General features: G+C 42.0%; 1 protein-coding gene across 3 annotated transcripts; it reads left to right on the top strand.

Moving 5' to 3' along the window:
- The first annotated feature begins 2423 nt into the window (after nt 1–2423).
- Nucleotides 2424–54774, top strand: LOC148032030 (uncharacterized). 3 transcript variants are annotated; one of them, XM_087684023.1, is made up of 20 exons: nt 2424–2560; nt 2650–2734; nt 2813–2917; nt 3213–3285; nt 3651–3759; nt 3948–4024; nt 7629–7691; nt 7799–7856; nt 7953–8019; nt 38086–38170; nt 38522–38611; nt 40455–40535; nt 40613–40744; nt 40900–40950; nt 41368–41511; nt 52175–52324; nt 53474–53599; nt 53696–53758; nt 53843–54049; nt 54164–54774. In XM_087684023.1, the coding sequence occupies exons 1-20, from the start codon at nt 2506–2508 to the stop codon at nt 54350–54352; spliced, it is 2010 nt and encodes a 669-aa protein (XP_087540149.1). In that variant the 5' UTR covers nt 2424–2505; the 3' UTR covers nt 54353–54774. The 3 variants fall into 3 exon arrangements, with proteins under 3 accessions (XP_087540149.1, XP_087540150.1, XP_087540151.1); XM_087684024.1 differs by lacking the exon at nt 40900–40950; XM_087684025.1 differs by lacking the exon at nt 52175–52324.
- Nucleotides 54775–60000: the final 5226 nt, after the last annotated feature.

Genomic DNA, 60000 nt, shown 5'->3' with positions numbered 1-60000 from the left:
CTTTCAAAGCCAATGGAAGCATTAGATTGGAAATTTGAGCCACATAGAGGAAGGTATTATTTTATATGCATTTTTGTCTATTAGAGTTTTATCTTCTCATGATGCAGGAATAAACCGACAGGCTTCATCTCTGTTAGTATTCTTCTACATTTTCTAATTCTTTTTGGGGGTATTCTTCTACATCTTCAATTTCTTCGAATCCCTTCTCTTCCGTCTACTCCTCTCCCTGAATCTACCTTCACCCTGATGTCTCTTACCCCCGTGGTGGACTCTCGACACCAAACCCATCGACACCGTGTTAGGGGAAGTTTATGCTATCATCAGAGGTGAATTCTGGAAGATATTTGGGCTGATATCTTCAGCCATATTTAGAGAATCAACTATATCATTGTTCTTTTAATTCATTTCTTACTCTACAGAAGCCATCTTCTCAAAATATGCAAGTATTATGTGCCCCTGTGGCAAGGCAATGTTTGTAGATCATTCATAGATGCTTTGAGTTATATTTAGAGGAGCTTTTTCTCTTATTTCTTGGTTGTGGTAACTTATCCTTATCAGGAACTCAATTTGAAGCTCTCTTGAAGCAAGTCTCTTTGCCCTACGAGCCTTGTAATTGACTCATAAAATTTTGTCCCTAACAGTCTACATTGAATGTAATCATGCAAAGTTGATTCATGCTATCGCATCATGTATGAATGATGGGATGCAGAGTTGTTTATGATACATGACATCATATTGTACTTGATTTTTTGATTGCTCTTACAATCAAGAAATAAAGCTTGATTTCATGAGTTAGAACTAATGAGATAATACTCTTGTGATCTTTGCTAAGAACATGCGGTTGGAAGCTCTATCAACATCTTCAAGAACTTGGCTTGAAACCTTTAACCCTTCTCTTATCTCTACCATCTTCAAAGTCTAAGCTCTTGAACCCCCATACATTCTTCTCTCTCAAACCCCTATGATTGACCGTGAAGTACCTCTTGAACCTTTAAACATTCACTATAATCTACTTATCTCTTGAAGACACATCTCCATCTATCTTGTCTAGTTTTCTTGCCAAATCCCTGTGGTGACCTTCAACCCTACGCACTGCGATAATGTGGAGCTTTTCCTGTTTTCAACTTTGACACTATGAATAGAATCTCATCTAGGGTAAAAGGTGGACTGAGGGAAAAGGCTTCATAAGCCAAGATAGGCATCACAATGTCACCTAAAAAGTCATTCAAGTGGGAGTCATAATTAGTTACCATGTCAGGCTCAAAGCTTGAGGCAACAATGGATGAAAGATGTTTATCAAAGATTTGAGTAATGGTGTAATCATCAAACTAGAGATTCCTATGCTTATCCTCAATCACCAAGACAGTCTCCTTCTTCACCTTCAGCTTTAGAGAGCTTATGAAAAAGGAACTTGGTGCATTCCTAAGTGAAGGAGCCAATCTCATTCTGCTTTAGACATAGAAATTGCAAAGTAGAGCTTATGAAAAAGGAATTTGGTGCATTCCTAAGTGAAGGAGCCAATCTCATTTTGCTTTAGACGTAGAAATTGCAAAGTAGAAGCCCTTCCTCATGAACCAAAACTAGATGAGTGCTGGTTTGGACTGATAGAGGTGGCTTCAAACCACCACACGAACTCTTCCTCATTGGGGGTCCCCCCAAGAAGTAAAGAAAGATGCCTAATGCGAGTAAGTTGCTATATCTTTGTTTGATTCTATCCAAAGACATAATGAGAGCCGCTTTGTGTATTTTAACCCCCCTAGAGGCTTTAGCTTTGCATTCAGTGTTGCGCTTCACTTGGTCTTGGTGCAACGATTTTATTACGTCAGCCATATCCACATCACTTGCTTCTAGAGCTTGTTTGTAATTTGACTTTGCATATGCCCACTTGCATGTCATCTCCTCCATTATTTGCCTCTTAATGGAGCCTGCTTGCATGCAGGTTAGGTAAAAAAATGTTTGCATGCGGCCTACACTATCACAAATCACTAATCTTTGCATGCGGCCAAGTTGATGCAAAGATGTTGGCGCATGTGAGATGGCATTGGAATTTGTTGTTGCATCTCCAGTGGATCCATTGCACATTAAGGATAGTTGAAAAAGTGGCGTAGTCACCATGACAAAAATGATGATACATGACTTACACAAATGAGTATGCTCCATGGGTGTCATTCTCCTCCCATAGCAACTTAGATTGGCTAGTCACTTGTACGTTATGCATGCCTTAATGCTTGAAACAACACCATCTTGTATATTGACACAATTTATGCTTTGCATCATTTTCACTACGAATACATGTACCCAACATAAGGAGAAATCAAGAATCATTCAAGCAATGGCAAAAATCAAGGGGGAAAGCCTAAAAGCTTCTCAAATTTAAAAGAGGAGGTTTAGAAATGAAGAAAGCATTTTAGTTATGCTTTTGCGAAATATCCATTCATGGCCTCCGAGCAAGTTGCACGTTTTAATGAGTTGGTGCATGGCGGTCCACGCTAGTGGACTCAGAAGATGGGTCTACCCAAAAGGGCTCCACCACCAGTCCATCTCCATCATCTCTATCTTGGTGCAACTACGTAGAATATCATCAACCAGCTTCTCAATCAGGCAAATACATTATATCTTTATTCGATTTATTGATCTTTGTCTTGACAGGAGCCATGGCCAAGCCTGCTGCGGGCAGCATCACTGCCCTCGTCTATGGCTACATCCGCGATTCGCTCCACCGTCAAGCGATCAAGTCCGTCTCTTGAACCGCATTCATGCGCATCTCATCTCAGTTAGGTTACGTGACCTGATCATTTTCCATCTTTTGCAGGTTTCTTGAAGAACAGTTGAAGCTCTTCCCTGATAGCCATGCAGCTCTCTCTCTCCTGGGGTATTGCCATTACTATCTGGGAGATTTCTGGGCCGCTTCTTCTGTGTAAGTCCATTATATACTTCCTATCACAAGAAACATAAATTCCCACTTTAATTTGCACATTGTGAATTATGATATGACAACATCATGAGCTTCTTCTGCTTGGGAGGGAACGCATACCTAGCTAGGTGCAGTTGGGGGCAAGGGGCTACCAGCCTCCGTGTGGAGTGTCTCCCGAGCAGAAGCTTATGATGTTGAACACTATATGGAAAGACAAGGGAAAAGAGCCATTTCCTATATGGGAAAATACCAAAACTTCTTGTGTTTTGAATAATGTGGTTTTTCCAAAATCTTGCAGCTATGAAAAGCTTTCTCAGGCCCAATCTATGGAGGAGAAATACCGAATTTATCATGCACAATCTTTATACAAGGTATCTTTGTAGAAAATTTGTGTTATTTAGTGTATAATAAGTTTTCTTGCATTCTTGGTTTTTTTCCCCCCTCTTGCAAAAAGGAGACCCAGGTTCAATGTCCAATAGATATGTCCGTTTCACACATAATCTGGGGCTTCCATAGCTGCCCATTGTGAACACAGTTACCATGCATATGCACGCATGGCAGAAGGGATTGTAAAATATTCATGTTGCATACTTACCAAAGCAGTAGAATTGTGAGTATTTTATATATAATATGCCGTCATCAGGAGATTGCAAGGATGTTTTCATTCACAACTGATTTCCATTTGTCAGTCTTATATACGCATAATGAGTAATGCTGAGAACCTTTACTTGGCCAGGCATCTATGCTGACTGCAGCTGAGAAAGTTTGCTCAACCATGGAGGGTCATCCAGAAAGAATAGAAAATTTGAAGGCATGTATCAGTTATGAGCAAGAAGATATCACAGGTAGATTATATCACACAATTATGTACCTGTCTCTGTCCTATTTGGAGAAGATATGAGCATTGTTTATAGTACATATTTTTATGATATTTACATAAACACAGCTAGGCTTTGCTCCTGTTACATGACTTTAATTTCATAAGTTGAATTGAATGGTAATGATTGTTTAGATAGTGTGCGAATGTTTTCAGGAAGCAAAGCTATATGGGAGCAAAATTCAGTAGAGAACTTTGATGTGGCTGTAAACCTTGGATGTTGCTTATGTAAGGTTGTACCTGTTTTGGTGAGAAAGATAATGCTTTATACTTGGAATGATACCAATCTCATATAATGTGTATAGATCATGATATTCTGTTTGAACCTGTCATTAAATAACTTACTCACCCATATGTCTTATGACTTGAGATCATTTTTTAATTAAGATTCGGAGCAATTCATTGGGCTCATAGAACCTTTGATTCATCAATCTAACTGAAGTGTCCCTTATTGTTCAAGAATTATCATGAAAAGGTCTTAAAACATATTCCTATTAGAGGATAACATGTTGCCATCACAGAGGCTACTATAAAGATCAAGTTTTGCATTGCACGAGAAAAACCATGATATAGAGCCGCAATGATGAATGGTTTATGCGTTTTTGTGAGTGGATATTAAGACACTTCCCCCATCTCAACAAGCAGGACAAGCTTTGATCCCAATGCCAAAGTTAAAACACCTTGGCAAGATAACTCCTAAAATAGCTCCCTGCTGTAATGTATAGCCTGCAAACAAGCTCACTATAATTTGGAGAGACTGTCATCCTGGACACATATGAAATTGGCTATTGTAAAAGGGTTTCTTGAATACCTTGTTAGATCGAGTGTCAAGATCCAAGTCCCATTGGAGACTTAGAAGATGTGCAACATCAACAACAAAGCAAACCCTAACCCTACCCAATAAACAACACATTTTGGGTCTAGGCACACTCATCACTGAGCCTTAATGATTTGGACTCAATCATCCCTAGTGGCCCATAAGCTAGAGCATCATCATAGCATCTTGATCTGTGCACAACTTGGTCATGTTTGACTTATTGAGCTTGTGAGATCCTCTAGGCTCCCAAGCTCGAGCTCCTTGTGTTACGTGGTTTGCTAAGAGAATACCTCGCCCATAACAAGGGTGCCCTCATCTGTGTAAAATTAACAAGACCTGCAAAAATCACATACTAAGAATTCCCTTTTTTGGATACAGGAACAGATTGGGGAGGAGGATCCAGATTAGTAGGATTAGAGGAGCTAGATGAGTAGGATTTGAATGATGCCAACAATGACTCTAATTGTATTAGACAAGGTATCTCACTGGCTTTCCTAGCTAACTTTTGGAGGAGATTGGATGATAGCTTTAGACCCAAAAAAAGTTTACTCTTTTTGTGCCTATTAGTACACAGGAGCCTAGCAATTGGTACTTGGCCTAGGTATGATAGGGATTTAGTAGCTTGTGCTAGATATGGAGAGCCAAAGGAGAAAGAAAGACACTGTGTATGGGATTGCCCTAGGGCTCGAGAGGTTTGGAGGAGAGCCCTCACTCAAGATGGTGTTTTATGGCACAATGGACTCTATGATTGTGACATGGGGGATGATTGCTTGGGTCATGGACAGAGGCACAACTTATGAGGATATATAGGGGAGTCAAGGCTATCTCATCTCTCTCTAAGTAAGATTGCCATGCTAGTTTTTCCACAGTCAGAGTGGACCCAGGGCATTGTTGCATATGGGAGCTGATAGCTAGTGTGATTGCTTGGTACATCTGAACAAGTAGATATATTCATGCTCATAGCGGTAGTTCTGTTAGCCTTTTACATATCATGGCTTTATGAGCTCATAGTCTGAGTGCATTTCCATTTTGAGGTGGCACACATTTAATGCTGTCCGGCTGGTATTTTTGGCATTTAATGATGCTGGATGACCTGATTATTTGGATGTATTGTTTTAGCCTATCTATTGGCAGTCTCTCCTCTATCTCATTTTCATGTGGTACAAGTACACCACATCCTATTGGAGAGAGGGAAACCAGGAGCACTCTGCCGGTTGCCCACACCAGTGCCTTGGTACACACTCTTGTGCCTTGGCGTATGGATTCTGTTTCCTGAGTTCATTCTCTTTTGAGTTCAAGTGTTCTTGTTCTTCAGTTCAGTTCGTCTACAGCAGCTCTATCTTTTTGATTCCCTTGCTCCACATCATTGTGATTTCTCTAATTCAGCTTTGAATACAATTTCATTGCTGGCAGATGCATTGAACAAGCCATCACATCTAGTGATGGTAGTACTAGAGTGTAATTAGGTGTAATTAGAATTCTTTGCACCCCCGAAGTAGCTCTATGAGGCAGATCCGAACTTTTGCATGGATTTGCACATTGGCAACAAGACCTACCCCATCTCTGCTTTCTGCCTTTGTACTTAGAGATGGTTGGATGTATTACTATGAAAAATTTTTGGTATTGTATTTTCAGGATGATACGGCTGTTTTGCTTCTGCAGACCCATGATGCACCAATAACTGCACATTGAGGAGTGGGGCCGATTCACTTGTTAACATCCAAGCCAAAGACACATTTCAGCCCTTAGTTATCCTAGATTCTTTCTTGGAATGAGAGTTTCATTGGCATAGTGGTCCTCTGAAGAGCAGGTGATCTCAAATAATGCCATTGTGACCATAATAGACTAGTTCAGCTTACCCCGTGGGAGGCAAGTGGGATGTGTGCAGTCTTTGAGAGAGATCCTCAGCGAGCATGAGCTGCCAAAGAGGGCTCTGACAGAGATGAAGTATTTACTAGTGCTTTTTGGAGGTACTGTTTGATGAATTTTATAGATTTCGTCCTCCTGTACAGCTTTTTATCTACAAACAAATAGTTAGATGGAAAATTTTAGCAAGATGATTATTTCTTCATTTTGGTGCCTTTGCTAGGGTCATTAGGTGGTTGCGAAGAGTCACCTCCTGCCATTGATTGGCAACGCAATATTTCAGTTTAATAAATTACAAGGATTTTTCATCATTAGTGGTGACAAAAAGAGTCTGTGAGGTTGCATCTAAAATGGCAATCGCCTCTAATTAAACCTGGGTTAGAAAAGCCTCGGCTCCACAAAAAGCCTAGTCTAGCCTAGTTTAAGTTTGCCTTTTGATTTCTTTATCTCTTTCCTCTACCCTACTTGATTCATGGATTTAACCTAGGCCTCAGATTCAATGCAAGAATGAGTATGGTGACCCAGCTTTCATGATACCATAACATGAGTGAAGTCTATAGTGCATGCAAATGTAGCGTTGAATTGTGGCCAATATGAAGAGCAAGGTTAGTACAGCCAATGAAAGAATCTTAAATAACTCAGTCTCTGCCCAGATGCACTATATAGGCTGCCACATTCAAGACTGTTAAGAGCCACAAAAGGAACGAATATTTCTTTTCCATGATACCATTTGGATGGTATTGGAAATATGGTCAAAAGAGGTTCATATTCTGCGAAGAGCCTTGTCATGGGACATCCTATTGAATCACTTTATCCAAAAGAGGAGCACACATTTTATGTGCCAAATTCTTTGTAACTTCTACTGCTCGACATTTTCATTGTCTGCAGCAGGCCTGAACTTTTCAGCAGCAGCATATCAATTAGCCACCCATCTTCTTATTGATTCTACCAAATAGACAAGTGGAATGTTGAATATCTCCCTCTGTTCTAGTCTCTTATTACCAGAACATCCACCAAGCTACACTAAGTAAATTTGAATATGCATGAGGTAGTCAAACGTTCTCACTTAAATTAGTTAATGTCACCTTTATCATTTTGTTTATGCACTTTGACATTGCATTCACCAGCAATTGAACAGCAGTTGCTCTGAGCAGGAGGAAAGTTATGAAGAAGCTTTTGCCAAATTTGCAAGTGCATCAAATACATTGGGTTTTGAGGTATCCACTATTATCCAAGTACTGCAGTAAATATTTAATCACATTGGCTTAATTCACTCAAGTTTGTGCATCAAATCTAAATGGAAGCAATGGCCCTTCAAATGCAGCCGGACCTTGCATACAATAAAGCTTTCTGCTTTTATCACTTGAAGAGGTATGGTGAAGGTAAGTGGGCATCTTTTGTTTTGTTGACAACTTTTGTATGAATTAAAAACGTTATGTACTGACAGCCTCCAAGTTAGTATATCGTGTGGTGTACAGCCCTGAAAATATTATCAGAAATTATTGACTATGGCGTTCAAGAATACCCAGAACTTAGTGTTGGAAGGTAACTGTCCTGCATTCTCAGTCATTCTTTGCAGTGATGTAAGTAGGTCCTAAGAGAACTAAGGAAGAAGAAGAAGCGCATTTTCCATAAATCAAATAGGAGGATGCATAAAACAGGATAAATGGTTCAAAATCTTTGTGCAAAGTAAGATTACCTACCACTAGTGATTTTGAGCACAATGGCTACAATTCCCCTGTATCATCACAACGGATTGTGGATGGCTATCTTAGCCATTTGAGACATGCCATAGTGATGCTAGTGTGAGAGGCATTGCATTTTACTGGTACAGTACGTTACCATAACAAATCACAAGAGCCATAGCAAACAGACTTGAGTAAATATGCATGAGCTCCTTTCTTCTTATTGGCATTGCTTCTATCCACAAGCATATTCTGTTGTCATACGTGTCTGTCCTTGAGTGCAGAAAGGCCAATCTCACGTCATCATCTGGTGTAGAGCATAAATAGTAGCACAGTCAGGGATTTTACCATTGCTTGTGCATTTTATAACCATCTGTCTACTCTTAGAATCAGCTATATGCCAACATAGACCAAAGATCATGGGAACTTTCAATTTGTGAATATGAAAGGTATATGACATCCAGTAAAAAAGTCTATCTTCCAGCCAAAATATGGTGATTGTGTAAGGAAATGCAAGGGCAAACAGAGAAAGACAAAGTGTATGTCGTGCACATATCAGAATAACATAATTTGATGAATGGTCAATGATGGGAGAGTGTATAGAAATGAAGAATAATGTGCAGAAACCTCGGGCCTCCGTCCCTCAACCAGGGCTGAAGTGAGCGTATGGAGTTGGGATGCTGGAAACAACTCCAAGTGTGTGTCATGTGTGATGGATCCCAAATGCAGCAATAGCAGTCCGTCATCCTGCCAAGGCTGAAAACATGGCAGCAGGCCTCTAGGACAAGGTGGTGGGGAAGCTATTGGCAAGGCATAGCCTAATGGCCTTTACCACATGACACTTTCTTACGGAGCTGATTGCCGATGATTTGGAGTTCCATCGCTTCCATGCTTTGGCCACTACACGGGAGCCTACCGACTCTGAGCGTCCTTGGCATTTTTGCTTAGGATATCTTGGCTACGACTCTCTCTATGAGTTGTCGCATTAGGGGATGGTTGAGGGCCTTCCATACCTAAAACTATCCCGAGAGGTCTGTAAAGCATGTAAGCTAGGTAAGCGACATTGTACACCCTTTCCTAAGCAGTCTATCACTCGAGTTATTGAACCCCTTAGGCTTATTCATGTAGATCTTTGTGGTCCCACATCCATTGCCGCCTTAAATGACACAATGTACTTCTTTTTGATAGTGGATGATTTCTCCAGATACATGTGGGTGTACTTTCTTAAGCACAAGTCCGATGCCTTTACTTATTTCGGTACTTGGGTGTTGCTGGTTTTCATAACCAAAGTGGTTGTCATGTGGTTACTATGAGGAATGATTTTAATGGCGAGTTTATCTCCTACGAGTTTTTTGAGTTTCTACAAGAGTGGGGCATTTCACGTCAGCTCATCTCTACCAACTTCCGGAGTCGTAGAGCATAGGAACCGGACTGTTCTAAATATGGTACGCTCTCTGCTATTCGCAACAAAGCTGCTTGAGCGCCTTTGGGTAAAGGCTGTTAACACTTCTGTGTATATTCTCAACTCATGCCTGACTGTAGCGGTCCCTAAAAAGAATTCGTATGAGGCATTGTTTGGTTCTCTGCCTGTTATTTCTCACTTTAGAGTTTACGATAGTTGTGCTTATACGCACAATCCTAATGGCAATATAGAAAAGCTCACCTCTCCAGCAAATCTCTTGATTTTTGTGGATTACACTTCTGAAGTGAAAGCCTATTGTTTGTTCGATCCTTAGACGAACAAGGTGATCATTAGGAGGGATGTCGTCTTTGATGAGAAGGATATTGTGTAGTCCTTTGCACTGGACTCTTCGTCCTCACCTTTGCTAACATCATTTGAGATCGTGTCTATTGAGCCGGGTTTATTGCCGCTCTTGACCTTCTTGCAGATATTTTAGTTCCCACGCCTCCTCCTTGAGACCCGTTACCTCGTTGGTACTAGTAGACCATGCGGGATTTGGGGATCCTTCCACTGGATCTCACTCGGAGAACCCTAGAAGGTCTACTTGGCTCGCCCCTCATGCTTCATATGCATTGTTGTTTACAACTAATTACATTGCACATTCTGAGCTAGAGAGCTGGTAGGATACTCTTTCGGACTCTCTATGGCGTGAGGCCATGGAAAAGAAACTAAGTAGTATTGACCGGAATGAGACTGGGACCTTGATGGATCATCCTAGTCACAAAAAGGTCATTGGGACAAACTGGATTTTTAGGACCAAGCCAAAGGCTGATGGTACCTTAGACAAATACAAGGCTTGCCTTGTAGTGCAAGGTTTCAGGTAAAAGCACGACATTGACTATGAAGAAATCTTCGCATCTACTACTTGGCTAACATCATTTCGTTTGTTGGTTGCGCTCGCCGCTCACTATGGTTGGCCAATCTATCAGATGGACATCAAGTGCCTTGTTGAATGGTTATTTGGAGGAAGTCTATGTGGAGCAACTTCTCAGCTTTTGTTTTGTTGAGTGCACTGACAAGGTATTTCACTTGCAAAAAATTCTTTATGGGCTGAAGCAAGCGCCGAGGTCTTGGTACTACAGGATGAAGGAGTTCTTACGGACTCATGGATACCATTCTACCCCCTACAATCCAAATCTATACGATCTATACGTGCACACCACTAGCATGGGGGTCAACTATATCTTGCTATGTGTTGATGATATACTATTCACGAGCTCAAATTTTGCGGCTCTAGCAGACATTTAGGCACAACTTTGCACTGCCTTTGAGATGACAGATTTAGGATTATTGTCTTATTTCTTGGGGATGAAGATTATTAGATCCTAGGAAAGTATCTTTTTGTCACAGCAGAAGTATGCCCTACAGTTGGTGAAACAGAATTGTACTGATGAGCCACGGCTAGTGGCCATGCCTCTAGATCCCACTGTCCATCTACATGAGGATATCTTGGGTCCGCCTTTTGATGCTCATACCTATTGTTTTGTTGTAAGGAAATTACTTTGGTTGATTTATACTAGGCCAAATCTTGGGCAGCTGATACACACCCTTGTTCTGATGTCGTAGCCTCTTTGGGGTGATCACTTGGGCTTCCTTGGTAAGAAAACCATTGCCTCTGTAGTCTTGGTAGGTCAGCCCAGGCGCACCCATTGTCCGATGCCCTAGCTGCTTTGGGGTGGGACACTTTGGGGTACAATAAAATATATACCAAGGGTTTATTTCTCATGGCTCAGTTTCGGGCTTGAGAGAGGATGTTGAGCTAAAAATGCATTAACCTGACTTAAACAGCCCTAAAACATGATTAATTAATGGAGAAAACCTCTTATTTTAAAAAGAAACGCGATCCTAGAGAGTTACTGTGTCCCATATACAAAACCCTAATTTGGGTGCCCTAAACTCTCTATAAATATGCATACAGCTCACCACTCTCTCTTAATCTCGTTTTTGCAGGTTTTAGGAGCCATAACTCTGCTGCCCACACCCCGTTCGTGGAGGACATCGCGGTCATAGCTTCCAGGAGACACCTGCTACCATCTGGTGCTTAACTCTTGCCTTCCTCGTGTGTTTGTTGCTGTCGCCAAGTCCCACGAGCTGTCACCTATAGTTGGGTGCTGTCATCTATAGTTGGATGCTATCGCCACATATTGGCAGTTGTCGCCATCATCTTCTTTCTCCTTTGAATGGTGTGTTTTGGTTTTCTAGCTATCACCTTGACACTCTCTCACCTCTGTCTGCTGCATTTGCACCCAACAATTATTGTGCAAATTTTCTCTCCTCAAGTACATGCCTTTTTAGTATTTCTCTCTCCTGCAGTGCTGTTTGTATTAGATCCAACCTTCCTTGGTTGCGTTTTGCTGGTGTTCAACACTTGAAGGCTATCCTTGCTGCGATTTGGGATCCGTTCGGAGTAGGACACACTCTACAACTCATAACCTTTGCCTTGATCCTAGAGATATGAGAGTTCGAGTTTCAATATTTTCACTACATAGTGTGTTTACTACATGAGCACTGTATATTCATTATTCATTCACTTTATTATTCATTGTGTTCATTGTCTCTAAGTTACCTTAACCATAATCCTAACTGTGTTTTGAGTCTATTAGTGTGTGCTTTGTCATATGATTGGTTTTATGCTTTTTGCATTTAGAGCATTTCTTCACAGCAAGTTTCTCTCTCAATGTGGTGTCGACTTCTCTTTCTTTCTCTCCCTCACTCATCTTTGTCTCTCTCTTCTAATTTTCATGGTGATAATTTATTTGAGTTGGTTGCGTTCAAAGTATTGTCATTCTCACGTTTTTCCCCATGCTTACAATAAGGTGCTACGTGATAAGGATGTGCATGTAGCAAAGGTGTTACTTGGATAGTGTCCCTCTTGGGAAAATTGTTAACTTGCACAAGCACCCTTGTACAAAGATGATGATGATTATGCAATGCAAAGGGGAGGTATAAGAGGGAAGGGAGGCCGAAAGAGGAAGAGGAGCTTGATATCGGTCTTCGTGTGGTGTTGAGAACCATGATGATAGATGAAGATGAGGATGAAGTAGCCCAACTCCAAGAGCAAGGTAGAAGTCAACACCATGATAGCATCAAGAGAGATGCTGTACGATCCATATGGAAAAAGATTCCATGCTAGTAGAAGAGAAGATCTCCTAGGAAGATGAAACCATGAAAGGAACGGTGCGTATTCCCATGTGCTCAACCTAGGAAGGACTGAGGCAAACCTGCATGCGATCCCAAGGAATCTGAGACATTGTGAAATGGTTACGTGTCATCCATGTATCTTGCGCAAAACCAAGCCTCCACAATAAGACGGGATACTTTTTAACAGAGCACCAACTCTGATACCATGTGAAGATATGCTAGGATTTGCATTGAGAAGACATGAAATGTATGAACATGACTAAAATACAATAACTCAAACAATAATGCAATAAATGCAAACCCTAAACATAAAATGCAAACTTAAAACTCAGAATGCAAAAACATGAACACAAACAAAGATAGAAGAGGACTCTAAAGTGAATGAATCAATGCAGTAAATGAATGTAAGAGTATACAGAATGCTCAAGGCTAGAGGAGTGAATGATGTGGGAGGGCGAGATCCGTAAGGAAATACCTTGACACAGAAACATAAACAGAAACTGTACGACAAAGCACAAACTGATAAAAGAACACAGTTAGGGTTAGAGTGACTTAGAGACAATGAACACAGTGAATAAATAAAGTGATATAACTACTGAATAATATGATGCTCATGCAGCAAACACACTATGCAGTGAATGAATACTGAACCTCAAACTCCTGTATCTCAAGGATCAGGGCAGGGGTAATGAGCTGGAGAGTGTGTCGTACTCCGAACGAATCCTGAATCGCAGCAAGGCAGCCTCCAAGTGTCAAACACCAGCAAACGCTGTTGTGTAGCTGGATGTGATGCAGACAGGCAGTGTAGAGAGAGAGTGTGCAGCAAACACAAATACTTGAGTGTGTGGATGTCAGGTGAGGAGGAGAAAAAAATTGAAATGCAGCCTCCTGATGCTGGACGACAGTGTACACATGTTCCGGAGGAGAGAGAATATGTAAACGCAACAGAGGGAGGAGAGAGAAGGTCAGGACGGCAGCTCTAGACTCAAAACGCAGCCTCCTCAGTGATGGAGAATGCTAGGAGACAGAGGAAAATATCACATGACGATGATGATGCAGTTGCTAGGCAGTGGAGAACCTCCAGGAGTAGTCGCCAACACCAGAATGAGATCGACGGGCTGCAAAGTCACTATGGAAGAAGGTGGATCAGCAAGGCGATGGCTGAATAGGGCAGATCAGCAAAAAGAGGGCTGCAAAATGGGCGCCAACATGTGGTAGACAATGTGGGGCAGCCTTGGCTGAGATGTCCTCCGCGAACGGGGTGTGGGCAGCAAAGCTCTAGCACCTGCAATCTACAAAAACGAGATTAGGGAAGAGTGGAGGGCTGGCTGCCTATTTATAGAAAATTAGGGTTCTAGATCCTCTCCCACTTAACTCTCTTGATCCGCTCCCTATTTTAGGGTTTTGGCTAAAATAAGCCTAAAATAAGCATGTTTTGGGGCTGTTTAAGTGGCTAAGTGCATTTCTTAGCACAACATCCCCTCTCAGGCCCAATATAGGGATAAAAAAGGAGGCCAACCTAAATTTTGATTTATCCCAATGCGTCCCATCTCAAAGTAGATAGGGTATCGGACAAAGGGTGCACGTTGGCTGCCCAATGGCCTACCATGACTACAGAGGTGATGATTATCTTACCAATGAGCCCAAGTGATCACCCCAGAGAGGCCAGGGCATCGGACCAAGGGTGCTCGTCGGTTGCCCAAGGGCCTACCAAGTCCTACAAAGGTGGATGGAAACAACAATGGACTTGTTTGTTTTGTTTTGTTTTTTTTTGTTGTTGTTTGAAAAGTGTTTTGAAAATACATTATGAATATAGGGGTAGCGGCCGATTAAGTGACAGACAGGAAAAGATAAAGAGAGTTTTCAACCCAAGTCATTCGCAAAACTAGCAAGCCAATTCCTCACACTACCTAGGATAAGTACCTAAGGATGATAAAAGTTTGTGTATGTGCCAATCAGGTGGTGAATAGGTGGGGAGGCAAAAAAGAGGATGGTGGGCTTAACAGGACAAGCAAAGCAAGCAAGCAAGCAAGGGTAAGGAAACTGCCTTTAGGAGAACTTCCATGTGTTATGCCACGAATATGGTGGATCCTAGAATCGACCACTCCAAAAGATCGAAGAGGGATAAATGCGCACAAATGCATGTTTACACGAACAGAATGCCAATGCATGGGGTAATGCAAAGGGAGATGCAAGATGTCATGCTCATGCAATATGCAAGGCAACGGTGCCACTTGGACAGTGCCCTCGCAAAAGAATTGTTTACTTGTCCAAGTGTCCTTTTACAATCATGTCATCCTAATAGGGCGGATGAAGTTACAAATGTTCATAAAACAATACAAAAGAATAAAGGAATGTAATGTCTAAAAACTATAAGCATCAACACTGTCACTATCAAGAGTAGAAGCCACCCCCTCTCAAACTGGAAGGGAAAGCAAGAGGGAAGTACCCTCTCCCTGTCAAGCTGAAGAAGTAGAGGAGGGTGTACCCAAGCCAACCCGGGGTAGTAGGTACTGAAGAACTGGTCGGTTGACTACTTTGGTTAAAATGTCTACCAAAATAATCTGATGAAGGCACAAACTCTAGGCGAATAGTGCCTAGCTCAACCTACTCTCTGGAAAAGTGAAAGTGGACTTCCACATGCTGCATCCGGGGTGTGATGATTGGATTGCCTGCAAGGGTAGTAGCACTGTGGTTGTTGCAATAGACAACTATGGGAGAGACACAAGGAAAAAGAAGTGCCGCAAGTAAACTCCTCAGATAGATGGCCTCGGTGGCGCCATCGAAGAGAGCCCGGTACTCAACCTTGGCCATGTAAGCCGCCACCGTCTCTTGCTTACGGCTAGACCAAGAAATGGGAGCCATGTCCAAGGTAAAGAGGTAGCCGCCATGGGAATGCCGGGTGTCAGGATCTCCTACCCAATCAAAATCAGTGTACCCCTGCAAACATAAACCAGAACCATATGCCAGGCCATAAGAATAAGTACACCGTAAATAACGCAACACACAAAGACATGCAATCCAATGTGACATCCTAGGTGCTGTGAAATACTGACTGAGTATGCTAATTGAGTAAGTTAAATTTGGCCTAGAGTGAATTAACCAAAGAAGTTTTCCTACAATAGAGCAATAGGTATGTTTATCGAAGGGCTCTGTCCTAGGGTATCCTTCGACAAGTGGACAATAGGATCAAGAGGCATGGCGATTGGCCATGTCTAATCCGTAGTGTACTATTCCATGAGCTGAAGTGCGTACTTCTGCTATGATACAAAAATACAATCCCCAGAATGAACTACCTCCATCACCAAAAAATAGGACAACAAACCAAGGTTTGTCATTTCAAATGTAGCTTTAAGCTTAGCTTTAATTTCCGCTATGGCAGCAGAATCTAAACCTATGATGAGTAAGTCATCAACGTATAGCAGGATATAGCTAACCCCCTCTGCAGTAGGTTGAACATATAAGTTCGGGTCATAAGGGGTAGAATGGTATCCACGAGTTTGTAAGAATTCATCCATCCTATGGAACCAAGATCGCGGCGCCTGCTTCAGCCCATAAAGATCTATATGTAAGAGGAATACCTTATTCCTCGGGTTTTCAGAAGGAAAGCTTGGTGGCTGCTCCACATAGATCTCCTTCTCGAGAAAACCATTTAGGAAGGCACTCTTGACATCCATCTAATGTATTGGCTAACTATAGTGAGCGGCTAGTGCGAGTAGCAACCGAAAGGAAGTCAAGCGTGTAGCAGGGGCAAAGGTCTCTTCATAATCAATGCCATGCTTCTGTCGAAACCCTTGCACTACAAGGTGAGCCTTGTACTTGTCTAAAGTCCCATCAGCTTTTAGCTTAGTCCTAAAAATCCACTTTGTCCCGATGACTTTCTTGTGGCTCGGACAATCCACCAATGTCCAAGTCTCATTTCGGTCAATACTCTCTAGCTCCTTCTCCATGGCCGTTCGCCATTGAGGGTGCTCAAGAGCCTCTTGCCACGTATCCGGCTCAGAATGTGCTATGTAATCAATGACGCAAATGATGCCTGAGGAGCAAGCCGGGCAGATCTTCTAGGTCCCTTCAGAGTGGAATCTGGTGGTGGGATCTGCAAATCCTGTATAGTTTGTTGGTGCTAGTGAGGTAATGGGTCTTGCGAAGGGAGCCTGGGAACTGATGAATCTGCGAGAAGGGCAGGAGCGGGAAGTAGACCAGGCTGAGTAGGAATGATCTCTGATGATGTGGAAGAAGGAATTGGATTGGAATCTGGTGCAGAAAACTGCACAATATCCCTTTCGTCAAAGACCACATCCTGCCTAACGATCACCTTGTTCGTCCGAGGATCGAACAAACGATAGACTTTCGCCTTAGAGGAATATCCCACAAAAATAAGGAGATCATCTCGGGGAGTGAGCTTTCCTATCTTGTCATCAGGCGTGTGTGTGTACGCACGATACCCGAAGACTCTGAAGTGGGAAATAATAGACCGAGAGCCAAAGAATGTCTCATATGAGGTCCTCTGAGTAAGAGCCGTAGTTGGGCACCGGTTAAGGATGTATACCGAAGTGTTAATAGCCTCGGTCCAAAGGTGCTCAGGACTGTTGCGAACAACATAGAGCGTGCCATTTCCATGACTGTTCAGTTTCTATGCTCTACGACTCCATTTTGAGAAGGGGAGTTGGTAGAGGTGAGTTGGCGAGAAATGCCATGTTGTTGTAGAAACTCGGAGAACTCATGGGAGATAAACATACCACCACTATCACTTCTCATGCAATCGATACGATGACCATTCTGGTTATGAACCAGCAGTACCCAAACAGAAAAGTATGTGAAAGCATCGGACTTATGCTTGAGGAAGTACACCCACATGTACCTAGAATGATCATCCACTATAAAAAAGAAGTACAGTGCGCCATTCAAGGCAGCAGTGGATGTAGACCCACAAAGATCAACATGAATCATCTAAGAGGTGCCTCAACTCTATGTGAGGTGTGTTAAGGAAATGGGGTATGGTGCTGCTTCCCGAGCTAACAAGCTTTACAGACATCTCGAGCTAGCTTCAGGCATGGAAGGCCCTCAACCAGCTCAAGTGAGTCATAACCAAGATGCCCTAAGCAAAAATTCCAAAGACGCTCATTGTTCGTAGGCTCCCGAGATGTGGCTAAGGCCTGGAAGCTATGGAACATGGAACCCTCGGCTGTCGGCTTGGTCAGAAAGTGTGTCATGTGGAATAGGACATTAGGCTGTGCCTCACCGCGAGCAATCACTAAACTAGTCTGAGAGTCAAGCATCTCGACTGTGGTCGCTTGTTGGATATTTCACTTATGTCTACGCTCACCTAGGAGTGTCGGTGATTATTAGGACACTGGGGCACTTTTTAGTCTCGGTAGGAGAGGATTGTTTCCCTAGACTTATGGTATTATTTTGTATGTGCTTATGACACACACTTACGGGTACTTACCCTGTTCGGGTGTGAACACCCCCCTATGAGGGAGGATAGGATCGAAGCTCAGCATAGAAAACCAGTAGACAGTAGAGAGTGAAGCACAACACCCAATACGATAGACTGAAAGAGTGTAAACTGAAAGTACAAGGTAGAACCTTTAAACCTTAGGGTTGTAGGGGGGTGTTCACACCCGAACACGGTAAGTGCCTGTAAGTGTGTGTCATAAGCACATACGAAATAATACCATGAGTCTGGGGGAAAAAACCTCTCCTAGCGAGAGTAAAAACTGCCCCAGTGTCCTACTGATCACCGACACTTCAATGTGAGTGTAGGCGTAAGTGAGGTGTGCGTGAAATACCTAACAAACCCCCCTGGAGTGAAGAATGATCAAGAGTACAAGGATTATTTGCCACCAAAGGAGATCAAATTTAAAGCATGGCGAAATGCTTCGAATTTTTCACGAGGAAGAGCTTTGGTGAAGATGTCAGCCACATTATTGGTGGTAGGACAATAGACAAGGCTGATATCACCTGCATGTAGCCTCTCTCTGACAAAGTGATAATGTATCTTCAATGTGTTTCATGCATGCATGAAACACTCGGTTCCGTGCCACTGCAATGGCACTTTGACTGTCAGTGAACAAAGGAGTAGGCTCCGTAACAGATACATCTAGATCAGCAAGCGAGCGTCTAATCCATACGCATTCAACTGTGGTAGTGAAAGCTGCCCTGTATTCAGCTTCACATAACGATGTGGCAATAGTGGACTGTTTCTTACCAAGCCAAGATATGTAAGACGAGCCAAGAAAGAAACAATTGCCACTAGTGGAGTGACGTGAATCACAATCACCAGCCCAATCAGAATCACTGTAAGCATGTAACTGTAGTGGTCCCCCCTTGGCATAAAGCAATCCAAGAGATCTAGTACCTTGAAAGTAACGGAAGACATGCTTAACAGCTTTCCAATGTGACATGCGTGGCTGATGCATATATCTGCTCAGGGTTGAAACTGCAAACTATATGTCTAGCCTAGTGTTGCATAAGTAAATAAGACATCCAACTGCTAGAGCATATGTGTGTATATCAAACAAATCACTGTCATCATGTAATGACAGTTTAAGTTTAGGTTCCATTGGTGTACAAACTGGCTTGCAATCCTGTAAGCCAAACTTCTCAAGAAGTTTACCAATGTATCTTGACTGTGATAACCCAATATCTCTAGCATCAGGTATGAATTGAATGCCCAAGTAATAATGCAAAGACCCCAAGTCTTACATATCAAAATTTTGCTGCAAATTTTGTTTAAATGCTGAAATTTGATCAGCATGTGTCCCTGTAAGCAAGAGATCATCAACATCAAGACAAATGATCAGCATGGATCCCCCCTCTTTACATACATAAAGGGTAGACTTAGATGAGCTGTTTATGAACCCTTGGCTAAGCAAGAAAGCATCTATCTTTGCATACCAAGCTCTAGGAGCTTGTTTCAAACCATACAAAGCTTTTTTCAGCTTGCACACCAAGTGTTCCAAGCCATACATATACTTCCTCATGAAGTTCCCCATGTAAAAATGCAGTTTTAATATCCAATTGATGCACAATCCATCCATAATGAGCAGCCATAGCAACCATAGACCTGATGGTCGTCATACGGGAAGTAGGAGCAAATGTCTCCTCATAGTCAATGCCTTTTTTTTGTGCATAGCCTTTAGCTACAAGCCTTGCGTTGTATTTGTCAATGGGTCCATTTGCATTCCATTTCAGCTTGTAGACCCATTTTGTTCCAATGGCTTTTTTCCCAAATGACAAAGACACCAAATCCCATGTTTGATTCTTAGTGATAGAATCCAATTCAGCTTTCATTGCTGCCATCCAATGCATACTCTGTTGTGCATCTTCAAAACATTTAGGCACCTCATCATCAAGGGTGCTTGCTGCCATAACAAACTCCATGGTATGTGCAGTATCATGTATACGAGCTTGCCTTCTAGTACGACCAGCCATGGGTGCATCCAGATGACTATCTTTCATAGTCTGTAAATACCATCTAGGCATTTGTCTTGCTTCCCGACTGTGCATAAGCTCTTGCTGAATTTCAATTTTAGCACTTTGCTGAATATTCAGATCAGCCGATAGCTGATTTTCTACATTTTCCAAAGGAGTATCTGGCTGAACATTGAGTTCACTTGCTGAAACTTTAGCTAAATCACCAAATGTAATGGGCAGCAACCCTTCAAATACATCACGGGCAGCTTGATATGTGTCTAAACCAGCCAGGGACAATTCCGATTTTTCATCAAATAGTACATCCCTACTGACAAACACCTTTTTAGAAACAGGATCATAGAGTCTGTAGCCTTTGCTCTCACTGCTATATCCCATAAAAATGCATTTAACAGCCTTTTTATTCAACTTTTTCCTGAGAACCTTTGGAATATGTGCATATGCAAGGCACCCAAAGGTACGAAAGTGTCCAACAGAAGGTTTTCGGCTGTTCCAAGCCTCAAAAGGTGTAATTTTCTTCAAAGCTTTGGTGGGGCATTTGTTCAAAATATGGCAAACTCACATGACGGTTTCCATTCAGAAACTATGAGGCAAGCTCTTTGCCTTCAGTATACATCTGGCCATCTCCATGGGTGACAGATTCTTTCTCTGTGCAACCCCATTCTGCTGTGGAGTATAAGCAAGAGTGTACTGATGGACAACGCCCTTCTGCTTCAAAAAGGAATTCAGCATAGAGGACATATATTTCCCCCCTTGGTCCGAATGGAGAGTCTTAATTTTACAACCATAATGGTTTTCAACAAGTGCAATAAAAGCCAAGAATGCATCATACACTTCTAACTTTTTGACCAAAAAGTAGACCCAACAAAATCGAGTAAAGTCATCAATAAAAGTCACAAAATAGTAACATCCTCCCAAAGACTTTGTTTGCATAGGCCCACATACATCTGAATGCACTAACTACAACCTGGCTGTTGCTCAAAAAGCAACATCACGGGGAAACGAAAAACGATGCATTTTTTCCAAAATACATCCTTCGCACAAGTGCTCAGGAGGTCTCTCCAGTAGAGATAATCCATCTAGCATCTGCGTATGCTATAAGAGCATCAAGTTGCCAAAGTTCACATGCCCCATCCTAGCAGGCCATAACTTTGCTTGTATCATACCAGGAGTAAGAGTGGATGTCAAATACGCTGACTGATCAATTGAGAGAGCATCCAACTCGTATGACCCATGACATAAAGTGCCTGTCAAGACCAAATTCATGTGTTCTTTGTCTCTCACTATGCATCGGTCATCATCAAATGTGACCTGTAATTCACAACGTGCCAAAGAAGAGATAGAGAGCAAATTCTTCTTTATGCCTGGCACAAATAAAGCATCATGTAGGCGGAGAATAGAGCCATCAATGAGTGTGAGCACAATCTCCCGAGTACCTCTAACAGGGTATGATGCATTGTTGGCACACTGTACAGACTTGCCAACTGGAGCTGCATAAACAAATGCAAATAAATCTTTGCGATATGTAATATATCTAGAAGCACCACTGTCAAAAAACCAAGTGCCTGCATCCTCAGTAGAGTTGAATGCTCGATCTGCCCAAGAGGTGTCATAATTGCATGTGTAAAAACAATAGTCCCTATTTGCAACAAAGGACGCAGACTCAATAGTAGTGGAAGGAGTATTAAAAACAGACATTCCTGATTCCTTTTTCTTCTCTTTGGCAATGCGCTTTCTGCACACTCAGTGATGTAGTGGCTTGGCTTCTTGCAATAATGGCATTTGTTCTTTTTGGCTTGCGTGCCCCCTTGTTTTTTGTTTGCCTGTGATGTGCCAGAAGTCCTAGAACTCTGTAGAGCATTCTTCACTTGGCTGTGTTTGCCCTTCTATCTAGCCATAAAAGCCTGCTCAGAGGCTATAGCATCCACACCACTATTCTTCCGTGTTTGCTCCTCCCCTAGAAGCAAATTGACTAATTGAAGAAAAGTGATTGGCTGTATGGAAATCCTCATGGTGAGGTTTAAGGCCGTATGAAAAGCCAAGTACAAAGGAGATAATGAGTTCAAAGTGGTAGATATTGTTAAGAAGAGTGCTAGGGTTTGCACTGAGGACACACAGAGTGTACGACCACGACAGAAACACAAAGACATAGACACAGAACAGCAGAGGGCAAAACTCAAACCTTAAACGCAAAACTCAAAACTCAAACACAAAAACTCAAACACAAACAGAAGAAGGGAGAGAGAGAACACAACTCTGAAGTGAATGAATGCTGTAAATGAATATAAGAGTGTATAGTGTGCTCAAGGGCAGAGCAATGTTGGAGTGTGATGTCCACCGAAGACGGATCCCAAGTCTGTGGCCACCAGTTAGAGTGTAGGAGTGCTGAATAGTGAATGGCAGCAGGCTGGTCACCAAAACATAGCAGTCTGGAGGCTGGAAACTGGTAAACGCAGCAGTGTACCGCCGATCGGGGGCTGGAAACTATGCACAGTCTGTTGTAAACAGCAGGCTGAAACAGTGTCTGAGAGTGTTAGGGCCTGCAATGCTGAAAACACAGGCTGGCTGACCCTGGAGATGATGGACAGTAGGCTGAACAGCAGTCTGGGACAGTTTGGAGCAGTCACCAGCAGCTGAGAGCTGTCGCCTATAGCAATGGACAGGCTGAAGATGATGTGGCTGCAGTCAATGATGGCTGGACAGTAGATGGAGGCGGGCTGCAGGCTGGAAACTGGGCGCCAACAACAGTAGAGGGTGTGTGGGCTGGTGTAACCTGCAAAACAAGGATGATTGCTGAATGGGGGCAGCCTACCTATTTATAGATGTGGAAGGGCGACCCAAAAATTAGGGTTTCCACTAAACTTTCTCGAACCGCTCCCCGTTTTAGGGTTTTACTCTAAAAGAGCATTTTCAATGTGTTTTGGGGTTGTTTAAGAGGCTAATCAGCAAGTAATGCATATTTTAGCTCAACAGATATCATTTGTGCATCTGAATAGTACTCATCAGCATTCATGAGTTGCTCTCGCAAGTCGCGAATTTTATTCAAGTGATCCTGTATAGAATCATCTTCATCGATTTTCAATGTCTCTAGCTCTTTCTTTAAGAAAGAGATGCGAGTCTTATTCTTGCCTGCAAACATCCGCTCCAAAGTTAGCCAAGCTTCTCGTGAAGAAGCTGCTGAACGAATATGGGGGATGATTGACCGCTGAATTGCCAATGCAATCAGCAACAAATCCTGTGCATCTTGTGTATCCCATGCTTTTTGAGCTGTTGTTCTTTGGGAAAGTGGTTGAAGTGGAGCAGGCTGAGGTACCCGTGGTGCACATTCTCCTGGAGGAGTAGGTGGAGCTACAATTCTAGGTCGAGCTTCTTCTCTACTGACATAATTCCAAAGATTTTTAGCCACAAGTACATTCTTCATCATGAAGGACCAAAGTGAATAGTTATTTCTATCCAATCTGTCCTCCTTGGATACATAGGTGAAAACATGTCCTCCTTGATTTGCCATGATTTTCAATTACCAAAAAATGCAAAAGAGCAATGTTGAAGCAAGACTACACTGGAAATCTAAAAATTTTCAGAAATTGCAGGAAATAACTTTCTGCAGTTAGTGTACAGAGATGCACTCTGTCAAAACTGTCTGTTATGCACGCAGTCCAATGTGCAATCAGTGTTCAATAACATTGTATTAGCAAAATCCCCAAAATTTCTTGCCTCAGATTTGTTAAAACAGTCTGTCAGTGAGTGTGACTGCAATGCGTATGCCAATGTTCCCAGAAAACATAAAAAGCCCAAATTTTTTTGATGAATGTGTCCCAAAATTGCATTTAATGTGTTCCAAACAAGTTTCTTGAATTCTATGTTTGTGCCATGAGAGCCCTCTCTTCCAGAAATTAATTCTGGTATAAAAAAGGTAAAAAATTTTAAAAGATTACATTTGAAATGACGAATTGTTGCGGACCACCCCTCTGACCTGATGTGTGTTGCTGACAGGTGGCTTTGGGGCCAGACGGTGGCGGTGGAAAGGGCAGACGCTATCACAGGCAGTTTTAGAGAAGCGGACGGCCAGCGGCAGTTTACGAGTGCAGCAACTGGCATGTGGCAGAAAGGATAAGTTTGATGAGACGTCTAGCAGAGAGACGTAGGCGGGTTGACTGGCGGCGCTTCAGACTAACGTGGCGAAGGGAGTGTCGCAGCAGGACTGGTGGCGGGGCACTATAGGTGACAAGTACGATGGCCAGAGGGTAGGCAGGGCAGTGGTGCTGGGCAAGGAGCTCCTGGAGACGGGCAGCACTGGTGTTGGCGACCACGGAAAGGGTAAGAGCTACTGCATAGACTGAATGGAGCCAAGGCAAAGTTCGATTGAGCAAGAAGCTCTCGGAGGCTGAGCAGAGTTGGGCAGAACCTACGCTGAGCAAAGCAGAGCCAATACTGTGATACCAAATGTGAGGGAGGACAGGATCGAAGCTTAGCACAGAAAACTAGTAGATAGTAGAGTGAAGCACGACACCCGATACGATAGATTGAAAGAGGGTAAACTGAAAGTACAAGGTACAACCCTTAAATCTTAGGGTTGTAGGGGGTGTTCACACCCGAACACGGTAAGTGCCCTTAAGTGTGTGTCATAAGCACATACAAAATAATACCATAAGTCTGGGGAAAAAACCTCTCTTATCGAGAGTAAAAAGTGCCCTAGTGTCCTATTGATCACCGACACTCCTATGCGAGGTTAGGCGTAAGTGAGGCGTGAGTGAAATACCCAACACCCCCTACAACCCTAAGGTTTAAGGGTTGTATCTTGTACTTTCAGTTTACACTCTTTTAGTCAATTACATTGGATGTCATGCTTCACTCTCTACTGTCTACTGGTTTTCTGTGCTGAGCTTCTATCCTGTCCTCTCTCACATTTGGTATTAGAGCATTGGCTCTGCTCAGCTTTGCTCAGGTTCTGCCCAGCTCCGCTCAGCCTCCGGGAGCATCTTGCTCAGTTCAACTTTTCCTTGGCTCTGTTCAGTCCTTGTGGCAGCTCCTGCCCTTTCCCTGCCTGCCAGCACCAGTGCTGTCCGTCTCCAGCAGCTCCTCGCTCAGCGCCACTGCCCTATGGCCATCGTACCTGTCACTTGCAGTGCCATGCCACCAGTCATGCTGCGATATTTCCTTCCCCACGTCAGTCTGAAGTGCTGCCAGTCAACTCGTCTGACACATGCCTGACGTCTCTCCCCCAGATGTCCCGTCAAACTCGTCCTTTCTGCCACACGCCAGTTACTGCACCCGTAAACTGCTGTCAGCCGTCCGTTTCTCTGAAATCGCCTGCAACAGTGACCCCTTTCCACTGCCACCGTCTGGCCCCGAGGCCGCCCGTAAGCACCACACGTTAGGTCAGAGGGGTGGTCAGCGACAGCTCGTCATTTCAAAGGTAATTTTTAAAATTTTTTTACCTTTTTTATACCAGAATTAATTTCTGGAAGAGGGGGTTCCTAGCAGTAGACACGAATTCAGGAAACGTGTCTGGGACACATTGAATGCAATTTCTGGACACATTCATTAAATTTTTTTGGGGCTTTTATATTTTTTGGGAACATTGGCATATGCAATACAGTTACAGTCATTGAAAGACTGTTTTGACAAATCCGAGGCAAGAAATCTTGGGGATTTTGCTGGTATAGTGTTGCTGAAAACTGATTGCACGTTGGACTGCGTGCATAACAGATAGTTTTGACAAAGTGCATCTCTGTACACTAATTGCAGAAAGTTATTTCCGGTAATTTTTGGAAATTTCAGATTTCCAGTGTAGTCCTGCTTCGACATTGCTCTTTTGCATTTTTTGGTAATTGAAAATCATGGCAAATCAGGGAGGATATGTTTTCACCTATGTATCCAAGGAGGACAGATTTGATGGAAATAACTATTCACTTTGGTCCTCCATGATGAAGAATGTACTTGTGGCTAAAAATCTTTGGGATTATGTCAATGGAGAAGAAGCTTGACCTGGAGTTGTGGCTCCACCTTCTCCTCTAGGAGGACGTGCACCACGAGCACCTCAGCCTACTCCACTTCAGCCACTTCCCCAAAGAACAACAGCTCAAAAAGCATAGGATACACAGGATGCACAGGCTTTGTCGTTGATTGCATAGGCAGTTCAGCGGCCAATCATACCCCACATTTGTTCAGCAGCTTCTTCATGAGAAGCTTGGCTAACTTTGGAGTAGATATTTGCAGGCAAGAATGAGACTCGCATCTCTTTCTTAAAGAAAGAGCTAGAGACATTGAAAATGGATGAAGGTGATTCTATTCAGGAACACTTGAAAAAAATTCAGGACTTGCGAGAGCAACACATGAATGTTGACGAGTACTATTCGGATGCACAGATGATATCTACCACTTTGAACTCATTGCCTCCTTCGTAGTTGGCTTTTCATATGGCCTTAAACCTCACCATGAGGATTGCCGTGCAGCCAATCACTTTTCTTCAATTAGTCAGTTTGCTTCTAGAGGAGGAGCAAACAAGGAGAAATAGTGGCGTGGATGCTATAGCCTCTGAGCAGGCTTGTATGGCTAAACAGAAGGGCAAAGGCAGCCAAGTGAAGAATGCTCCGTAGAGTTCTGGGACTTCTGGCACATCACAAGCAAACAAAAAACAAGAGGGTACGCAAGCCAAAAATGGCAAATGCCATTATTGCAAGAAGCCAAGCCACTACATCACCGAGTGTAGAAATAGCATTGCCAAAGAGAAAAAAAAGGAGTCAGGAATGTCTGTTTCTGATGCTCCTTCCACTGCTACTGAGTCCGCGTCCTTTGTTGCAGACAAGGACTATTGTTTTTACACATGCAGTTATGATGCCTCTTGGGCAAATCGAGCATTCAGCTCTACTGAGGATTTAGGCACTTGGTTTTTTGATAGTGGTGCTTCTAGGCATATTACATCTCGCATATATTTATTTGCTTCTGTTAGTGCAGCTCCAGTTGGCAAGTCTGTACAGTGTGCCAACAATGCATCATACCCTATTCGAGGTATTGGGGAGATTGTGCTCACAGCCATTGATGGCTCTATTCTCTGCCCACAGGATGCTTTTTTTGTGCCAGGCATAAAGAAGAATTTGCTCTCTATTTCTTCTTTAGCACATTGTGGATTGCAGGTAACATTTGATGATGACAGATGCATGGTGAGAGACAAAGAACACATGACTTTGGTCTTGATAGGCACTTTATGACATGGATTATACGAGTTGGATGCTCTTTTAGTTGATCAGTAGCGTATTTGACATCCACTCTTACTCCTGCTATGATACAGGCACAGTTATGGCATGCTAGGATGGGGCATGTGAACTTTGGCAGCTTGATGCTCTTATAGCGTATATAGATTCTAGATGGCTTACCTCTGTTGGAGAGATCTCTTGAGCACTTGTGCGAAGGATGTATTTTGGAAAAAATGCATTGTTTTTAGTTTCCCTGTGATCTTGCTTTTAGAGCAACAACCAGGTTGCAGTTAGTGCATTTAGATGTATGTGGGCCTATGCAGACAAAGTCATTGGGAGGATGTTACTATTTTGTGACTTTTATTGATGACTTTACTCGATTCTGCTGGGTCTACTCTTTGGTCAAAAAGTCAGAAGTGTATGATGCATTCTTGGCTTTCATTGCACTTGTTGAAAACCAGTCTGGTTGTAAAATTAAGATTCTCCATTCGGACCGGGGGGGGAATATATGTCCTCTATGCTGAATTCTTTTTTGAAGCAAAAGGGCATTGTCCATCAGTACACTACTGCTTATACTCCACAGCAAAATGGGGTTGCAGAGAGAGAATCAGTCACCCATGGAGATGGCCAGATGTATGCTGAAGGCAAAGAGCTTGCCTCAGTTTTTGGATGGAAACCGTCATGTGTGCTTGCCATAGATACCCCACTAAAGCTTTGAAGAAAAATACGCCTTTTGAGGCTTGAAACGGCCAGAAACCTTCTATTGGACACTTTCATACATTTGGGTGCCTTGCATATGCACATATTCCAAAGGTACTCAGGAAAAAGTTGGATAACAAGGCTATTAAATGCATTTTTATGGGATATAGCAGTGAGAGCAAAGGCTATAGACTCTATGATCCGATTTCTAAAAAGGTGTTTGTCAGTAGGGATGTACTATTTGATGAAAAATCAGAATTGTCCCTGGCTGGTTTAGACACACAGGCTGCCCGTGATATATTTGAAGGGCTGCTGCCCATTACATTTGGTGATTCAGCTAGAGTTTCAGGAAGTGAATTCAATGTTCAGCCAGCTGCTCCTTTGGAAAATGCAGAAAATCAGCCATTGGCTGATCTGCAAAGTGCTGAAACTGAAATTCAGCAAGAGCTTATACACAGTCAGGAGGCAAGACAAATGCCTAGATGGTATTTATAGACTATGAAAGATAGTCATTTGAATGCACCCATGGCTGGTTGTACTAGAAGACAAGCTCGTATGCATGATACTGCACATACCATGGAGTTCGTTATGGCAGCAAGCACCCTTGATGATGAGCTTGAATGTTTTGAGGATGCACAACAGAGTGTGCATTGGATGGCAGCAATGAAAGCTGAATTGGATTCTATCACTAAGAATCAAACATGGGATTTGGTGTCTTTGCCATTTGGGAAGAAAGCCATTGGAACAAAATGGGTCTACAAGCTGAAACGGAATGCAGATGGATCCATTGATAAATACAAGGCAAGGCTTGTAGCTAAAGGCTATGCACAGAAAAAATGCATTGACTATGAGGAGACATTTGCTTCTACTTCCCATATGATGACCATCAGGTCTGTGGTTGCTTTGGCTGCTCATTATGGATGGATTGTGCAGTAGTTGGATATTAAAATTGCATTTTTACATGGGGAACTTCATGAGGAAGTATATGTACAGCAGCCCCTTGGTTTTGTAGTTGAGGGCTTAGAACACTTGGTCTGCAAGCTGAAAAAAGCTTTGTATGGTTTGAAACAAGCTCCTAGAGCTTGGTATGCAAAGATAGATGCTTTCTTGCTTAGCCAAGGGTTCATAAACAGGTCATCTTAGTCCTCAGTCTACCCTTTACGTATGTAAAGAGGGGGGATCCATGCTGATCATTTGTCTTGATGTTGATGATCTCTTGCTTACAGGGACACATGCTGATCATATTTCAGCATTTAAACAAAATTTGCAGCAAAATTTTGACATGTTAGACTTGGGGTCTTTGCATTATTAATTGGGCATTCAGTTCATACATGATGCTAGATGTATTGGGTTATCACAGTCAAGATACATTGGTAAACTTCTTGAGAAGTTTGGCTTATAGGATTGCAAGACAGTTTGTACACCAATGGAACCTAAACTTAAACTGTCATTACATGATGACAGCAATTTGTTTGATATACACATATATGCTCCAGCAGTTGGATGCCTTGCTTACTTATGCAACACTAGGCCAGACATACAGTTTGCAGTTTCAGCCCTGAGAAGATATATGCATCAGCCACGCATGTCACATTGGCAAGCTATTAAGTGTGTCTTCCGTTACTTTCAGGGTACTAGATCTCTTGGATTGCTTTATGCCAAGGGGGGACCATTGCAGTTACATGCTTATAGATTCTGATTGGGCTGGTGATTATGATTCACGTCACTCCACTAGTGGCAATTGTTTCTTTCTTGGCTCGTCTTGCATATCTTGGCTTAGCAAGAAACAGTCCACTGTTGCCACATCGTCATGTGAAGCGGAATACAAGGCAGCTTTTACTACCACAGTTGAATGCGTATGCATGAGATGCTTGCTAGCTGATCTAGATGTATCTGTTACAGAGCCTACTCCTTTATTCACTGACAATCAGAGTGCCATTGCAGTGGCATGGAACCCAGTGTTTCATGCACTCACGAAACACATTGAGATACATTATCACTTTGTCAAAGAGAGGCTACATGCATGTGATATCAGCCTTGTCTATTGTCCTACCACTAGTAATGTACCAGACATCTTCAACAAAGATCTTCCTCGTGAAAAATTTGAAGCATTTCGCCATGCTTTAAATTTAATCTCCTTTGGTGGCAGATGATCCTTGTACTCTTGATCACTCCACTCCAGGGGGGTTTGTTGGGTATTTTACTCATGTCTTACTTACACCTACGCTCACATAAGAGTGTCAGTGATTAGTAGGACATTGGGGCACTTTTTACTCTCGGTAGGAGAGGTTTTTCCTCCAGACTTATGGTATATTTTGTACTTTCCGTTCACACTCTTTCAGTCAATTACAGTGGGTGTCTTGCTTCACTCTCTACTGTCTATTGGTTTTCTGTGCTGAGCTTCGATCTTGTTCTCTCTCACATCGCTATAAAGAAAACCGGTCGCCCCAACCGACAAAGCTGCTGAATAGATAACAAGTTCACTCCAAGCTGAGAGACATGATATACATTGTCCAGCATAGCCAGATCCGGACCCTTGTTAGTGGCAAAACTGACACAACCTTGGGCCTAAATCTTGACCAAGGAGTTGTTTCCTACGCGGACCCGCCCGGTTGTAGGGGGTCGGATACGAAAGTTGTCCTCTATAGGAGTCATGTGATATGTAGCTCCATTGTCCACAATCCAAACAGGAGCTGAAGTGCTCGGCTATGTCGAGTGGGCCTATGCAGTAACCTCGTCGGGAGGCAACTCATAGATATGGACAAGACTCACATCTGATGGCCCTATGGAGATGATGTGGACCACTGTAGACCAGTTAGACAAGCCCTTTGGAGTTGAGAACGTTGTCGATTGAGATGGCTGTGTGGTGGCAGTGTGAGTCTGACCTTTAAATTCCCCTTGCCATCACCTTGCCTCCCTTGCTAGAGGTTGCCCGACTGAGGGGCCGGGTTCTGAGACTTAGGTTTTGGTGTTGTGCCTCTTGCGTTTGATTGACACTTGCCATCAAAATGGCCAGTCTTTTGACAATGTTGACAATACCTATTCTTTTTAGGTACATTCTGCCACCTAGGTTTGAGGGATTGGGATGTTCTTTATGAGTCCCTGGATTGATTTTGCTTTTGAGTTTGATTTTGATTTTGAGTGGAGGCTTGGTTTTGTTTGCCCTTCCCTTGTTGCCCTTTTTGAGAATGAGCAACAAGAGTCCTCTCTGAAGAGGAATTCATATGAAACTGATCGAACAACCATGCGTAACGCAATAGTTGACACTCAAATTCATAGGATGTAGGCATGGTAGGTTTTGAAACTATGCCTTCCACAAAATTGAAGTATTTCTTGGGGAGTTTGTTTAGGAACAATGTGACCTAATTGTTAGAGGACTTAGGAGTCCCGTAGTGGAGAATTCAATGAGGAGATGCCGATACTTAGCCAACTTAACTTTCAAGTCATCCCAGTCAGTGATTTGGAAAAGCTGAAGCTCATGATCAAGATTAATACGATGGGTCCTATCCCGAGCTGCATAGCGGTCAGTCAAGTGTGCCCATCGCTCTGACGCTAAGTCAAAATGTTGAAGTTGAGAATAAAACGTAGGCAGTAAGCCTTGCATCAGCTCGACAATAGTGGAGGCATTTCTAGCCTTCCATGAGCGGACAACCTCGTATGAACCAAATGCTACATCGGGTTGGGGTTCCAACCCCTGCACAAGATCCCATAGGTTCTGGGAGTCAAGGACATGTGTCATCAAGTTCGACCAAGTAGTAAAGTTTGACCCGTTAAAACGAGTCTTGTCATTAAATGTATGCTTGGCAGAAGATGAGCTAGAACCATGAGCTGTCAAGTAGGTGGGGTAAGATGGATGTGGGGGATAAGATTGTGGAGGGTAAGATAGTGGAGGTGGATGTGTCTGATACAAAGAAGGAGGGGGAAAGATGGGTAGGTAGAAGTAGGCTGTGAGTGTCCAATGAGTGCCGATTGAGGCGGAGGCATTGAAACATGAATATTTCCATAAGGTGTTGGTGTAGGTGGAGGCATTGGGATACGGAAGCCTTGTCCAAAGTGAGGCTGGGGCACGGAAGTATGACCAAAAGGTCCACTGGATAATGCCATGGAGGCAAACTGTGGAGTCAACTGATCCACACTTGGGAGAGATTGGGGGGGATACCCAGGCTGCAATGGTCCCAAAAGTGTATTGGAAGTAGGTGGAATACCACTCGATAGAGGTAAGGATGAGGTCCTAAAGGATATGCCTATGTTTCCATAACCCCCCGGTGTGATGTGCGTTGCGACATAAGGTGTCTGAAATGGAAAAGTGAATGGTGTGAATGGAAGTGGAGAAGCAGGGGATGAATGTGGTGGGATGGGTTGGTTTTGAAGATGAGGTGTATGAGGTGCATATGCATTTTGTTCATTTTTATCATTGAATGATTGGAAATGAAAATGTGAAGATGATGATGCACCATGCAATGAAGAAAAAGGAACACCAAATTCATTCTGATTTTGTAAAGTAGACGGAAAAGAAGGAAGGTTAGAAGAAAAGGTACCTGGCTTTTTCTTATAGTCCCCACGATGTATGTTAACATACAGGAATTGGTCCTTAAGAGGACCTTTTCCATAGTCAACAGATTGTACTCTTTTTTCCACATGATCTCTACAAGAATATTGCAAAGCAGAAGAAAAAGAAGGCACAAAAGATGAATCTAACGTACCTTGCACCGGAGTGGATGGAAGTGGATGAAATAAAGGAACATACTCCGGGTCTTGTTTTCCAACAGGGGGGACCCATCCTTGATGGAAGTCTCAACAACCTTGCAACATCATCAGACTTACATGCAAAATCTGAAGAGAGAAATTCATGCATACCTTCATTTAAGAGATTTTCTTGAAGGACAATCCTTCGGTCGATCTCCTTTATCTTCTTTCGTCGATAAGCTATGATCAGTTTGTATTCTTCAGAGGTAATCTTGGCTAGCTTTTCTTCCATGTAATCAGAAGTGCCTTCCACCATGTCGGAACTTTGTGGAGCAAGCTGATTGGCCCACTCTCGCTCGGTTCTCGGCATAGTTGATTCTGTAGATTGAATCGGTGGTGTTGTGTTCAAAGTCATTTGAATCTACTGTTATTCTTGCTTCTTGTGTAGAGCTTTCAGATCAAAGGCCTAGGTTTCTTAGAGAGTACCAGGCTCTGATACCATGTAAGGAAATACCCTGACACAGAAACATAAATAGAAAGTGTATGACAAAGCACAGACTGACAAAAGAAAACAATTAGGGTTAGGGTAACTAAGAGACAATGAACATAGTAAATAAATGAAGTGATATAACTATTGAATAATACAATGCTCATGCAACAAACACACTATGCAGTGAATGAATACTGAACCTCGAACTCTTGTATCTCAAGGATCAAGGTAGGGGTAATGAGCTGGAGCGTGTATTGTACTCCGAACGGATCTCGAATCGCAGCAAGGAAGTCTCCAAGTGTCAAACACCAGCAAACATAGCTGTGTAGCTGGATGTGATGCAGGCAGGGAGTATAGAGAGAGAGCGTACAGTAAACGCAAATACTTGAGTGTGTGGATGTCAGGTGAGGAGAGAGAAATAAACTGAAATGCAGCCTCCTGATGTTGGACGACAATGTACACATGCTCTGGAGGAGAGAGAAGGTCAGGGCAGGAGCTCTAGACTCAAAACACAGCCTCCTTAGTGATGAAGAATACCAAGCGACAGAGGAAAACATCAGATGATGATGATGATGCAGTCGCCAGGTAGTGGAGAACCTCCAGGAGCAGTCGCCAACACTAGAATGAGATCGCCAAGCTGCAAGTGCACTGTGGAAGGTGGATCTGCAAGGCGATGGCTGAATAGGGCAGATCAGCAAGAAGAAGGCTGCAAAACAGGCACCAACATGTGATAGACAATGTGGGACAACCTTGGTTGAGATGTCCTCCGTGAATGGGGTGTGGGCAGCAAAGCTCTAGCACCTGCAATCTGCAAAAACGAGATTAGGGAGGAAGAGTGGAGGGTTGGTTGCCTATTTATAGAAAATTAGGGTTCTAGATCCTCTCCCACTTACTCTCGATTTGCTCCCCATTTTAGGGTTTTGGCTAAAATAAGCCTAAAATAAGCATGTTTTGGGGTTGTTTAAGTGGCTAAGTTCATTTCTTAGTACAACAAGATCCACTAGAGAGAGATCTCCAGTGTTATATGCACGAGTTAGAGTTGTAGGAGTGTTGATGAAGGCTGGAAACTGGTCAGCAGAGGCTATAGACAGCCAGGCGACAATCGAGGAGGTGTCAAATGATGGAGGCGGCTTACTGGACAGCAAAATGCATCTGCACGAGGTGTTGGAGAGGAGCATGAACTTGTTGACCAGTAGTAGTAGGTGTAAACACAAACTGGAAAGGCATCAGAGAGAGGAAATCAATTGGTGATGTCAACAAAACTACAAATGCAGGCGGCAGCAGTAGACCAGTCGCTAGGGGGGTTGGAAGATGTCAAGCTATAGTTGGCACGGGATAGATAACAAGAAGACCAATTGCTAGGGGGGTTGGAAGATGTCAAGCTCTAGTCGGCACGGGATAGACAACAAGAAGAAGGTGGTTGATGGCTGAAATCTGCACAATAGAGTGAGAAACCTGCATACAAGGATGGGACTGAATGGTGGGCAGCCAGTCTATTTAGAGATTTAGATGGACCTCCCAAATTAGGGTTTTGCATGTGGCACACAAAAACTCTCTACAATTGCTCCCCATTAAATGACACTTTTGGTAATTTACCTGTTTTGGGACTTTTTTAAAGAGAGAAGTAGTATGGAATGAATTTTTAGCTCAATACCCCGCTCTCATGCCCAAAATTGAAACTAGAAAGGGACTGTAAGAAAAGCTTAGACCCATGTTTACCCCAAGGCATCCCACTCCAAATCAGTTAGGGCATTAGACAAAGGGTGCACATCGGTTGCCACTGGCCTACCAAGGCTATAGAGGTGATGCCTATCTTACCAAGGGAATCAAGTGATTCCCCCATAGAGGCCAAGGCATGGAACAAAGGGTGCTCGTTGGCTGCCCAGTGGCCGACTAGGACCTGCAACGGCAGATGGAACCACATTGAACCTTTTTCTTTTTTGCGTGGGAAGAAAATATGGTTTGCATCCTTTCAAGTAATTGAGCCCCATGGCGAGAATGAAAAAGTAAAGTTAAGTCCAATATATCACAAAATAAACAAGATATCCCAACCACTCAAGGTTGTCGATGACGAGGGGAAGGGTGACAAAGTGTGGTGAGATGGTGAAGAACCGCCAGCGGAGACAACTTAGAATCCACCTAGGTGTGCATTGCACAATGAGATGCATAGAGTAGTGTGCTACATGATGAGAATGTACATACAGTCTTTGGTGGAGTGATTTTTCTTGCCATAGTAGATGCGCCTCCATCATGTGGGAAAGAAGACATAGTATGAAACTTGTAGTGGGAGGGTGGAAGGGAGAAGAAGATAATGGTATCTACTGGATGACATAGTTGAATGAAGAAGGATTTGGAATTTGAGAGTGTTGCAGCTTCATGCAACCTTTATTTGCCTTCATGAAGTTACAAGGATTATGATCTTTAGCTCTTAAAAGCAGTGGTAGGATTTGTGGGGATGAACATAAGAGTGTGTATGGCAAACACTGAGATATAGAACTTCAAAACACAAAGAATGAATGAAATGATGAATATGTACAATGATGACACAATGGAGCCTTCGGGTTCCGTGTCTTTGGGACTGATACTTAGGTGAGCAGAGTAGTTGTTGACACCTGTCAAGACTCGGAGATGAGTGCACTTTCTTGACAGACCAGGTGGTAGTACTTGTAAAGGGATCCAATTGTGAAGGGAGCAAAAGGTAGTCCCTTGAGCAAAGGAGTTGATGATGAAGATGAGAGCTTCTCCAGAATGGAGATGGTGGCAGTGCAAGGATGTTCAGCAGCATAAAACGCAGATCTGGTAGTAGCAAAGATGATGTTAACCCCTAGCAAAAGCATGCAGAGGGAAGATACAGGAGTGGTCAAGGCTACTTCCCTATGCTTTGTGGACTAATTGAACTACTCAGACTGCTACTACAGAATATATACCTGCAGAGTTGATATATGGACAAAAGCCTATCATACTGATACAGGAAGTTGCAGCTATATGGAATGTACTACCTTAGGAATAGCACCTTAGGAAGAAGGAATGAGCAGAGAAGAGCTTCTTGCCCGATAGATTTGACAGTTGGAGAGAATGTGTGAGAATATAGAGCTTGCAATGATGAGGCTGAAGAAAGCCAAGTTTAAGAATAAAGATAGGTTTGATAAAAAGCATAGACTTCATCTGAGGGCTGTGGAAGTAGGAGATTGGATGCTCCTATATGATAACGGCCTGGATAATCAGCATAGCACTATCAAAAAGGTCATGCAGGTATAGTAGACGGCACAAGGCTTGAACAGAGTTGGCAGCGGCTGGGCGAACAGCAGAGTAATATCCCCATCTAGAAAATCCCAAGGTAGCAGCAGGTGTACAGCTCCAAACAGCCCAAAGCAATGCTGGTGATGGAGACAACTACCGGACAATGATCGTGGATGCTGGGTGGCATAGCAGCTGAAATGCAGGGATGAAGAGCAGTAATCGGGTTGCACACTGCTGCAAAAATGTCGCCAGGGTGGTGGATTGATTGTCAGGCTGGTAAACTGGTCATCAGGACGCTGGATTGGCAGTTGAGACAATAGTGGGTAATCTGATCTGAAGAGGAATGAGTAAGAGAGATTTGAGGGAGGGGAGAATGCTACAACATGCCCTATTTATAGAGAATTTTGGAGCATTTGTCCTACCATGCAAAAAAAGTCCCAATAAATACAAATAAAACCTTTTTGGGGCTGTTAATGGAGACTGAAATTAGGAATTAATGCATTACAATCAAATATTAGTGAATTTGATGACTTTGGTTGCTCAACAGGACTTAAGTGAATCCCTTGTCGTTTGTCATAGGGGGTGGGCTTTGGTTGCTAAGAAGTTTGCTATCTATCATGATGAGCCTTCTGCTGGGTGGCCTTACATCCAAACTGCCAGCAATCAGTGGTCTGGTGGCTGGAGTCATGACATCTAAGCCTTCGAATTGGCTCAGCAGTGATGATAATTGGCAGAACTATAGTAGTGTCACTTGCTACAATCTGGAAATCCAGCAGCATCCTCTAGGTGATTTTAACCCTGTCACCCTAACCTTTGGCATCCTTGCACCGGTCATGGCATCTACAAAGGTAGCTGGAAGCATATTGCCAAACGTGTGCCCACAGTCCAGTAGCAGGTGGCAAAATTCTATTGTTTAAGTCCAAGGAAAAGAAGGGCCATAGTGTATTATGGAAACTCATAGCTGTGACAAAAACTTGGTGTAATGAAGCCGCTATACCAAGGCACCATCTAGATGACCTTGGTCCTGAAGAATACTGGGGAGTCATTGACTAAATCCTGAGCAGCGTCTGGTGTTGAAAGAGAAATCTTGAAAATGCCTGCCCTGCCCCATAAGAATGGCCTCAGCTATTTGTTAGGTAGTGATGAGGAGGGTGGGATGAAGCCAATGGAGCTGTCCACATGAGGTGGAGTGTATACTACAACCTGTCCAAATAGAGTACTCTCGGCACTCACACTGACACCAAAAGGATGATATGTAAGGTAGTTGGCTGGGGTGTAGTGGTAGGTTGCTCTGATGCTAGGCCAGAGGTTTCCATCGCTTGAAAGGGGCAGACTGTTCTTGATTTTGTGCAAATGAGGCGAAAAGTATGTAGTGCTTATGCCTACTATAAAGGGTTCACCTTCTTTGCAACATCATTCTCAGTTTGCTTTAGGTACAGGTACACAATGTTTTATGAATGAATCATGCGAAAATTTATTTAAACAGATGCAGGCACATATACACAGGTCAATTTTCTTTTAGAGACAGTATAGGTGCCATATATATCTCCACTTTCTTTTTTATTTTGTGCCCAGTAATGTTGATGGTATGGAGCTCTGCAGTGTGGGGAACAGCCAATCACTTAAATGTTCGAAACTAGTGGAGGCCTTCAATTTAAAAGTATGTGTTTTCTCAGCTGGCAACCAGAAATACATTGATAGATAAATTCATAAACACTGATATAGTGAACAGTGTACAATAAATTATTAAGGCTTAACTAAGAAGCCTTTCACAAGTCTCTTGATACACTGATGATGATTGTCAATAAACTGAAAGAAGACAACAAATCCATCATCCAAAGAGTTGCTTTCTAACCCTCTGTCAATTATGATTAGAAATGACATTATCAAAGTTAGCACTGTTCTTTTGTGCATGATTTCTCTTGGTTTGTTTGTTTTTGTCCTTCTTTTTTCCCTTTTCATGGGGGTGGGGTTTCACAATTGGATCCTTGGAAAACTTGATCTTTTGTAGGGAGCAATTGAATATGTCACTGGACACATCGAAGCAGCAAAACTAGCTCTAAAGGACATGCCCCCAAGAATTGAGGAAGAACTTGATTTGGTATGCATATTACATTAATAAGCCAGCATGTGCATGCATGTCTGAGCATGGTGTGGGTGAGTGTCTGCTTTGAAACCATGGTGTATTAGTGATGGATAGACACCGGTTAATGAATTGTAGGAACAAGTCTTAAAAAAAATCTCATCTATTGTGGAGTGCTGCAGCTTCTAGGCTACAGTAATACAGATGCTATCATTGTGCTATCATTGGCAGATAGGGATCAACACGGAGGAGCAATTGGTTTGTTTGGACAACCTGTAGTAACAAGTACAAACTAAGTGGGCATCCACTGATGCACCCCATTTGAGCTAAAAAGCATAGTTCCAATTACCTTGCCATTGTCATCATACAAATAAAGGCTAGATTTTCTTCTGTGTGTATGACAATTTGTAAAATCTTATGCTGATCAGAGTTTGTTCTAGCAGAACCAACACTACAGAGTCCAAATTGTGACGGAAAATCTAGGATTTCAACCTCAAGTGAACCTGCATACCTTAACAAAGATCGTCCATCTTCCATGGACAAGGAAAGCTTCCTTCACACACCTCTTCATCCACCAGTGGTGCAAATTCTTGTTCTTCCCAATCTACCAGAGGCTCAGAAGTTGGATGGCACCAACTATTGTTTCTAGAACCTGAATTCTAAAGCCATCCTTGACCAAGTCAATCTTCCAACCTATGCTATCCATGGCACAGCATGCCCCTACTTCCAGATCACCAGGGCCACAGATCAGTTTATGAGGTTCTGTATGTTCCTGATTTGGGGTTTGGTCTCTCTTCTGCCTATGCTATTGCTCAATCAGGCACTATGATCATCTTCACTGGAAAAGATGTGACAGTTGAGGATAGACTACTGGAGCGTCTCTATTGATAGGGTGTACAAGAGGCTGGTTTGTAAAAGCTTACAGCCCTAGCAGTAAATAGATTCTTGGAGAAAGGCCTTCTATGGCATGCCTGATCTGGCCACTTGCACTACGTTTTGTAACAGATTATTAACAAGGGAGTTATTGTGCACTCACTTGTGACATTGTGCATGATACTGTACAGAATAAATAACTCCTTGCTAGAAGTAGGAGACACAATATGCTTCCATTTGAAATACTTATTAGGGTTCACTCTGAGGATTCCTGCACTCATCAAATGTAGTTTTTGGAGTCACCTCTACATGTAAGACAAAAAGTCAATTACACCATTGTACTGTTGTCACACAAGCATGTCTCTAGTTAGCTTATCCTTTTTCATTCCTTGATAACTTCACTCCTTACTCTGATCCTGACTGACAGAATAAGTCCTGGACATAGGTACTTCAGTCTGGAACTGTAGTAAGAGTAGCTGCATCTGAGGGGAAGAAGACCTTTGCTAGAGGAACAAACGCATTAGAAGCTATATACCCTGCCTTTAGAGGATATGATAGTTTGACATGTGAAGGCACTTATTGTCGCCCTCAGTGAAATGCCGCATATCACAAGTTTCTACGTAAGTAGTCTTAACTGTTTGTTGTTAAGTTGTCTAAAATTGTTTGGTATGAATTCGCATTAGGAGGATGGACCATCCCTCTATCAGGTTTCATATAGGTTCTATCTGTAATAAATCAATTGTAGAGAACCACAATTATTGCTTCAGGTACTGCCGTAATGTTCCTTTGGTGTAACTGTGATTTTGATCATTTTGAACTGAAAGGTAAAAGCTGATTAACTGCTTTGAGAACTTGCTTTTATAAATCTCTTTGAAGTATTCCCTTTTGCCCACAAACTTGCTTTTGCAAATTTCATCAGATTGTCAGTCTTTTAGTATTTTCTGCTTGTGACTCAATCTGGTGCTTGTTCTTATAAATACAACAACAGGTCACACTTCACAATCAGGCTTTGTTTAACATAGATGCAGATCCTTCAGGTGGATTTCGCAAATTAAACTTCCTTTTACAGGTTGGATGTGCTGCAATGCTTGTCATACATTATCATAGTCCACTCGTTCACAAGCTAACTGAAATTTTCACATGCAGAATCCACCCTTTCCACCAGAAACATATACAAATCTGTTGTTGCTATATTGCAAACCTTCAAATGGATACTTTGAACTTGCAGCTCTTCTTATGAAAGAGAATCCAGAACTAACAGGCAAATGCATTTCTCAGGTGAAATAACCAGGGTTTTAGTTTCCTTCAACAAAATCCAAGTCTACAAGATAGATGTTTGCAGATTGAAGTGACTTGTTCTAGCTAGTAGACTTCAACTTGTAGAAGCAAGAAAGGAAAAAGACATTCTTTTGATGAAACCTGTGTAAAAACAGGAGTTGCACGACTTTTTGGATGCAATTATTTCAAGCTGTAATTCTGTGGTGGTACAGTCCTGATCTGAGCGAATATCTTTCTTTTCTATTGTTGCATTTTTTATAAATGCTATTGTGCCTTAACTGACTCATGTTGCCCCTGTTTGGCGTATTTCTGATTCAGTATGTGTATTTATTTCCTACTGTGGTACATTAACGAAGAACTGAAATGATTGCATGTGAGATCTATAAAGAAAAAATGGCTTGAAGTTCTGTATCAAAGAACTGATTTTGAAAGGGTTTCTCGATCCTTTTTTAATGTGCTGACATGTTATAAAACTCGAGAATGAAAGTTATATTGAGATCTTGAAGGTGCAAAAAGAGCTGCTGCAAACAAACTAATATACATCCAAGATCATTGTCTGGGGAGAGAGGGAGGGATGGAGGAGAGAGCTTTGACATTGTTCTTATCATGTTGCAATATTGTAGGAATCTTATCAAAAGCTTAATGAACTGGCTGTTCGCTATGGAGAAGCAATGAGACGCTTGATTAAGCAAATACAAGATACTCACATATCTGGCAACCATGATGCACACAGAAAATCAATCTTAGATTATGAGGCACTCCTAGATGTAAGTGTTCTTTGTTTGTTGTTTGGTATTAGTGGTTGTATGAAAATCATATTTAGTTGTGCAGTTTCCTTTTGGCTGGTTTGATACCCATCCTTGTCACCAACATGCTACATTGTCTCTGAGGTATTCACAGGGATATTGGAACCAGATCTGCATCCATCTTTCATGATCAGCCTTATGGCTTCAACATACCATCCTTCCCTAGCTAGATGTATCCCTTCATGATTTGATGCTCATGAGTTAAGTGTGACTTAATAGTTGGTTTGAGGAAAAATGCTAGCCCATACAGTTGCAAGAAGCGGATCTCTTTCTTTGCCATTTCTAAACTCTTTAAATTGGCAGTGTCATACTATATGCATGTGCAAGGTGCAAGGTTGTATAAACTTGCAGCTGAGCAACAAGATTGAAATTGATCCTTGGTAAGAGGAAAGGGAGAAATGTGGAGCTTTGATCTTTGGTTACTAGATCTTGTTGAAAGATATGAAAAATGATGTATGCTCCAGGAAGATATGTCCTAAATTCCATATGCACAGTGGAGAAAAAGGGAACCATCATAAGCCTATAAAGTGATGTACCTTCTTATCATTCAATGATGGAATACTATTGTACTTTGTCAATTCAGTCATAGTCAGTGTCATACTCAAGATTGTGTTTATGAGTCCAAGCTTCCATCTTGGAACCTAATTCACTTGAGTAAAAATTGGTCTCTCTAATCTATGTCATCATGAACATTGTCTTTGTGTTCCATCCACCATAGCCATGCTCTAGATCCATGCATTTTAACATGATATTAGAGCCATGGTGAGCATGGCTAAGCTCAACTTAGCTCTTCTCTCTGCTCCTCTGGTCTCTCTCCATCTCTGGTCAAATCAGTACTTGCTCAAGATCTCATATTCCACCTCTATCTTTAGTTTACCTTTAGGTTTTCCATAGCCAACCTGCACCCTGCCATCCACCATAGCCATGCTCTAGATCCATGCATTTCAACATGGTATCAAAGCCATGGTGAGCATGGCTAAGCTCAACTTAGCTCTTCTCTCTGCTCCTCTGGTTCCTCTCCATCTCTGGTCAAATCAGTACTTGCTCAAGATCTCATCTTCCATCTCTATCTTCAGTTTACCGTCAAGTTTGCCATAGCTAGCCTGCACCCTGCCTCCTTGGAGCTTTTCAATCTCTCAAACTAGAGTATATCTCTGCAAGTTTTCTTCTAGAGATACCTTTCTAACTTTAGGGCGCAACCTCTCATCACCTAAGCCCTTGACATTAAGCACTCCATAGCCCGACATTACAAAAATCGGCCATTGTTGCCTGAATTGTGCTATGTGCTGGTCGTACGGTCGAGACTGTGCACACAGGTTGTCATTCATCCTGTGGTGTTAGGGCTTTTTGAGCCTACCTTATAAGCTTCTGTCCCACCAAATCTATGGTTGTTGATATGAAAGTGTTGCGTCAAGAAAACCAATCACCTCCAAGAAACCCTACTGTGACAGCCATAGCCACAAGCACCAAAGCTCATATTTGTTATTATTTCTTTATTCCTCTTAGTTCAAGAAACTCACTATCACTGTGATCTACTATTATACTAAAGACACATTGAGATTCACCACTCAAATCATCAAGGAGGGAAAGTTTTACTAGAAGATTTGAAGATCTCAATCATCATCAAGCTTGACATCTAGTTCTTCACAGCTAGTATCTCTTGAAACTAACCTAGTGCTTCTTGGCACCTGTGTTTCTTAACACATCCAAGAACGATTCATTTACTGGTGTAAATTCAATTCTTGCAATGACAACATGAAGATTTTTAATGTGGAATGCCCAATTGATTAAATCCCTTGTAAGCCTCAATCTCATTGTAAAATGATAGACATTGCCCGAGTATACTCGTGGTAAGACCTCCTTTAAAATTTGTGAACTTGAGCAAATAACCAAATTCAATGGTGAAGGCTTTCATGCCTAGAAAGAAAAAAAGACAATGTATCATCCCATGAGGAAGGACCTTTGGATCTATTCGAGGATGATGCAAGAGATGCAGATAGCAAGAAGGAAGATGATGAAGATAGGTTCATTGAAGAAGTCTAGCTCAAGACAAAAGAGTGGAAAAGGATGAACAATAAGGCTCTAGGCATCATGGCTTGGGGACTATCTAATGATGTATTGCACCATCTCTCCAGCATTAAAGATGCAAAAAGGACATGGGATGAGCTTGACAAGATCTTTGGAACTCAAGCTAAAAATTCCAAGCTAAAACTACTCATGCAATTCTACAAACTTCATGTAAAAGATAGTTATTCTATGACCATGCACATTAATAAGTTTAATAGTCTAAAAACTCATCTTGCTACTCTAAAGAAGAACATTGATGAAGATGAAGCCATTGCAGTATTATTAGCAAGTGAAAATCAAGAGCCATATGAGAACCTTGTATCTACCTTAAGTAATGTTCCAAATCTCTCACTTAAGGACATTGAGTAATCTCTATTTGATGAAGAAACTAAACATAAAAACAAAGATGCAAAGGGAGTTGTCTTAACACAGAAAGACAATATGTTGTATACCAAAGGAAATTATGGAGCAAAGAGCTGAGGCTGAGGATTCAACTCCGATAACAAAGATCGAATGACATGTCATTATTGTGGTAAGATTGGCCATATAGCCAGTGAATGTTTCCATTGTAAAAGAGTACAAGTGCAGAATGGTAACCATTATCAAAATTAGTTTATGGATGAAGAAGATGCTTCCACTATCAACAACTACTTTGACAGATTTTTTTGAAGAAATTATCTTTGCCATAGTGGATCTTATGTTTTTCCATAGTGGATTTTGTTTCCCTTAGTATATTTTCTTTGTAAAACAAAACCCTTACTAAGGATCTAAAGTTTCAAGCTTTAACTTGACTAGGTTGCCTATGAGCTAGTCTCCTTGGCCATGCCATCATGTAGGGGGGGGAAAAAGCCAGCAACTGTAGGAACTTATCATTTGAGGGGGAGTTTTGAAAGATATGAAGAATGATGTATGCTCCAGGAAGAGATGTCTTGAATCCCATATGCACAGTGGATAAAAAGAGAACCATCATGTGCCTATAAAGTGATGTACCTTCTTATCATTCAATGATGGAATACTATTGTACTTTGTCAATTGAGTCATAGTCAATGTCAACTCAAGATTGTGTTTATGAGTCCAAGCTTCCATCTTGGAACCTAATTCACTTGAGTAACGGTTGGTCTCTCTAATCTTTGTCATCTTGAACATTGTCTTTGTGTTCCATCCACCATAGCCATGCTCTAGATCCATGAATTTCAACAGATCTGTGTGAGACTTTGGCTGTGATCAAAGGATGGGATTATGAAGAGTGGTTGCGACCATTAGGGTAACCGACCCAAAACCTACAGTCTAGGTTAGTATCATTTGCTCAAGAAGCTCCCTCTAGAACATCTGACGCTTATATAGATGCCATGACATTTACCTCTATTGTGATATTGTTCATAGGATAGTTTCTTCAGCCTTCGATAGACCAAGTCAGTGCATGTAAGTGTTCAAAGAGTAGAGAGAGAGAAAGGGAAAGACTCCATATCCATGAGTCTTTAGGCTCTCAAGCTCATTCCTTCATTTCCACACACTCTAACTGAAAAGCACACACACACTACAAGATAAAGTGACCTAGTGTAAATGTAGACTAGACTGACTAACTCTAGTCAGGTCACTGATTGACTACTAACCCGACTTATTTAATGTAGTCACATGTAGACAGCTGTACACACTAGCTGTCATAGATGTCGGTCATAGATGAAGACACATTGACGGTGAGCTTGATTTCTAACACTCCCCCTCAAGCTCAAAAACAAAACTCAAATCATCTGCATCACTCCAAGTAGCTGTCTAAAGTGAATGAACTTATCTTTACCAAGTGATTTGGTAAAGATGTCTGCTACCTGGTCTTCAGTCTTCACATGCTCCAAGTCAATCCGATCTGCTAAAACCATTTCCCTGATGAAATGGTAGTGAATCTCAATGTGTTTTGATCTTGCATGATAAACATGATTGCTTGCTAACATAACACTACTCAAATTGTCACAGTACAGCTTGACTTTGCTATCCAAGTGTACTCCCAAGTCATTCAGTAACTTCTGTAACCACTTAGCTTCACAGGCTGCTAAGGCCGCACCATGATACTCTGCTTCCGTACTTGACAATGCAACTGTAGGCTGTTTCTTACTCTGCCAACTGATCATGCTACTACCCAATCCAAATGCATAGCCACTGGTTGACCTCCTGTCATATGTGCAACCAGCCCAGTCAGCATCAGTGTACCCCATCAAGTCAAGGGTTTTCCCATATGCATAAAATAGCCCATGATCTGTGGTACCCTTTACATATCTCATAATTCTTCTGACTGCATCCAAGTGTGGTTTGCGAGGCTTCTGCATGAACTGACTGATCAGCTCCACAGCATAACTCAAGTCAGGTCTAGTGATCGTGAGATAGATCAAGTTGCCTATCATCTGTCTGTACATAGTAACATTCTCAATCTCTGTCCCAACATCAATCTGCAGCTTGACATTCTGCTCCAAAGGTGTATCCATAGGCTTGCAATCGGCCATACCATATTTCTGTAACATGTCATGAGCATACTGCTTCTGTAGCAGCCATATGCCTTGAGGTGTAGAGACAACCTCAATCCCCAAAAAGTATTTCAACTCTCCAAGGTCCTTGACCTTAAATTCAGTCTGTAAACATGTCTTTATTTCAGCAATCCCATTTTTATCATCTCTTGTAATGATTAAGTCATCAACATAGACAACTAGGAAAACATAGCCATTATCTGTCTTTTTCACAAACAGACTATGATCAGCATCTCCCAATCGGAAACCATGTTGCTGTAAATAACTGCTGATGCGAGCATTCCATGCTCTGGGTGCCTGTTTCAACCCATATAATGCATTTTTCAGTCGACATACATGTGCTGGAAATTCTGGATGTACATAGCCTTCAGGCTGTTCCATGTAAACCTCTTCCTGTAATTCTCCATTGAGAAATGCATTCTTTACATTCATCTGCCATAGTTTCCAGCCTCTAGCTGCTGCCAAAGCAATCACAGTTCTAATTGTAGCCATCTTTGCTACAGGACTGAAAGTCTCCTCATAATCAAGACCACACTGCTGCGCATACCCTTTTGCAACCAGCCTGGCCTTATATCTTTCCAATGATCCATTTGATTTACATTTTACCTTATACACCCACTTGCATCCAATAGGTGTTTTGCCCTCAGGCAACTGTACCAAATCCCATGTACAATTTTCAGCCAAAGCTGAATATTCCTCATCCATAGCAGCACGCCAATTCTCATCTGAAACTGTCTCATCAAACTTACTTGGTTCTCTAAAACCTGTTACTTTCTTCATATAAGCATAATGACGGGCTGAATATCCAGTATAAGTATACCTGTCAACAGGTCGTCCAACCCTCTCTGATCTCCTGAGCTGTGGCTCACTGTGAGCTTGCCTCTCATGAGGCGGCACATAACGGCTCTGTCTAGCACCTGGCGTTATAACAGACGGAATCCCCAATTCACTATCTAAGCTGTCACTGCTAGATGAATCATAACCTGCAGTGAGTGGACCTGTTACATCTTCAAAAACCTTTTCTTTTCCCTTATTTTTTCTCCCCCTCACTGACATATCCGGGTCAGTGGATGCAGTAGTGCGACTCCGTAATCGTCCTGTCCAAGGACTCACTGTAGATGATACATCACTTGTCTGACCAATCATGGAAGTACTCTCTGCAGGAGTATTTTCAGCATGACTCATACTGGGTGAGCCATCAGTAGGCACTGCAACAGAATTCCCATACCAAGATGCTAACTCATCAAATACCACATCTCTGCTTATGAGTGTCTCATGCATAGAAGGTACATAACACTTATAAGCTTTCTGTTCCTATGCATATCCAATAAACACACTTTTCACTGCCTTAGGATCCAATTTCTTCCTCTTCTCATCCAGTATATGCACATATGCAATGCTGTCAAATATCTTCAAGTGTGAAATATCAGGTTTATGACCATACAGCCGTTCATACGGAGTGACATCATGAATCCCTACTGTAGGGGTTCGATTCAGCACATATACAGCAGTCACCACTGCTTCAGCCCAATAACCATTTGGCAGACATTTTTCATTCAGCATAGCTCTAGCTGACTCCATCAAAACCCTGTTTTTCCTCTTTGCAACACCGTTTTGCTGTGGTGTATAACTGCATGTGAGTTGTCTTCTGATCCCATGTTTAGCAAGATACCTGTCAAAGTAGTTTGAGACATATTCACCTCCTCCATCTGATCTCAAACATGATATGTAACAGCCCAATTCATTTTCAGCATGTTTCTTGAAGTCTTTGAATGCATCAAACACATCATCCTTATGTTTCAAGATATAAAGCCAAGTGTACCTGCTGAAATCATCAATAAATGAGACATAATATCGTGCACTGCCAAAAGAAGTATTATGTGAAGGACCCCAGACATCAGAGTGTACCAACTGTAAAGGCCTGGTGCTGTTTTTTACATGTCTCATGAAAGGAAACCGTGCCTGCTTCCCAAACTGACATGCAGGGCATACATGACCAAAATCATTATACTTGAATTTAGGTAATCCAAGTACTACTTCTTTCTGCTGCATGGATTTCAGCTTTTGTACATTGACATGTCCGATTCTCTTGTGCCAGATCTCTACATCTCTGATGGCACTCTCATCATGAGCAAACATAGCTGCTTTAAGTTCAGGAATGGTCGCTTTCAAAGTAAACATCCTGCCATCCCTTCTACCCTTGGCAATTAGCTTGCAGCCATTTCCATACTCCTCAATGAAACATCCATCCTTGTTAAACCTCACTTGCAGATTCTGTTCTGCCATTTGACCCACAGACAACAAATTCTTTGTTATGGTCTGTACATGTAAGACATCATGCAGGCCTTTCTTCTTGCCATCAGGCATCATCAATGGAACAATCCCTTTATGCTTTATGTCATGTTGGGTATCATCCCCAGTACATACATGACCATGTGTACCTGCAACCATCTCATCAAACCACTCTCCATGCGGGGTCATGTGGTTTGACACACCAGAGTCAATGTACCACCTGTCATCTCTGTTCTGCCTTGACGCAGTCTTGGACACATGCTGCATGGCAAAGAGTCTATCAACTTGATCATCTTGACCACCACTAGAGGATGCATAATGCCCATGCTGTTTCCCTTTTGTCTTCATGTCATTCTGCTTTTTGTAACATTCCTTCGCTATGTGCCCATACTTACCACAATGTGCCCATACTTACCCGCTATGTGCCCATACTTACCATGACAGTCCTTGTCCCTGTTGGACTGATCAGACGACTGCCATGAACCAGAACCACCACCTCTACCTCGGGGTGATCTCCCCCTACCTCTAAAACCACCGGATCCTCGCTGGCCCTATGTATTTGCACCATGCCAATTACTCTGCTGCTGCTGCTGTCCATAAGTATTACGAGTGTCACCACGACCTCGAAATGAACCACGACCTCTAGATCCTCTGCCACGCTGGCTAGAGTACAATACAGCGTCTCTACTCTGAGATGCACTAGAACCTGTATTCAAACCAAGTTTGACTTCCTCATGCAGTAACAAAGCAACTAGCTCTTCCCAGCTAGGGGGCTCTTCTCTGACAGAAATGGAAGTGTCAAAAGCTTTGTACTCTTTGCCTAAGCCATTCAAAGCAACAGCAATCATATCATCTTCTGATACACTTGAGCCAATAGTAGCAAGTTGATCAGCTATGGTCTTAATCTCCGTGGTATACGTCTAGATGCTCTTGCCATTCCTAGACATGCTGTTGAACTGTTGTTTCAACTGAATCTTTCTTGCATGTGTCATGGTTCCATAATTTTTCATTAGTATGTCCCAAGCATCCTTCAGAGTCTCACATCCAGTGATTTGAATTACCATAGCATCAGATATACATAAGGAAAACCAATGCAGCACCTTGCATGCTCTTTCATTCCATAGCCTGTAGGCTCTTTTCTGTTCATTTGTTGGATTGTGTGCAGGCAACTCAGGAGCAACTTCATCTCCTGTACATAAATCCCAACAACCTCTGCCAACCAGAAAGTTTTTCATTCTGAATTTCCATAATGTAAAGTTCTTATTATCCAACTTCTCTCCAACTATCTGAGTGATATTGTCAGTCCCATGTGCATTAGCCATGATGCAATAGACTGTCTATCAAGTGCCTGACTCCCTGCAGTCCAATAAGTATGACTGACTAAGTTCAGTCCGTAACAGTTTATGACAGTTTTCTGCACTAAATTGCAGAAAAAAACCAGGGTATTTCAGCCCACTGACACCCCAAAACAACCCACAAACAAGTGGTCTCAACTGTAGATATAACTGTCAATACATAAGCTATGTGTTTGCTTCAACTTAAGCTTATGTAACCTCACTGCCAGGGTACATACATGCAGTCTGAAAACTGTAAACTGTGAGTAACCAGCAACAATTTCAAGTCCAAAATTGAGTGTGTCAACAAATTCAGTTTCAGGTTGCAGTCAACCAGAATTCAGCATACCAAGCTCCAAGCAGCTCCAAAATGTCTTTTGACCATGTCATACATTTACTTTGTAGTGGCAAGTTCAATACATGAGCATCTGAGTAGGCATAGACAACCTATCTTCATTGACCAATGGCATAAACCTCATGAGCTGTTTGTAATTAACCAGGACAATGTAACTGCATTTATTTCAGCTTCAAAATTCAGTTTTCAATGATGCTCATTGCTTGCTTCAATTCTCCATGCATTCAGCATGTATAGATCAGTTCATATAGATGATGGAACCCCCTAGATGACCTGTATTGCTTCAGTAATGCACAGTACTTGTCATTGACTGTATATGACAGTTTTCAGCCTATCATTGATTTTCAGATTTGAGTATTCTGTCATTGACTATGTATGACAGTTTTCAGCTTGTCATTGATTTTCAGATCTGAGTATTCTGAGCAAGAGATCTCAGCTCCAAGACATTTGATCCAATGTATACATGCTTTGACACATTCTTGTGCTCCAAAGATGCCTTCTGAGTGTAGTACAAGGCTCCTGTGTGTCAGTAATGACTGAATGCATGCTATCCATTCATGTTTACAGCAGTTTAGAAATGATTACAGGTCTGTGTTTGTCACTCCAGCTCATAACAGAGCTTCCACACAAGCATTTACTCCTTGCACACTTAAAATACCTTCAATAGTGAGTATACATGCTCTATGAACCTTGTCCAGGTGCCCCACTGAAGATTAACAGGTTGCTGTCCACTCAGATCAGCAGGCGCAGATTTTCAGATACAGGTTGCTGTCCATTGAGATTAGCAGGCGCAGATTTTCAGATATTTTCAGATACAGGTTGCTGTCCATTCAGATCAGCAGGCGCAGATTTTCAGATACAGGTTGCTGTTTTTCAAGAGACAGTCCACGATTTTCAGACACAGGTTGTTGATTTGCAGGAGGCAGTCCACGATTTTCAGAAGGCAGTCCACGCTGATTTCTTCCTTTGACTATGGCTTCATTTGCAAGTTGTCATGCCCATTCTCCCACAGCCTCATGGATGAAGCTCTGATACCATGTTCAAAGAGTAGAGAGAGAGAAAGGGAAAGACTCCATATCCATGAGCCTTCAGGCTCTCAAGCTCATTCCTTCATTTCCACACACTCTAACTGAAAAGCACACACACACTACAAGATAAAGTGACCTAGTGTAAATGTAGACTAGACTGACTAACTCTAGTCAGGTCACTGACTGACTACTAACCAGACTTATTTAATGTAGTCACATGTAGACAGCTGTACACACTAGCTGTCATAGATGTCGGTCATAGATGAAGGCACACTGACGGTGAGCTTGATTTCTAACAGTAAGTACCCTTACAAAAGATAATGTATTTTGGTTGGCTTAGGCATGTCCCATTAGTTGTGGCCATCCATTTTTAATAGAGGCCAATTGCACATGATTTTTAAACAGATGCCAAATGCTCATGATGAAACCAACATATTTATCATTCTTCTCCTTCAAAAGCAAGGGGATTACTTACGTAGGGGATCATTTGGGCATTGTGATGTCATGAGTGTACAATAGGTGGTTATAATATACATTACATGTATAACAAGGGAGTGGTGGTTTTCGTTTTTACTTGAGCCTAAATATATGTTAGCGCATTCTTGTCTTATTCTTTGGTGGGTGGGAGGCATGTGTGAAGGGAGTAGGTAATGACACAGAAGCGAGAGGTAGAGGTATATCTATCATCCCTAAATCATCATGTTTGTAGATTCTCCATGTGCCCATGCTTCCACTGCTTGCAAAACAAACCATATCTGCATGCCAGTGATGTTTCTCCAAGTGGATTTCCTGGAGGATTTACATTTCACAGCCTCAAATGTATGCTCTTAAAGCCATTTGTTCTTCGTACAGATCCAAGCCTTACCTTACTGTTTCTTCTCTAATATCTCTTCTATTTTCTGTGACCACATAGTTTTGAATATTCGTTTTACAGACATGCTAAACTGCTTCGACTGAGTTTGACAAAAATTTTAATGCATTTCACATTCTTAGTAAAACAGTGCTTACTTCTAAAGACCTCATTCATTGCAGAACTATGTGCCTGTAATAATGGCGATGGCAAAAATATTCTGGGACAAAGGAAATTATGCTCAAGTTGATCGTATATTTCAACAATCATCTGATCTTTGCTCTGATCATCCTGCTTGGAAGCTCAATGTCGCGCACAATTATTTCATGCAGGCAAACTCCAATTTTACGTCTGTGTTAGCTTGCAGTGATTAACAAGGCAAATCTAAAGTGCCTGGTAGTAGTAGGCTCTTCACAAAAAGTCGTGATGGTGTCTTTGATTAGACCAACATTTATGTGTGGTTTCTTTTCTGATCTCAGTTGGTTTTTTGTAGAAAGATCAGAACAAGGCAACAACACACAGGCATCTTGCAACAGCAGTGTTATAATGCAAAGTTTCATACAGTTCTATTAGGATGTATTTGTTAGCTTATGAATGCATTTGATCATTAAGATTGAGTTTTTCATCATGATAGGGGCCGGCCACTTGATTATGGGTCTTCTCTTGGTTTTTCACTGCTGACAGCTGCAAAAAGATACATGTTTAGAATCTATTGGATGACCGATTTCACCTTGCTATAGTCTTTCTTTTGAAACCACAACATTGACAACATCATCTGATCTGCCACATATCTCAAGTCTGCACAACAGACGTCCACTTTTGCTTTGAGAGAAATTTGAAAAACTTCTCTGTTTGGGGCCACTAGCTAGAGGATGTGGAATGGTAAAATGTCAACAGCATGACATTTGACGAGCATACATCTGCTTTATGAGATCCAATAATTAGTAAATCATTATGTTTCTTAGTCCGAAATCAACAAATCAGTCATCCAACCCTTCAGTTAAGCTCAGCATATTCTTTGTTCAAGCAGTAAGAGAACAAACCAACTGTTAAAAGGGAAAACAACAAAAGATTTTATAAAGATACAACTTGGTTTCATTTCTAATTAGGGGACTTCACCAATCCCAGGCCCAACATATTCACTCAATTAGATTGAATTAGGCTATCGAATGGAACCTTGATAGACATGTTTTGACTATGACTTGTTGAGGGTTATCACTTTGGGGTTTTTTAATAGGCCATAGCTTACAAGGTACAGGGGCTACTTGCAACCTTAGAATCATCTGTAGGTCTTTTAGCACATTCTATAGAGATTTAGTAGACTAGTAGTCAACCATTTTGCCAATCATGATGAGGTCTTTCTCTGAAGTCCTCTTTGTGGGGTTTCAAAGTTTTGTAGTAATTGCAATGTTGCAACTTATCAGTCGAGTAATTTCTTTCTTCAGGTCATAAGTCTGTGTTACACTTTGTTGCTGGTCCAGGATAACAAATACAATGAAGCGATTCAGTACTATGAACCTGTTATCAAAAAATGTGGAGACAATGTTTTGGGTGCACCTGCCATCGTTCTTGCAAATTTGTGTGTCTCCTACATAATGACTAGCCGGGTAATGCTATGGAATGTTGTGAAATGGTTTTTTGATTTCTGTAAAATATGAAATGATGGTATTAACTCCAAGTTCTGGTGTTCTAATGTTCTTCAGAATGAGGATGCAGAGGATCTGATGCGCAAAATAGAGAAAGAAGAGGAAAGGGCTCAGTATGAGGTGAATGAATTTCATACAAGTGTATGGCTCATGTTCCATTTGCTTCTTATGGGATGTTTCATCCTTATGGTGAAGTTTATGCAGGTACCAGAAAAGCAATGCCTTCACCTCTGCATAGTGAATCTGGTGATTGGGACACTGTATTGTGCAAAGCAGAATTTTGAGTTTGGAATAAGTAGAATAATCAAGAGTTTGGACCCAATAAGTAAGAAGCTAGATTTGGATACATGGTTCTATGCAAAACGTTGCTTTTTGGCCCTGGCTGATAACCTTGCAAAGCAGATGATCATGGTGAGAAAAGACAACATATTTTGTTACCAATCTGATAAGTTTTGTTAGCAATGTGTCAAAAGAAAGTATTGAGTTACAAGCTGGCATATGAAGACATTAAGTTTCTTGATGCAGCTTAGGGACTCCACTTATCTTGATATAGATGAGTTTCTCGACACGGTGGATTCAAATTCAAAATTGGTGCTCTCCCACAATGATGGAGAAGGTGAACTTGAGGATGTGGGAGGTGGAGAAAAGCTGAGACTCATGATAACTCAAGAAGCTCGATTGCTGAAAAGGATATTCCTGAAGTGCAGAGAGTAGCAAGAGAATGGTAGATGGATGTAGCTTATCTAGAGCCTATATGCTTTGAAAGAGAGTAATCAAGGAACAAGCCCTAGTTTCTTGAGAAATGCAAATGAAGCGATTTTCTTGCAGCTGCCAACTTTCAGGAAAATGCTCATTTACTTTTATTACCTATTGGATTTGGAGGGCTTGTTGCAGCCTGCTATACCAACCAATCAATTCAAACAAGGTTCAAGAAAAGAATGTTTTGCCTCATCCTAGGGCCAAAGCAACCTATAAAAAGGCCTTCTCAAAATGAATCAATAAGGAAAACTAGTACATATTTTAGTTATAGTATTGTGAAAATATTTTGTTTAAAAAATCTATTCTCTAATTGGAAATCCCCCCTCGGTGTAGGATAAGGAGTCATATATTGGTTCAACAAGAGCTTATCAAACATGCACCTTGCATGAATGACTCCTGAATAGATGTAATCTCAAACATTTGTTTAGGACACGAATTTTTTTTATAGTTTTATATGGCCATGAAGGGGTAGAAAAGACTCAAGGTTTAAAAGACCAAGTTAAGAAATGCAATAAAAGGTTTCCTTTCTTTTGTAATATTATTAAAACACACACACACACTCTCTCTCTCTCATATTAGTAATCACATAAATCATGATAATAGACGTACAAGACTCAACTAGCCAAATCAATTTTCTACACTTGCATATTTGTTTCATAACCAAAAAACTCTAAAAAACACTAAAACACCAATGTTAGATGTTAAAAGAATTGGATGCCCAAATCAGTGATCTACTCCATATTTAAGACACAACCAAAACTCTTTCTAAAAAACAACCAATACATGATAATACATATTTGAAGATTTGAGTGGCCAACTCGAATAGAAGACTTAGTGGAGCCTTTGCATATGAAAAGGCATGCATTAATCTTGCCCACAAATTCTTAGTTGTCTATTGCACTGCTGGCATACAAATCTCTCAAGTTGCCAAGAAATATGACAACAATTGGCCACATGTTTAGTCCATTTTCTCTAACCTTGAACATTGGAAGCAATGCATGCTTCCTTGCAAAACATGTTCATAACATAGTTGAAAATTAGTGCATTCTATGAGACCATATCTCAAATAAAAATGTGGAATACATGTTCAGCACGTGGTTGAAAATTAGTACATTCTAGAAGACTACATCCCAAGTAGAATTCTTGTCAAGACCTTGTTGAACTTGATCAATGTTTTTTGAATCACAAATATCGTCGTAGTCGACCTCTTTCAATGTCTCTTATGTAGCCATGAGCATTCAGATTGGAATAACTATATTATCAGTAGAGTTTCATGGACCATATAGTCCCAACCATTAGAAACATGTTAAAGCCTCTTAAGCAAGCCAATGTTTGGCATAATTTGCAATGAATGCATTCTAGTATAGGTAATTGAAAGTATTCATTCGACATAGGTGGGTGGGCATGGGTAGGCAGGTACAGACCGGGATTCAATGGCTAGTGCTAGCTACAAACATGAAGGTAGCAAATAGGAAACAATAGTTGGAAACTCTTGGTCTCACATGTGTTGTGGAATACTCTCCATGCTAGTGACCATCATCATTGCTGTGGCACTATTGCTTAGTGCCCCTACATGTCGTCGGTTGTCCCTGATATTTGCCCTCTTTCCCAGCTACTCTTAGGCTGCATTGCCAGAGAACTGGTCTACAACTGCCTTGTGGCTGATTCGGCTTGCCAAATTGGTACCTAGGTGTTGTCAAAAGGTTGTCACTTAGTTCCCATGAAAGAATATGTGAGGGTAGCCAAAGCTAGTGGTTGTGCAGTTTTCCTGTAGGTCTAGTAAAAGCCATGATTTCTTGAGAGCTTCTATGTTTAAGCTCGATAGATTACCGACGAAGAAGAAGAAGAAGAAGAAGAAAAAGGAAGAATGTCTGTTCCCTCAAAGGGCAAGTCAAGCCAAAGCTATGATTTCTTCCCTTCATCAAGCAAGCTCAGCCGGATCGTGGGTAAGATCAAGATCAAGCACAAGTCCTTACGCAGAGAAGATGATGGAGCAGAATGGAAGGGTCGGCATGGATCTTAATTATCGGCTTCCTCATGTGTCAACGGAGAAGAAAAGACAGGTTGCTGTTGAGCTTTCTTAGCAGTTGAGCAGAGACATCAAGGCAATCATCGCATGCGATTTATTATCGAATGCATGAAATGTAGTAACATGGCAAGGCTGAGAGTGCTATTCCCTGTAGAGCGTCCCTCTATGCAGAACGACGGTGCTGATATGCTGCGCAGATGACCAACTGGGTTGCGACTTCAACTTGCAGTCGAAAGGGACTTGAAAGAGCGGAGTTTCACCAGAATGACGATTTTCCGCTAAAGATCAACCGCGGTTTTCAAAAGGGTGCCTAAATTTAGGGTGGCTCTAATGTCTCCAACTTGGCGCCTCTTTCACGGCGCAGGTGTATATCATGCACCCTTCTGCTCGTCGTCTAACACAGCGAAGCTCCTTTGCAATTACCACAACAAGTCTGATGTTCCTGCTGCTGTGCTGGAATATTTTCATTTTCCTGCTCTCCATCTCTCGCTTGATGTTCCAACGCCGCCCAAGGCGCTCGCTTGTGGTGCACCTGTTCACACCTCTCTCCACGTCTTCTATGCAGTACTGTGCTTGCTGCTGCAAAACGCCTTCCTCTGCCTCCATTTACCTCTGCATTGTCGCCATCCGGTTAGTATAACACAATTTCACACAGTACTGTACTTGCTGTTGTAGAACACTTTCCTCCCCTCCCTCCGCCTACTTCTCCCCGCGTCTTCCGCGCAGTACTGTACTTGCTATTGGAGAACGCCTTCTGGTACCTCCATCTGCCTCTGCCTTGTCTCCTTCTAGTTAGTGTCACACAATTCCTCTCTCCTCTATATCGTCTTTGCAGCTTCTCACTACCTACTTCCATGTCCTCCGAATGGTGGAGTTCTTGTAGAACCTTAATGTCGATGATACCTTAATGTCAGCCTGATCGCGGTCCCTTCTACGCATTTGGTGGGTCTTCCCAACGCAGCACCTGTTTTGGCTAGGTGCTCCACAGTCCGTACGGATTCGTGAGCTTGATGCAGTGCGTGATGATGGTGATTATGTCCGTGCTCTAATCGAGCTACGAAGAGCTTTAAGATGCGCATTGCTTCGACTTGCGCACAACGATTTTTACACACCACATTGTTGACACATTCGATATTGATGAGTATGTAGTCCGCAAATACTATCATATTGTTGTGGACATATTGGCAACAAGCTTAGGTCAACCCATATATTGCTTCGCATTGAGGAACATCATTGTAGACTTCCAAACCATCACATTGTTCTCAAATGTGTGTGGGGCTATTGAAGGCACGCACATAATGCTTGCTTGGAAGCCTCTCATGCAACACATTTTGGCATATTGTTGGTGCAAACCCCACTTCTATTCAATGCTTCTTCAAGCCATATGTGATGCACGGAAGCGCATATGGGATGTTTACGTGTTGGCACCTGGTGGAATCAATGACGCTACGCATTAGAAGGCTTCTACACTATAGAGGCACTTCAAGGAGAAGCACATTCTTTAAGACCCAATCATCGTTCTTTGAGGTGTGCATGTGCTCCCTTACCTTCTCGTTGATTTTGGCTACAGAGCTTGTAGCCAATTGATAAATCCCTTTAGGAAGGGTCACTCTCTAGCTTTAAGAGATTGAAAATCTTTCAATCGACACCTTTCCAAGGGCAAAGTGTGCATTGAGCACATCTTGGGGATGCTAAATTATTGATGGCGCACCCTTTGAGATATTAATATTAGTCTTTATTAAGTGCCAAAGTACATTGTGGCATGTTGTGTTTTGCACAATATGCTTGTACAAAATGCACACGAGGAGCATCGAGATGAGGACTTTGATCTGCATCTCAATGATGTAAACATAGTGCATAATGTTATTAGGTCTAAACATGTTGAGAGCCAAGCATTGTGACAAGGGCACTTAGACAAGTAGTCTTTGATGAATGGTCCCAATGCATTCAAATTTCTTGAAAGCATGTGCTCATTTCATTTAGAGTTTTTGCTTGTGGCAATGGAATACCCCCCTTATGATATGCATTCCATTTTCATAGCTTCATCTTTTGGACATAGAGGAATTCTCTACCCTTGCATACGTTTATGCTCCATCTCTAATTTACTTCAAATGTCCATTGTCTATTATGCTTTAATTGAAATTATTATTATGGTTTGCATTCTATGTTCGTTGTATTCATGTTGATTGAACGTTCGTAGAAGTCCACGCATACAACTTTTATTGCTCATTCTCTTATTCAATAATGTTCATTGCTTCTCTTTATTGATTTATGCTTGCACACTATCTCTGTTATTGTGAAACAATACATTAGGTAGCTAATTGCTAGTGCCATAACTCCAGATCAACTAATCATAACAATAAGTGGTGAGAATTGCAAATTATATGAGGATGATACCCATGATCAACTAATCATAACAATAAGTGATAACAACAGCAAAACATATGAGGATGACAATGGTATTAGAGGCTAGTGCCATAAACCCATAATCAACTAATCACAATAATAAGTGGTAAGAACTGCAAAGCATATGAGGATGACAATGACATTAGAGACTAGTGATATAACTCCATGATCAACTAATCATAACAATAAGGCATAAACTCGACTAAAGCACATTGCTACTGATTGCAAGGCATGTATGATTGTAAGTACATGAACTACAAGGGGACCCTTTGTTGGTTATTGTTCTACTTTGTTGTGTTGCTTCAAGGAGCAAGGAGTTGTGCTACTCGTAGTTGTGTCTACAATTGCTTCGCTTCCAGCTCTATGCATTGTATCTCGACATACTGGATGCCTTTGCAAAAACTTCCATGGTATGCTCCAGTGATGCTCCAAGGCCCTCTAGTGCCAAAGTTGTCTTGCATTTCTTCATCTTCTACCCTCTAATGGCCTGCCTAATAGTAGGTTTAGGAATCCCATTGTTGATATTGCAGTTGGCAGCCTTAGTTGGAGTGTTCACATCATCATCCACACTCCACTTGTGGGGTTGGAGCCACCCCATTTGCATCCCCTAAGGCTATGTCTTTGTCCTCTGCTAAGGATACTAAGGATACTAGCTCAAGAGCTACAAAGTCTTCTCCTACAAATCCATCATGTAAACTACTGGGGAAGGGCAATAAGCGAGTTTTTTTAGTGAGCTTTTGAGCAAGTTTTTTTTGGCAACCCCTCTATTATTATTCACCACCATCGCTAGCTCTACCACCATCACTACCTTTGCCACCACCTTCACACACACACACACACACACACACACAATCTCTCTCTCTCTCTCTCCTCTCACACAACACACATTCTTTCTCTCTCTGTCTCTCTCTCTCTCTCTGTGTCTCTTGCCTCTCTCTCAAAGTATGCCACCTATCTCACTATCACCACTACCTCCCTCCCTCCCTCCCTCCCTCTCTCTCTCTCTCTCTCTCTCTCTCTCTCTCTCTCTCTCCCTATCAAAAAATAATGTGTTAGTACTATGGATTGATAGAATTTGTATTATATTATATTATGAAAGGTGTTTCAACAAATAGTTCTCTCTCTCATGTTTGCAATATAAAAACATTTGTGCAAGCAGGCCAAATCA

This window comes from Lygodium microphyllum, chromosome 8, assembly GCF_053477565.2.
Source record: "Lygodium microphyllum isolate KBCC chromosome 8, Lygodium_microphyllum_v1.1.10, whole genome shotgun sequence".
NCBI classification, from domain to species: Eukaryota; Viridiplantae; Streptophyta; class Polypodiopsida; order Schizaeales; family Lygodiaceae; genus Lygodium; species Lygodium microphyllum.
The sequence above is the reverse complement of the archived record's forward strand: the minus strand, read 5'-3'. Positions and strand labels throughout refer to the sequence as shown.

What these genes read in the sequence shown, in the direction of transcription:
- LOC148032030 (XM_087684023.1), top strand. Translation starts at nt 2,506, where the DNA reads ATGGGTCTACCCAAAAGGGCTCCACCACCAGTCCATCTCCATCATCTC. An exon ending in CGCACAATTATTTCATGCAG is followed by an intron (nt 52,325 to 53,473) that starts GCAAACTCCAAT and finishes TTGCTGGTCCAG; the next exon opens with GATAACAAATACAATGAAGC. An exon ending in TTGCAAAGCAGATGATCATG is followed by an intron (nt 54,050 to 54,163) that starts GTGAGAAAAGAC and finishes TTCTTGATGCAG; the next exon opens with CTTAGGGACTCCACTTATCT.